Source organism: Oncorhynchus tshawytscha, linkage group LG08, assembly GCF_018296145.1.
Source record: "Oncorhynchus tshawytscha isolate Ot180627B linkage group LG08, Otsh_v2.0, whole genome shotgun sequence".
Taxonomy (NCBI): Eukaryota; Metazoa; Chordata; class Actinopteri; order Salmoniformes; family Salmonidae; genus Oncorhynchus; species Oncorhynchus tshawytscha.
In genome coordinates, this window is record NC_056436.1 from 25,765,484 (window position 1) to 25,826,431 (window position 60,948).

Sequence of the window (60,948 nt, forward strand, 5' to 3'; positions counted from 1 at the left end):
GAGTTTCATATTGAAAGTCTGCTGTTTTGCTTCAAGAGTAATCAGGCGCATGCAACTATAGTATTCCTTCACAGAAAATACATTAGAAAAGGTTGGTGACTACTGCACTAAGTCAAGCTCACCGAGTCAAAATGCAAGCCGATATCTACCGCTAAGATTTTTTTAAACATGACTTAAAAAATGTAAGCTTATGCAACATTAACCTATTAAAAACAGTACTGTACCAATGTGGTCCATGCAGTAGACTATATGCCCAATACATTATCGACACCTATTGGCTTTGCATGAATTGCCCTGCCATTTTTTATATTCAATTTCAAAATTTGAGATTGGCTCTATGATTTCACCGGTAATAGATCAGTTGTTGTATTACTTGTGAGGCACAGCTGAGTGAGAATACATTTAAATAATTAGCTTTTTATTTTACTGGGCTGATGGTGCTTGCATCTGATGGTCAGTCTCAGCGGAGGGCAGCAGACTCAGGGTTCGCGTCTAAATGTCCCTCCACTCTCCCCTTCTTTAGCTGACATTGACCAAAAAGGGACAATGTCTTCCAGGTGATAGCTTAACTCAAGTCGCACCGCATTATTTCTGCCTCATGCAGAAATTAATGTTCTCACAAGTGTGAACAGAGAAAGTGAAATATTCCTAGATATATATTAAATAAAAATAAGACTCAAGCCACTAATAATAACAGTGCAAGCCTATAGATACACTTTCCTACTCATTCATTATAGCTGCAGTGCGGGTTGTAGCGCAAGTGGAAGAAAGAAAATGCTTAATTGTATGGCTTTTTTTTTTTTAAGTTATGGTAATTACATATTTAGCCAATATTTTTAACATGTTGAGCCTGAATAGGCCCCGGGTGTCTTCTTCATTGGCTGCCTACTGAATGTGAGATGGTGTGACCCTGGCCAATGGACATATTTGTAAACACTATGACCGGTGGTACAGTGGAGGGTAAATGCACCAAGGTCAGCTTAAGCCACCTATTTTTCTGCAACTACATCACTAACTGTGACCTTATAGCTAGCTCCTATCTCAAAAGGATCATCTACAGGCCTATTAGACCTCAATCTGAGGAACCTGGGGGTTTGAGGGGGGGGGTTCTTTCCCCCCTTAGAACAGTTCATAATCATAGGTCGTGTTCAGTAGTACAATACAGCCAACTATATTTTCTTACTGGACAAGTTCATGTAGTTGTGAGCAAGAAGTCGCAGCGCTCATATTGCCGAGTCTACATCTAAAAGTCACAGGGCCCCATTCGAATTCCTTTTAAAAAAGTGCACTTTCCTTCCTCAGTAATCACTGATGCCAAGATTGGACACTGGTAAACGCAAGGGATCTACCAGATGGTTTTCACTTGCCCAGTCATTTCGAAATTCGAATCAGTAAATGAAGAGGAAAGGAAATACTACTTTTTGTAGAGTTCCAACGGGGCCCCAGTTGATGGGAGGACAATGAAGCCTCTTTGTGGGCCAGGGACACTGCTGGTTAACAAGGGACTCCCAGTCACTGGTCCCCTGACTGACACCATAATGTCAGCCGAAGTGCAATAAATCCACATATATTAATGAAATCATCAATGTGGCGACAACATTTTTTTGTATTTTATGTACAAGCTAAAATGTATGCTAGCTAACGTCGTAGAAATCTAACGGTGCTAGGTAAATAAAAACATTTGATAATAAATACACATAATAAACTGTACGGAATATGTGATAAGCTTACATGCCCGTATTCTTACCTGCATAACCAACGTACAGCCATAGTAGTGAAGAGATGGATACAATACTAAACATTACAACGCACAACCACAAACTGCGGTGTAGATAGCTACTAGCTGGCTAGCAAGACATTTTCACAGGGGGTTGGAATGGGAAGAACGTCCCGGGCGTGACAGGCTGGCCAAGCGGGATCGTAATGACCACATTTTTGAATATGAACAGGCTTGTTAGGCGTTTAATTCGATACACATGCGGACAATGCAAACAGCTAATATTACACTAGTGCTGCCGCAGACAAAGGGTTCTGTTACAGAATTTGACAAAGTAATCAGAGAGCATTGTTAAATCGGTGTTATACGTTGTTCGTCCAACCTAATTTCAATGCAGGAAGTACGTGGACCGTCCTCAATCACGTGGTATCTTTGCAAGTTGGCCACACCTATAGTTCAGTAGTCACGCACACGAACTAACACTAACTTCGAGTCGGACAGTCGGAGCTCCAGACAGATGCCCGAGTTTCCGCTTTGAATTTTGACTTGGGGGTTTGGTGAAAAATGTGTAAAGGTGATTGGAATGTTACATGATGGTATAAATAGATTTAAAGTGAAGAGAGGAATGTGTCGCAGCTCACTATTAATGTTCATGAATTCCTTATAAAGGCTAGTCCGAACATCCAACCTTTAAATGTCTATTCCTCAAGAACACAGCACAGATTCCAGCAGTATTAAACATTATTATTATAAAAATTGTAAAAAAGCTTCTGGTTTACATTTAAATATGACACATTTTAATGAATGGCTATTCATGATCACCTGCTAACCATGTGTATGTGACAAATAAAATTTGATTTGATCACCCTCTGATTACTGTTCATAACGTACCAGTTAAGTAAGGTATTTATGTATTGTAATAACAATATTAAGTTTACGGGAAAACCTAATACACAGAATCATTTATAACTATTCTCAATAGTTGGCTACAAAGGGATGTATACATTTTTTGACATATTTTACTTACTATACTCTATAGTCTATCAAGCCAAACATATTCATTCTATTTCTTAGCTATCCCTGACAAGTTAATCAAGAAAAATAGCCAATTTCAAAGTTATATGGAACAATAAACATAATTATTTAAGAAAAGGGGATATTGTAAAGTCTATTGAGGAAGGTGGTCTGAATGCAATTGACTTTGATCCAATGAATGGTACCATCAAGTTAAAAATGCTTACAATATTTTATTCAAAAATGTGAACGTTTTTGGTTTGATTTTCCTTCCAAAATCTTTAAGAGTTTTGATGGTATAGATTTTTTATTAAGATGTGAGTCCTCCATTATTGGAAACTAATATATAAACATAACTTTACTCAGCATACTACTCCAACTTGGAACAATAGATGGATCCTAATTAAGAGAAAATTATTATTTTACAATGAGTGGATGGAGAGAGGTATCTGGCCTGTTCAACATGTAATAGATGACAATGGAAATATTTTATTTTATAACAATTTCATGAAAAAAATGTGATCTTGTTTTCACCAATAGACAATATACTACAGTGGTTAAAGCAATTCCACAAACAATAACATTTTGTATGATGCATCAATACTCCCAGTCACTACAAATATGCAGGTGTCCTTCCTAACTCCGTTGCCGGAAAGGAAGGAAACCGCTTAGGGATTTCCCCATGAAGCCAAAGGTGACTTTAAAACAGTTACAGAGCTTAATGGCTGTGATAGGAGAAAACTGATGATAGATCAACAACATTGTAGTTACTCCACAATACTAACCTAATAGACAGAGTGAAAAGAAACAAGCCTGTACAGAATAAAAATATTCCTATATGCTTCCTGCAATAAGGCACTAAAGTAATAGTGAGCAATTAACTTTTTGGCAAAGCAATTAACGTTTAGTCCTGAATACAAAATGTTATGTTTTATGGCAAATACAACACATGACATAGTACCATTCTCCATATTTTCAAGCATAGTGGTGAATCATGTTCATGGGTATGCCTGTAATCATTAAGGACTGGCAAATCTTAAAGGATAAAAAATAAATGGAATAGAGCTAAGCACAGGCAAAATCCTAGAGGAAAACCTGGTTCAGTCTGCTTTCCACCAGGCACTGGGAAATTAATTCACCTTTCAGCAGGACAATAACCTAAAACAAAAGGCCAAATCTATACTGGAGTTGCTTACCAAGAAGACAGTGAATGTTCCTGAGTGGCCAAGCTACAGTTTTGACTTAAATCTGATTGAAACTCTATAGCAAGACCTGAAAATTATTGTCTAGCAATGATCAACAAACAGTTTGACAGAGCTTGAAGAATTAGAAAAATAATAATGGGTAAATGTTGCACAATCCAGGTGTGAAAGCTCTTAGACTAACCCAGAAAGACTCACAGCTGTAATCACTGCCAAAGGGGCTTCTACAAAGTATTGACTCAAGGGTGTGAATACTTACAGTACCAGTCAAAAGTTTGGACACACCTACTAATCCAAGGGTTTCTCTTTATTTTTTACTATTTTCTACATTGCAGAATAATAGTGAAGACATCAAAACTATGAAAAAACACATCAAGGCAAATAAAGTGGTGGCTACTTTGAAGAAGCTCAAATATAGATTATATTTTGATTTGTTTAACACTTTTTTGGTTACTACATCATTCCATATAACAACTTTGCACACTCTTGGCATTCTCTCAACCTGCTTTATGAGGTAGTCACCTGGAATGCCTTTCAATTAACAGGTGTGCCTTGTTTACAGTTAAATTGTGGAAATTCTTTCCTTCTTAATGCGTTTGAGCCAATTAGCTGTGTTGTGACAAGGTAGGGTTGGTATACAAAAGATAGCCCTATTTGGTGAAAGACCAAGTCCATATTATGGCAAGAACAGCTCAAATAAAGCAAAGAGAAACGACATTCCATCATTACGTTAAGTCATGAAGGTCAGTCAATCTGGAAAATTTCAAGAACTTTTAAAGTTTCTTCAAGTGCACTCGCAAAAACCATCAAGCACAATGATGAAACCATCAAGAGCTGTGATGAAACTGGCTCTCATGAGGACCGCCACAGGAAAGGACGACTCAAGAGTTAACTCTCCTGCAGAGGATACGTTCATTAGAGGTACCAGCCTCAGAAATTGCAGCCCAAATAAATGCTTCACAGAGTTCAAGTAACATACATATCTCAACATCAACTGTGCAGAGGAGACTGTGTGAATCAGGCCTTCGTGGTAGAATTGCTGCAAATAAATCACTACTAAAGGACACCAATAATAATAAGAGACTTGCTTGGGTCAAGAAACACGAGCAATGGACATTAGACCGGTGGAAATCTGTCCTTTGATCTGATGAGTCCAAACTTGAGATGTTTGGTTCCAACCGCCGTGTCTTTGTAAGATGTGGAATTGGTGAACGGATGATCTCCGCATGTGTGGTTCCCACCATGAAACATGGAGTAAGAGGTGTGATGGTAAGAGGTGTGCTGGTGACACTGTCAGTGATGTATTTAGAATTCAAGGCACACCAGCATGGCTACAGCATGGCTACAGCGATACGCCAGCATGGCTACAGCGATACGCCATCCCATCTGGTTTGCACTTAATGGGACTATCATTTGTTTTTCAACAGGACAATGACCCAAAACACACCTCCAGGCTGTGTAAGGGCTATTTGACCAAGAAAGAGAGTGATGGAGTGCTTCATCAGAAGACCTGGCCTCCACAATCACCCGATCTCAACCCAATTGAGACGGTTTGGGATGAGACCGCAGAGTGAAGGAAAATCAGCCAACAAGTGCTCAGCATATTCCTTCAAGAGTGTTGGAAAAGCATTCCAGGTGAAGCTGGTTGAGAGAAAGCCAAGAGTATTAGTAAATAATAAAGAAAAACCCTTGGTACTGTATATAAATGAGATATTTCTGTATTTAATTTTCAATAAGTTTCCAAAAATGTCTAAAAACATGTTTTCACTTTGCCATAATGGGGTATTGTTTGTAGATGGGTGAGAAAAAAATATATTTAATCTATTTTGAATTCAGGCTGTAACACAACAAAATGGGGAATAAGTCAAGGGGACACCCCTTCAAATTAGTGGCTATTTCAGCCACAACTGTTGCTGTCAGGTGTATAAAATCGAGCAGACTGCCATGCAATCTCCATAGACAAACATTGGTAGTTGACTGGCCCACACTGAAGAGCTCAGTGACATTCAACGTGGCGCCGTCATAGGATGCGACCTTTCCAACAAGTCAGTTCCTTAAATTTCTTGCCACCATTGGACACTGGAGAGGTGGAAACGCGTTCTCTGGAGTGATGAATCACGCTTCACCATCAGGCAGTCCAAACGGCTTCTCCTATAGACATCCCCGATCAAACTTGTAGGCAATGTCATGGCAATGTTGGTTAGATAACACGTCATCAGGTCTAACGGTCGACTCGCGCCGAACTGTGCATGTCCTCATATAAAGTTGTTTTTGACGAAAATGAAAACGTGTCAGTTTGTCACTCTCATAAGGTTGGAGTGATAACAATTTCAACGACTTAAGGCTCTAATCTAGGTTGTGCGATTAGATTGATAAAATTAACAATTATGGAAGAATTGTTCACTTCTCTCATTGACTTTTCAAACCCTTAACCCCAGGCTGATCTGTTTGGTCTGTTTCGCAAGCGTTCCGGGAAGTCTTCCGATGTTGCACCTCTGGGTTTAGAAACTATGATTGTAGTCTCCCAAACGGGACATACTGGCGATGTTAGAGTATCTAAATGACTGCAGTCGACTGCCGACTGACTTGATCTACAAATCATCTTGCATCATAAAGACACCTTGTCCTAGAGCAGCCTTTCTTGAAGTATGGGTTTGGGTCGCGCTCATCAAAATTGCAATGAGCGGTTCTGTGAAAATTGAATTTAATCAGAAACCACCGACAGATTTCTGGATTGGGATATGCTCAGAGTATCCTGCCTTGGAAAATCGAGCTGTTACGACACTGATGCCGTTTGCAACCACGTACCTATGTGAGAGTGGATTCTCGGCCCTCACTAGCATGAAAACTAAATACAGGCACAGCCTCCTCCTGCATGATACCTGCTACATGCTGCTTCCTTTGTCACTTGAGCTTCCTGTATGCTTGTAAATGACGACTCTTTCCGCCACCTCTGTCACCTGAGCCTCCTCTTGTATGCTTGTGAGGAAGCCTCCTGCCACCTCTGTCACCTGACATACCACCTCCTGCAGACCACCTGAACTAAATTCAGCATCTGCTGCTTCCTCAGTTGGAGCTGGGTCTAGAGTGAAGGAGAGGGGCACCCCTCAAAGTGCACCTCTCCTTCACCCTCTTGTTCTCTCTGTCTTTCTCACCTAAAACTCCTACATCTGCTTCCCTGTCCTCTCCTTCAAAAATAGCCAATTGAAGACTTTAAACCTGTTGATATAAAACAATGTCGATGCATCTTTAATTGCTACGAACTTTGTGATTGACTTACTTCTTTTTCTACTACACCATGCATCTGTTTCAGATTGAGGGGGTGGATTCATGCAATTTATTCTGGTAGGTTCTGCATCAGAGGACATTGTCTTCCGTGAACCCTGTTGAAATACATTTTTACCAGAAAAGTATCATATGACTGAAATGTATTTTTATTGACAAAGATAGTCAATAATCTAAATAAAACACTCTTCAAAGTGCTCCTCGCACACAGCGTAACCCCCTTTCTTCACGTCCTCAAAGGACTTCTGCAGACTGATGTCCCTACGCCTGATGTTTCTCAGCCACATCTTCCTCCTGAGTAATTACAAGAGTGTGTAAGGTTTAATCTCAGATTTGATTGAATTCAGCTGGATGTTGGTCGATGCTTAAGGTCTCCTGTTTTATAGTTAATTTAGTAGTGTAATGGTTGTATAACATCTGTGGTTGTATATATTGTATATTGTAGTTTGTAGATAATAGTTTATGGTTATGTCCTCTACCCCTGTTATATACCCTGATTTCAAAAAAAGAATACTCTACAGTTAATTTAAACAGCAGCCCCGTTGTTTTTCTCTCTGTATGTGTAAGAGGAGTGTGACAGACTCCAGAAGTCATAAGAAAGGCAGCCTTTCTTGCTACTCCTGTGACCAGTTACCCAAATGAGGACCTTACATTCTTACTGATTGTGTCCTGCTATAGTTAGTAGGGTATATGGACTCATCCCTGTAGTCTGCAGACTTCTGGGGTCTACATCACACTGCTTCTCTTCAATCAAAACTGACACTCCTCTCTGTGAGACACCACCTTAACAACCATTGCCTGATCAAATCCAAACCAAATCATTATTTGTCACATACACATGGTTAGCAGATGTTAATGCGAGTGTAGCAAAATGCTTGTGCTTCTAGTTCTGACCATGCAGTAATATCTAACAAGTAATCTAACCTAACAATTTCACAACAACTACCTTATACACACAAATGTAAAGGAATTAATAAGAATATGTACATAAAAATATATGAATGAGCGATGGCTGAACGACATTGGCAAGATACAGTAGATGGTATAGAGTGCAGTATATACATATGAGATGAGTAATGTAGGGTATGTAAACATTATATAAAGTGGCATTGTTTAAAGTGGCTAGTAATACATTTATTACATCAATCTTTTCATTATTAAAGTGGCTAGAGATGAGTCAGTATGTTCGCAGCAGCCACTCAATATTAGTGATGGCTGTTTAACAGTCTGATGGCCTTTAGATAGAAGCTGTTTTTCAGTCTCTCAGTCCCCGTTTTGATGCACCTGTACTGACCTCGCCTTCTGGATTATAGCGGGGTGAACAGGCAGTGGCTCGGGTGGTTGTTGTCCTTGATGATTTTTGTTGGCCTTCCTGTGACATCGGGTGGTGTAGTTGTCCTGGAGGGCAGGTAGTTTGCCCCCGGTGATGCGTTGTGCAGGGCGGAGCAGTTGCAGAACCAGGAGGGGATACAGCCCGACAGGAAGCTCTTGATTGTGCATCTGTAAAAGTTTGTGAGTATTTTTGGTGACAAGCAGAATTTCTTCAGCCTCCTGAGGTTGAAGAGGTGCTGCTTCGCCTTCTTTACCACGCTGTCCGTGTGGGTGGACCATTTCAGTTTGTCCATGATGTGTACGCCGAGGAACTTAAAACTTTTCACCTTCACCACTATTGTCCCGTCAATGTGGATTGAGGGCTGCTCCCTCTGCTGTTTCCTGAAGTCCACGATCATCTCCTTTGTTTTGTTGACATTGAGTGTGAGGTTATTTTCCTGACACCACACTCCAAGGGCCCTCACCTCCTCCCTGTAGGCCGTCTCGTCGTTGTTGGTAATCAAGCCTAACACTGTAGTGTCGTCTTCAAACTTGATGATTGAGTTTGGAGGGTATTATGGTAAATGCTTAGCTGCAGTCGATGAACAGCATTCTTAGCAACATGATTAGCAACATCCCCCAATAACGGAGAACATATTATAAAATAAATACCCAGACTTTATCCTGTCCTATGAAACATTAGAATAAAGACCCAGACTTTATCCTGTCCTATGAAACAAAAGGATGATGACCCACACTTTGTCCTATGAAACATTTTCAGTTGCTGCCCTCAAAACCTGATTGATCTTTTGAAGCTCTGCTCTAATGCTGCACATGGTGTATGTCTTTCTTTTTTAGACCATTTTCCTATTGAGGGGATGCATGCACAATGTGCTCTTCCACGTTGTGATCAAATGCTCTACTTTCATGGGTTCGATATGTTCTATATGTTTCACCATGTTAACAGGCATTTAATAAATGTACAGCCTTTTGAGTTTGATGCATATAATTATAGTAGACAATATTTTGTGGTATTCTTACAGAACAGAACATAAGTAGTTGCCTATACAATGTTTTACAGACATCTACCATAATTTAAGAGGTATTTAATGGTGTTCTACAACTCGGTAAATTACTTTGCAATGACCTAGTGTCATAAATGATGGCTTCTATTGATTATGCAGCATACCCTGGGATGGCATTGGATGTAATATGGCTGGGCACATTAGTAAACTAACTAGCTAGACATGCTGCCTCATGCTAGTTGTGTTAAACCAATCTATAGATTTGTTTCATTACTGGGAGCTAGCATGTTTTATCTATCAGTGATCATTGCTTTGGTGATTGATTCGATGGGTAGTCATGGATACAGCACACTACTGATTACCCAGCCAACGACGTGCCTCACCATGCAATAATTACTCCAAATGCATCTTCTCATTATTTATTACATACCTTTTAACGTCTGTTGGAAACTGGAACAAGGATTTTCCTCCCTTCAATTTTACAGTAAACAAGTTGATTCACAGAAGGAGTACTAGTAGTGGGAAAACTTGCAAAGAAATAGATTTCTAGCTATTTAAGCCAAGTACTTTTTTTGTGTGTGAATTAGCTAGCCAGCTAGATATCTACTTGGGACAAGGTAGCTACCGCCAAGAAGAGGATGAAGACCATTTGTGCCTTACTGAATATGCATAACGTTCATTAGGAAAACAGCCACTATCTAGTGCACTCGTCCTAAACAAAATAATCTCTATAAACAATTAGGTAAGTCAAGTCTACCAAACTTAGTGCACTCTGTTTGTTGTAGATTCTAGTTTTGGAAACAGTAAACTGTATGGAGATCAAATGTTTCCTTTATGAGAAAATTAGCAGAATGTCGGCCAAAATCCATCTAGCTCAATTTTCTCCCACTGCCGTCCATATGGTAGTGAGAGGAAACGCCAACCGGATGTCTCACATTTATACATCCAGTGAAATATCTGTCTCATCTATCTGTGGCCACGCAATCGTGGGTGAACAGGAAGTAATGAAGAGGGCTGAGGACACACCCCTGGGGGGCACCTGTATTAAGAGTCAGTGTGGAGGAGGTGTTGTTGTCAAACCTCACAACCTGTGGTCTGTCTGTCAGGAAGTCCAGGATCCAGTTGCAGAGGATGGTGTCCATGCGTAGGGCTCTGAGCTTGGTGTCGAGCTTGGAGGGAACAATCGTGTTGTGATACACTTTTACTGTGTTTCCTGGTTATTTTACTTAATTTCCACAGCATCTGGCTAGCATAAGCCTCCTTGGCCATTAAGTGAAATATCCTATATAGCAACAGCCAAGCTAAGCAGGAACCTATTAGAAAATGTGCGTTTTGAGTGAGCGATAATAAATATAGACAACACATTTTACCCAACAGATGGCAGCACTGCACTGTTTCTCAAATATTCAAGTGAATATGTAATACAGTACTGTAGTAGTGTATTCTTTAAAAAAAAACTGTGTGATGTGTTTTAAGGGTTTTTCTGTTTCTCCATTTAGGAAAAGGATACCTTCATCCTTTCACAACACAGAAAGTCTTGATTGAGAGAGATGAGAAAGGTAAGCTGATATTGTGCTCTGAAAGTATAAAAGATATCAAACTGATTGATGATACGGGATGGCTGAAATGTGTCTTGATGTTGTTATTTTTCACTGTTTAGAGGCCGTCTTACTAAAACCTTTATTAAGTTGCAATAAGTACATTAGGAACTGTGACTTAGAAATGATCAAACGGGTGCAAAAGGAATATGTGAATATGATAATGAGTTGTCACCTATTTGTTGCTGTATTGTTGTCTTTGTCATCCCTCCCCTCATTGACAGGGACTGGTACAGACGTAACTTCAAAATCACCTAGCTTACGGGCAGAGTGGCTTTCCACGACATCTGGATAACGCTTACAGAGAGAAGAGGCTGGAAGAAAGGAAGCCCTACCATATGATACTCCTATTTGCCACATCTTCAATTTAAGCCTACTAGAGAGCATGTTCCCTCGGGCCTGGAGGGAAGCTAAAGTCATTCTGCTACCCAATAATTGTAAAGCCCCCTTTACTGGCTCAAATAGCTGACCAATCAGCCTGTTACCAACCCTTAGTAAACTTCTGGAAAAAATTGTGTTTGACCAGATACAATGCTATTTTACAGTAAACAAATTGACAACAGAATTTCAGCATGCTTATAGGGAAGGACACTCAACAAGCACAGCACTTACACAAATGACTGATGATTGGCTGAGAGAAATTGTGGGGGCTGTCTTGTTAGACTTCAGTGCAACTTTTGACATTATTGATATTAGTCTGCTGTTGGAAAAACATGTGTTATGGCTTTACACCCCCTGCTATAATGTGGATAAAGAGTTACTTGCCTAACAGAACACAGAGGGTGTTCTTTAATGGAAGCCTCTCAAATATAATCCAGTTAGAATCAAGAATTCCCCCGGGTAACTGTTTAGGCCCCTTGCTTTTTTTCAATTCCTACCAACTACATGTCACTGACTTTGAGTAAAGCCAGAGTGTCTATGTATGCGGATGACTCAACACTATACATGTCAGATTCTACAGCGACTGAAATGACTGCAACACTCAACAAAGAGCTGAAGTTAGTTTCAGAGTGGGTGGCAAGGAATAAGTTAGCCCTAAATATTTATAAAACTAAAAGCATTGTATTTGGAACAAACACTCACTAAACCCTAAACCTGAACTAGATCTTGTAATAAATAATGTGGTAATTGAGCAATCTTAGCTACTGCTTGGAGTAACCCTAGATTGTAATCTGTCATGGTCAAAACATATTGATGCAGCAGTAGCTAAGATGGGGAGAAGTCTGTCTATAATAAAGCGATGCTCTGTCTTCTTAACAACACTTTAAACAAGGCAGGTTCTACAGGCCCTAGTTTTGTCGCACCTTGACGACTGTTCAGTTGTGTGGTTAGGTACCACAAAAAAGGACTTAGGAAAATTGCAATTGGCTCAAAACAGGGCAGCACGGCTTGCCCTTGGATGTACACAGAGAACTAATATTAATAATATGCATGTCAATCTCTCCTGGCTGAAAGTAGAGGAGAGATTGACTTCATCACTACTGCGACCTGTATGCTCTTGTTGGCTGACCCTTGCTACATATTCGTTGCCAAACCCACTGGCTCCAGGTCATCTATAAGTCTTTGCTAGTAAAGCCCCGCCTTATCTCAGCTCAATGGTCACCATAGCAACACCCACTCGTAGCATGCGCTCCAGCAGGTATATTTCACTGGTGATCCCCAAAGCTAACACCTCTTTGGCCGCCTTTCCTTCCAGTTTTCTGCTACCAATGACTGGAATGAATTGCAAAAGTCACTGAAGCTGGAGAGTTAAACCTCCCTCTCAAACTTTAAGCATCATCTGTCAGAACAGCTTATCGGTCACTGTACCTGTACACAGCCCATCTGTAAATAGCACACCCAACGACCTCATCCCCATATTATAATTGATTTTTTTGCTATTTTGCACCCCAGTATCTCTACTTGCACATCATCATCTGCACATCTATCACTCCAGTGTTAATGCTAAATTGTAATTATTTTGCCTCTATGGCCTATTTATTGCCTTACCTCCCTAATCTTACTCCATTTGAACACACTGTACATATACTTTTTCTATTGTGTTATTGACTGTACATATGTTTATCCCATGTGTAACTCTGTGTTGTTGTTTTTGTCGCAATGCTTTGCTTTATCTTGGCCAAGTTGCAGTTGTAAATGAGAACTTGTTCTCAACGGGCCTACCTGGTTAAATAAAGGTGAAATAAAAAAAACAAATAAAAACATGAGAGGTATTGACATGTTGAGTGCACCGAGCTGTCTGTCTAAACTACTGGCACACAGCTCGGACACCCATGCGTACCCCACAAGACATGCCACAAGAGGTCTCTTCACAGTCCCCAAGTCCAGAACAGACTATGGGAGGCACACAGTACTACACGGAACTCTATTCCACATAAAGTAACTGACACAAGCAGTAAAATTAGATTTAAAAAATAGATTAAAAAACAGAATATGGAACAGCAGGGACTGTGAAGTAACACAAACATTGGCACAGACACATGCGCACACACACACACACACACACACACACACACACACACACACACACACACACGCACACACACACACTCTACAAACACATGGATTTAGTACTGTAGATATGTGGTAGTGGTGCAGTAGGGCCCTGAGGGCACACAGTGTGTTGTGAAATCTGTGAATGTATTGTAATGTTTTTTAAATTGTATAACCTGCCTTAATTTTGCTGGACCCATGGAAGAGTAGCTTCTGCTTTGGCAGCAGCTAATGGGGATCCATAATAAATATAAATACAAAATACTCAATAAATATGGTCTATTCTGTTCCATGATCACCTTAGTGTTCAGTCTTTATTTGGTGTAACAGTTGAGTGAGCGTAGAAACCATAGTTGGGAACACAGCACTCCCAGCACCCGTCATGATAATCCTTTTACCAACAGTGATATATTGAGTCACTAGTTCTTATGATCTGGGCTTATAAAAGATCAGAGTAGTGTTAGACATACAGTACCAGTCAAAAGTTTGGACACACTTACTCATTAAAGGGATTTTCTTTATTTTTACTATTTTCTACATTGTAGAATGAAACATGAAATAACAAATATGGAATCATGTCATAACCAAAAAAGTGTTAAACAAATCAAAATATATTTTAGATTCTTCAAAGTAGCCACCCTTTACCTTGATGACAACTTTGCACACTCTTGGCATTCTCTCAACCAGCTTTATGAGGAATGCTTTTCCAACAGTCTTGAAGGAGTTCCCATATATGCTGAGCACTTGTTGGCTGCTTCTCCTTCACTCTGCGGGCCAACTCATCATCTCAATTGGGTTTAGGTCGGGTGATTGTGGAGGCCAGGTCATCTGATGCAGCACTCCATCACTCTCCTTCTTGGTCAAATAGCCCTTACACAGCCTGGAGGTGTGTTTGGTCATTGTCCTGTTGAAAAACAAATGATAGTCCCACTAAGCGCAAACCAGATGGAATGGCGTATTGCTGCAGAATGCTGTGGTAGCCATGCTGGTTTAGTGTGCCTTGAATTCTAAATAAATCACTGACAGTGTCAACAGCAAAGCACCCCCACACCATAACACCTCATCCTCCATGCTTCATGATGAGAACCACACATGCGGAGATCATCCGTTCATCTACTCTGCGTCTCACAAAGACACAGTGGATGGAACCAAAAATCTCAGAATTGGACTCGTCAGACAAACGACAGATTTCCACTGGTCTAATATACTAGCCCAAGCTAGTCTCTTCTTATTTGTGTCCTTTAGTAGTGGTTTCTTTGCAGCAATTCAACCATGTTTTTAAGTTCGTCACCATTCGGCCAGCAGATTTGCCACCAATGCTCCTTATAGGACACATCACTTCACTTCATACTCCTCTGTATACTGGTCATCTCTGTATACCCGTCGCAAGACCCACTGGTTCATGCTTATCTATAAAACCCTCTTAGACCTCACTCTCCCCTATCTGAGATATCGACTACAGCCCTCATCCTCCACATACAACACCTGTTCTGCTAGTCACATTCTGTTAAAGGTCCCCAAAGCACACACGTCCCTGTGTCACTCGTCTTTTCATTTCGCTGCAGCTAGTGACTGGAACGAGCTGCAACAAACACTCAAACTGGACACTTTTATCTCAATCTCTTCATTCAAAGACTCAATCATGGACACTCTTACTGACAGCTGTGGCTGCTTTGTGTGATGTATTGTTGTCTCTACCTTCTTGCCCTTTGTGCTGTTGTCTGTGCCCAATAATGTTTGTACCATGTTTTGTGCTGCTACCATTTTGTGCTGCTGCCATGTTGTTTTGCAACCATATTGTTGTCATGTTGTGTTGTTGCCTTGCTATGTTGTTGCCTTAGGTCTTTCTTTATGTAGTGTTGTCTTTCTTGTCGTGATGTGTGTTTTGTCCAAACGTGGTAGGCCGTCATTGTAAATAAGAATTTGTTCTTAACTGACTTGCCTATGTAAAATCTTAGCTTCCGTCCCTCTCCTCGCCCCTACCTGGGCTCGAACCAGGGATCCTCTGCACACATCGACAACAGCCACACCCGAAGCTCCACAAAAGCCATGGCCCGTGCAGAGCAAGGGGAAGCCCCTACCTGGGCTCGAACCAGGGACTCTCTGCACACATAGACAACAGCCACCCTCAAAGCATCGTTACCCATCGCTCCACAAAATCCACAGAACTACTTCAAGGTCTCAGAGCGAGTGACATCACCGAATGAAACGCTATTAGCGCACACCCCGCTAACTAGCTAGCCATTTCACATCGGTTACACCTAGTTAAATAAATGTTAAATAAAAGGAAAATAATAAATTAAGACCTGATTCACGCTGTCTCCTCTGAACAGTTGATGTTGAGATGTGTCTGTTACTTGAACACTGTGAAGCATTTATTTGGGCTGCAATTTCTTAGGCTGGTAACTCTAATGAACTTATACAATGCGGCAGAAGTAATTCCGGGTCTTCCTTTTCTTTTTTCTTTTTTTCTTTTTTTTTCTTTCTTTTTTTTAATCAATACATAAAGCACATGAGGGAACACAAGCATACATAGATTACAAACAATAGACAATCGAGCTAGGGGCGGGGCTGGGGGCGGGGCTAGGGGGTACAATATCACATTTCATTTACACAAGGACCTTAAGGGACATGCATATACTTACAATTCTAACAGCTTTTTTGTTAGTAGAGCATTTAACCGTCTTAAAATACAGTTCAATTTCTTTTTGTAGGGTACGAAAATGTGGTTTTCTGTTTGTAAATTTACATTTGTGTATATGAAATTTGGCCAAAAGAATAATGAAATTAATTACATAAAAATGATTCCGCTTATTTCTATTGTATGTAAAGAATCCAAACAGTACATCTCTCCACAATAGTGTAAAATCTTCATAAATGTGTTGAATTATAAACCTACTGATGTCTTGCCACAGTTTTCTTACATGCATACAATGCCAAAAAAGATGCACAACTGTTTCTGGTTGTTCATTACAAAAGGAGCAATTTGAGTTGATGTTTTCCTTAAACTTCTTCATATCGTGGTTGGCAGGATAATATTTATGAATAATTTTAAAGGAAACTTCCTTAATTTTGTTAACAAGTAGGTATGTGTGTGGCAACATCCAAACTTTTTTCCAACAGATATTATCAATAAATCCATTCCAATAAGGCATGACATAAGGTATAGATACAACATCCTGCTGAAACAAGGATCGTATCGCTCTGTTGTTGAATGGACCAAAAGAGAAACAAATCTTTCCTACTGATGAGTCAACAGGGTCAATAGAAGGTAGGCTCTGAGGGTCAGATCTTGACATGTTCCTGAATAACATAGCAACATCTGAGGGAATGGCATCTAAAACAATTGCAAAATCTTTCGGTGTTACAGGGACCTTGTAAAGTGATAAGAATTCTTTATAACTGAGTAAAAGACCCTCTGCATTTACCAGTTGGCTCACCAATAGGATATTATTTCTGAACCAATATTCTAAAAACAGAGAGGTATTTTTATACAATATATCCCAATTATTCCATATATAATATCTGTGTGGAGAAAAATTGTGTTTATAAATTAAGGACCATGACAAGAAAACCTGCCGATGAAAAGCAGAAAGTTTCACTGGAACTTTGTCAATATTATAATTGCAAAACAACATCAAATCAAATCAAAATCAAATCAAATGTATTTATATAGCCCTTCGTACATCAGCTGATATCTCAAAGTGCTGTACAGAAACCCAGCCTAAAACCCCAAACAGCAAGCAATGCAGGTGTAGAAGCACGGTGGCTAGGAAAAACTCCCTAGAAAGGCCAAAACCAGGAACCAGGCTATGTGGGGTGGCCAGTCCTCTTCTGGCTGTGCCGGGTGGAGATTGTAACAGAACATGGCCAAGATGTTCAAATGTTCATAAATGACCAGCATGGTCGTATAATAATAAGGCAGAACAGTTGAAACTGGAGCAGCAGCACGGTCAGGTGGACTGGGGACAGCAAGGAGTCATCATGTCAGGTAGTCCTGGGGCATGGTCCAAGGGCTCAGGTCAGTTGAAACTGGAGCAGCAGCACGGCCAGGTGGACTGGGGACAGCAAAGAGTCATCATGTCAGGTAGTCCTGGGGCATGGTCCTAGGGCTCAGGTCCTCCGAGAGAGAGAGAGAAAGAGAGAATTAGAGAACGCACACTTAGATTCACACAGGACACCGAATAGGACAGGAGAGGTACTCCAGATATAACAAACTGACCCTAGCCCCCGACACATAAACTACTGCAGCATAAATACTGGAGGCTGAGACAGGAGGGGTCAGGAGACACTGTGGCCCCATCCGAGGACACCCCCGGACAGGGCCAAACATGAAGTTAAGGCCACCAAAAGTAGAGAAGACATGATGAGGAATAAAATTCCAGATAGAAGTGGGTCTTCTTAGGAATTGTTTTATCCAATTGATCTTGAAAGTATTATTTAAAGTAGTAAAATCCAGAAAATTCAGTCCACCATACTCATAAGTGTTCATCACAACAGTTTTCCTAATGTAATGGGTACGGTTTCTCCAAAGAAAGTTGAAAAGCATCTGGTTTATCTCCTTGCTTATTTTACAGTCAAGATATAAAGATAGGGCACCATATGTTAGTCTAGCGATACCTTCAGCCTTGGTTATCAGGACTCTACCTTTTAAAGATAAGTCCCTCTGTAGCCATTGATTTGGTTTCTTCTGGGGTTTTTTAATAAGAGGGTTAAAATTTAGTAAGCCTCTAGACTTCTGATCCTTTGTAATGGTTATGCCTAAATATGTAAGTTCTTCTTTTACTGGAATACCATAATATGAATATAACAATACAGAGGCGGATGCAAGATGCAAGCAACGATGGTTTAATAAATACAGTTTACAGCAGCAACAGGACAGACAGACTGTACTCAGACGGAATCTGACCCAGGGACTAGGGCGCATCTTCCTAAGATAGCGTGCTGAGAAATCCAGGGGAGTGTGTCCGGATGGGTAGGAGGAAGCACAGCAGATAATCCACACAAGGGCGGTGAGAGATGAGCACAGACATACGACACAACCTCAGAGAAGTAACAACGATCTGACAACAAGAAACACTGGTTACAGAGCATATAAAGGGAAGATAAGTGATTCCAGCTGGCACAGACAATCAGGCCGAGATTGGGAACCACGCCCACACAAACACGGGAGAGAGAGAGAGAGAAAGAGAGAGGCAGTGGATTCATGAACCGTGACAATACCCCCCCTAGGAACGCCTCTTGGCGTTCCCAGGCGAATTTACCTGTCGATTGAAATCATCGATAAGGGAGTGATCCAGAATGTCCCTAGCAGGTACCCAACTTCTCTCCTCCGGGCCGTAACCCTCCCAGTCCACCAGGTACTGGAATCCGCGTCCCCTCCTTCTAGAGTCCAAAATACAATTGACAGAAAAGGTGGGTTCCCCATCAACAAGTCGTGGCGGCGGGGGAACCGGGACCGGCGGGTTAATACGTGCCTGAAACACAGGTTTTATTTTAGACACATGAAAGGTAGGATGACTTCTCCTATACGCCGGAGGAAGCTTGAGCCGGACCGCCAACGGACTAATGATCCTGGTGACTTTGAACGGGCCGATAAATTTGGGGGCAAGCTTGTTCGAAACGGATCGGAGTGGAATGTTCTTAGTAGAAAGCCACACTCTTTGGCCAACGACGTATACCGGAGGCTTCGACCGGTGGCGATCGGCCTTAGCCTTGGTGCGCGCCCCCACCTGGAGAAGAGTCTCACGGGCTCTGCTCCATGCGTGACGGCACCTCTGGATGAAAGCGTGAGCGGAGGGAACAGTGACCTCGGACTCCGTACTGGGAAAGATAGGTGGCTGGTAACCTAAACTACACTCAAACGGAGAGAGACCCGTGGCTGCCACTGGCAACGAATTGTGAGCGTACTCAACCATAGAGAGTTGTTGACTCCAGGAAGAGGGATTCTTAGAAACCAAACATCGCAACACTCTCTCCAAATCTTGGTTGGCCCTCTCCGTTTGACCGTTGCTCTGGGGATGAAACCCTGAAGACAGGCTGACACTCGCTCCCAGTAACCTACAAAACTCTTGCCAAAACTTGGACACAAATTGGGGCCCCCTGTCAGAAACTACGTCCATCGGCAGGCCATGTAAGCGAAAGACGTGATCCACGACAGTTATCGCTGTCTCCTTGGCAGATGGTAATTTAGGCAAGGGAATAAAATGAGCCGCCTTCGAGAACCGGTCCACCACGGTCAAAACAACCGTCTTGCCCTGGGAGGGCGGGAGGGCGGTAACAAAATCTAGCGCGATGTGGGACCAGGGTCTCGAAGGGACCGACAGCGGTTGGAGTAACCCATCTGGGGGTCGATTAGAAGTCTTCCCAGTGGCACAAACCGAGCAAGCCAAGACAAAACTGTGAATGTCACGAGCCATCAGTGGCCACCAAAAGCGTTGCTTAACCAAAAAGCTAGTGCGGCTGACTCCTGGATGACACGCTACGTTGGAGCAATGCCCCCACCGAATAACATCGGACCGACACCCCTCCGGCACAAACAACCGATTAGGCGGGCAACCGGGCGGAGGCGTTACCCCTTCTAAGGCCGTTTTGACCCTCGATTCAACCTCCCATGTGAGTGTGGAAACAACTAGGGTCCCGGGTAGGATGCACTCGGGAGTGGATGGGCGTTCGGAATGGTCAAAAATGCGAGAAAGAGAATCGGGTTTGACATTCTTGGAACCCGGGCGATACGAGAGAGAGAAGTCAAAACGTCCGAAAAAGAGTGCCCACCGCGCCTGCCTGGAGTTGAGTCGCTTGGCGGTTCTGATATATTCTAAATTTTTGTGATCGGTCCAAACTATAAAAGGTACCCCGAACCCTCTAACCAATGGCGCCACTCCTCCAGTGCTAACTTCACTGCCAACAACTCTCTGTTGCCAATGTCGTAGTTGCGTTCCGCAGGTGATAACCGATGGGAAAGGAACGCGCAAGGGTGCATCTTGTCGTCAGAAGAGGAACGTTGGGAAAGTACCGCACCTACCCCCACCTCTGAAGCATCCACCTCCACCACGAACTGACGCGAGGGATCGGGAGCTATGAGGATGGGAGCCGAAACAAAGCGGCTCTTGAGTTTGGCGAATGCAGCCTCGGCTGTATCGGACCACCTGAACGTCACTTTGGGGGAGGTTAAGGCAGTAAGAGGAGCGACTATCTGGCTAAAGTTGCGAACGAAACGCCGGTAGAAATTGGCGAATCCCAGAAACCTCTGTAGGGCCTTACGGGAATCTGGGCTTGGCCAATCCACCACAGCCTTAACCTTGTCAGGATCCATGCGAATACCTTCAGTCGAGACGATGTAACCTAGGAATGGAACGGATTGTGCATGAAAAATGCATTTCTCCGCCTTGACAAAAAGTCCATTCTCCAACAACCTCTGAAGTACTCGTCTGACGTGCTGAACGTGTACCTGGAGAGAAGAAAAAAATCAGTATGTCATCCAGGTAAACATATATGAACTGATCAATCATATCTCTCAGCACGTCATTGACGAGTGCCTGGAAAACCGCTGGGGAGTTGGATAGCCCAAAAGGCATGACCAAATATTCGAAGTGCCCTCTGGGGGTGTTAAACGCGGTCTTCCATTCGTCCCCCCCCCTTATGCGAACCAAATGATATGCATTCCGTAAATCCAACTTAGTGAACACGGATGCTCCCTGTAACCTTTCAAAGGCTGAGGACATCAACGGTAAGGGATAGGTATTCTTCACTGTGATGTTATTCAACCCACGGTAATCAATGCAAGGACGCAGAGAACCGTCCTTCTTCCCCACAAAGAAGAACCCCGCCCCCGCTGGAGAAGAGGAAGGACGAATGAATCCAGATGCCAGAGAACCGGAGATGTATCTCTCCATAGCCTCCCTCTCAGGAACAGAGAGTGAATATAACTTGCCTTTAGGCGGAGACTCACCTGGCAATAATTCTATTGCACAGTCATAGGGACGATGCGGAGGAAGAGAAGCAGCACGGGACTTACTGAACACCTCCTTCAGGTCGAGGTATTCAACGGGCACGTTAGACAACTCCACTGCCTCCTCTAGAAACACAGAATCAGACACAGACGAACAAGCAGACACCAAACAGGACTCAAGGCACTTGTTACTCCACATGGATATAGAGTTATGACCCCAGTCAACTCTGGGGTTGTGTTGGGTGAGCCAAGGGTGGCCGAGAACTAATGGTGCAAGGGGTGAGTCCATGAGTAGAAATGTTCCCATGCAGGAACATGTCCCACTGCGCCTCCTCGTTCCACTGACACTCTGCAGCCAGAGTGCGGAATTGGATGGAGTATTCCGATACTGAACGGTCTCCTTGGCGAAGGTCAGCGAGTAGTCTGGCCGCCTCCCTACCCGCCACGGCCCGATCGAAGACCCTTCTCATCTCCTCGGAGAGTGTCTGGAAAGAGGTGCAGCATGGGTCCTGGTTCGCCCACACCGCCAATCCCCAAAGAGCCGCTTTGCCTGATAGCAGTGTGAGTACGAAGGCTACCTTAGACTGTTCACAGTTGAAGGTCCGTGGCTGCAACGAGAATTGCATGGAACATCTCGTAAGAAAAGCTCTGCAATAGTCAGGATCACCTGAATAACCCTCTGGTGTCGGTAGCCGTGGCTCTAGCTGGGAATCCGGTTCTGGCGGGGCGGGTTGAACTGCCGGTGTAGGTGGCGCATCGAGACCCCTCAGATGTTGTAATTGTTGGGTCAGCTGGGATACCTGCGTCGCAAGGGCTTGTACTGCCCGACCTGTGCTGGAGATGTTCTCCTCTTGTTGATCCATTCTCGTGATACTGCGGGAAATGAATTCGGTCAGACTCGTTGAACTCGCTGCATCCATGGTCTGGTCAGATCGTTCTGTAACAATACAGAGGCGGATGCAAGATGCAAGCAACGATGGTTTAATAAATACAGTTTACAGCAGCAACAGGACAGACAGACTGTACTCAGACGGAATCTGACCCAGGGACTAGGGCGCATCTTCCTAAGATAGCGTGCTGAGAAATCCAGGGAGTGTGTCCGGATGGGTAGGAGGAAGCACAGCAGATAATCCACACAAGGGCGGTGAGAGATGAGCACAGACACACGACACAACCTCAGAGAAGTAACAACGATCTGACAACAAGAAACACTGGTTACAGAGCATATAAAGGGAAGATAAGTGATTCCAGCTGGCACAGACAATCAGGCCGAGATTGGGAACCACGCCCACACAAACACGAGAGAGAGAGAGAGAGAGAGAGAGAGAGAGAGAGAGAGAGAGAGAGGGAGGCAGTGGATTCATGAACCGTGACAATGAAGGTGTCACACAATCTTTGACAGCCATGAGTTCACATTTCTTAATGTTAAGATCTAGACCAGACGCTTTGGAAAAGGATTGTATCACATTGATCGATATGGGAATTTGGTTAGCGTCTTTCAGAAAAAGTGTAGTATCGTCAGCCAGCTGGCTAATAATAATTTCTTTACCAGCTATGGAAATACCTTGTACATGACTATTATTTAAAGAATTTGCAAGAAGTTGGGTGATTAATAAAAACAGGTACGGAGAGATAGGACAACCTTGCCTAATTCCTCTCTTTAACTCAAATCTAGGTGAGGTGCCATATTTCAATTTGATAGAGCTGTTACCATTTGCATAGAGAGTCTTAATAGCCTTACAGAAAAAATCCCCAAAGCCAAGTCTCTCAAGGGAGTGGAAGAGAAACTGATGCTCTACTGTGTCAAATGCTTTATAAAAATCTAAAAATAATATGAAGCTATCCTCAGTTGTTAGGTCTGAGTAGTCAAGTACGTCTAATACTTGTCTGACATTGTTAGAAATATGTCTGTTCCTCATGAAGCCAGACTGTGTTTCATCAATGATTGCATCCAGGACTTCTTTAATTATTTTTGCAAGTAGTGAGGCTAATATCTTATAGTCATTATTAAGAAGACAAATTGGACGCCAGTTATCGATGAGCAGCACTTCTTTTTTTGGCTTAGGCATCAGTGTTATTAACCCCTGACTCATTGTAGGAGGGAGAACATTGTTTTTAATACTCTCTAAAAAGACTTCAAATAGGAAGGGAGCTATTTGTTCAGAAAATAATTTGTAAAATTCTGATGTAATTCCATCAACACCTGGTGATTTATTGTTCTTTAGATGTTTGATAGACTCTATAATCTCTTCAACTTTGATGGGTTCATCACACTGTTTAGATTCTATATCACTGATAGAGTGAACAATATTCAGTGAGCTAAAAAACATATCTGTGGATTCCTGACAGTACGTAGAGCGATACAATTTTCTGTAAAAATTGCTGCAGTATTTAGCGATTAATTTTTGGTCATCTGTAATAACACCATCAATGTTTAACTTATGGATAGTGTTATTTTTAGAGTGAAATTTCTCAAGTCTAAAGAAATAGGATGAATTCTGTTCTCCCTCCTCAATCCATTTTTTCCTAGATCTAATAAAGGCTCCTTCTGCTTTTAATTTATATATATTATCCAGTTTATTTTGTAACTCAATTAGTTCCATCTTCTCCTCCCCCAAGAGGTCAGCTGGGGACCTCTGAGAAAGGGAAGTTATCTTAATGATCACCTTTTCCTCCTCAGCTCTTCTGGTCTTAGCAAGATTACTACCATATTTTCTAAGATATTTGGACACCTCAAATTTAAAGAGCTCCCAGTTCTTGCAATAAGATTTTTCTTCACAAGCCCTTTCCCAAAAGTGTGAGAGCAGATCTTTAACCTCAAATGTAACTATATCATTATTTAATAATGAGCTATTTAGCTTCCAGTAGGATGCTCTACCAAGGTTCGTATCAGGGGTAAATATTTTGATATCAATGTAAATAGCCTTATGGTCTGTGAGGGGAGTAGTACAAATATTTGTAGTAACACACTCACTATCAATACATTTGGATATAAGCCAAACGGGTCTTCCTTTTCTGTGGCGGTCCTCATGAGAGCCAGTTTCATCCATAGGGCTTGATGGTTTTTGCGAGTGCACTTGAAGAAACTTTCAAAGTTCCTGAAGTTTTCTGTATTGACTGACCTTCATGTCTTAAAGTAATGATGGACTATCGTTTCTCCTTGTTTATTTGTCGCTGTTCTTGCCTTATAATGTACCTGATCTTTTACCAAATAGGGCTATTTTTGTGTACCACCCTTACCTTGTCACAACACAACTGATTGGCTCAAATGCATTAAGAAGGAAAGAAATTCCACAAATTAACTTTTAACAAGGTGACTAATTCATGAAGCTGGTTGAGAGAATGCCAAGAGTGTGCAAAGCTGTCATCAAGGCAAAGGGTGGCTGCTTTGAAGAATCTCAAACATAAAATATATGTTTTACTTTTTTGGTTACTACATGATTCAATATATGCTATTTCATAGTTTTGATGTCTTCACTATTATTCTACAATGTAGAAAATTGGAAAAATAAAGAAAAACCCTTGAATGAGTAGGTGTGTCCAAACTTTTGACTGGTACTGAATCGAATCAAAATTATGGAGTTGATTGATTGTATGATAGAGCTTTTGTGTATATACATTGTATTAATTCAACATGTCGATGACGACACTTTATTAATCAATATATATATATATATATATATATATATATATATATATGTGCTACAGTAAACAATCGATGGCATTGTCGCAATGTTATTGTCGCTTCTCCTTTAAAGGAGAAATCAGTAGTTTATACATCCGTTTTTGGATTTACAAATTTATGATATGTACCCATTGAGTCTTGACTGACTCATGAGCTTATTTCAACTGTCCTACCAAATCAGAACTCAAAATATAAGTTTTGTTTACTACAAGTTTTATAAACAAAGTAAACGAACACTATAAAACCTCAAAACATGATTAAAACTGTAATTTTGACATCATGGCTGTTCGGTCCTTGCATCCATAGCTTTGTTTATGAATTTGAGAGTGGTACATTTCTCCAGCCCCATCACTCATCTTTTTACAAGAACAGTGGCGATTGATACGTTTTGTAATTGTGTCTTACTCCTGATTGCCGCTTTAATCTAAATATGATGACATCATGATCAAGGAAGGGAGCTGGGTGGCGAGGAAGGCAACGCCATTTTCGCACAGCGTTAGTCCTACTAAATTAGTCTCTAGTGATGTTAGACCTAGCTGGGTAGTTAAATGAAATTAAAAGTAGCTCGTGTATTTAGCTAACTTGAAAGAGCATGTAACAGGCGAATACATGTCCTTTTTGTTTCGCAATCTCTTGACTTTGGTATGTAGTCACCGATGATGCAGCGATAAGCAATCAAATTCGCGGCGTGACAGCTATGTTAAGGTTAGCTAGCTAAACTGCATTGGTTTAGGTGTCTCCGGTCAGTAAGGAAGACAAGGGCAAGATATTAAATAGTTCGCTAGGTTAGCTGAGAGAAGTTTATAAACAGTTAATAATTAGGTCTTTGGGGTATACAACATTTCAGTTTTGAATCAGATTGAAGTCGGACTAACACTTTACTTTGGGGCAACGGATGTTCAATAGAACGGTAAGATTGACTGGCTGGGATTGTCTGTCAGTGGCAGCTAATGTTGACAACCAGCTAACGTTAGCTAGTTAGATGCCGAACAGGCTGTTACCGATATCATTGCATCTAGTCAAAGCAATCTTTTTTTCAATTAACAGAAGTAAATTAATCTGAGAAATTATAACATGTTGCGTACAGCATGTGGCTAGCTAGCTACAGTACACTTGTTATTGATTTATCCTGAGATTAGGTTGTTAGGAGTATTCAGAAAGTTTACTCTAGCTAACTACAGTAATTTATCTGTTATAAACAGAAACCACGCACTAAAACTGCAGCTAGCTAGGTTTGAGCACACTTAACAGGTACTACCGATTACTCCATTTATAGAAAACGAATAGTTCATTAGATAACCGAGAAGGGGACCTTAATGAAAACTTTAAGTTGGCCAAGTATCTGTGTCTACAGTAGCTAGATATATGTTCTCCTCAACCTCTGAGCTACTGTTTTTTTCTGTGACTGCTTGCCAAGCGTTGATGGTTGTCATTAAAATTCAGGAGGGCTGTTCTGTAGGAGGACTCTTGTGCCCTCTGAAAGTGTGTCTGTGTTGATCAGGAGTATGTAGACGCTGTGGTGACTAGGGATACTGATCCCAGTGTATTTGGGTTGGCAGCTGGGGGTTTGAAAGTCAATGGCTGTGAATGTGAATTCTACTAGGCTGCGTGGAACTGAGGAACTTGCCACCATCATGGAGTCTCAGAGCTGGCAGATGTTTTGTGTATTTTTTTTTCAGCATTTTTGGATGAATAGTACAGCTGAAGTAATACTATACACACACACACACTCACTGTACCTACCCCACCCCATCAGTACCCACCCTTCATTTCTTACTTCTCAAGCAGCATTGGATTTTGAAGCTGATTATGTCCTGGCCTGAGTGTCAGTGTGAGGAGGACAGGGCCAGTGCAGTCAAATGGCCTTGTTAGATTCTGTCCTCAGTGTGAAGATTCCCCAGGGCAAAGTAACCATACAAATCCCTTAGACTGGAGCCCAAGGGAAGCTGCCATTTATAAATTGTGGATGCTGCATTGAACAATGACACACACACACTGAAGGCCCTGCCTGTTGTTTTAGACACTGTTGTGGTCAGTGTGGGGTGGCTGGTTGGGTGGGAACGTTTCTCTCAGTATCCTTGCGCCCTATGAGTAGTCTTACATAATCTCTTCATTTTAATGCAAGAATGTTCGCCAGTACAAGCACTGTGTATGTTCCTCTTTTTCACTGATTGGTTTTTGCTTTCTCTGCTATAGTGGAGGTGTTATAAAACCTAGCTGTCAAGCAGGGAAATGGTTCCAATTGTTTTTCCATCATTACTATTTCCCATAGTGAATTCTAGAAACACTTAAAATAAGGACTGTTTTTCGTGTAGGCTTACCCTGGCGTAATGTTTTGATAACCATATAAAACTCTCTTGGACAAGGGGACTTTTACCAATATATTCAGATCTATTTACTCTCAGATTTTAAAATATTAATTAGCATCTAAGTAGGTATCATGCAAAACTACAAATCCCTACAAAGCTCCTGCACATCTTCACACCATTGCTAATAGGTATTGTGTCAATTTAAACTTGCACAAGACAGTTCACATAATTGTTCTTTTTTTAAGGAAATGTAGCCAATTTATTTATTACTACATTTAGCTAACATTAGTTTAATCCAGAGATTTGGCAGTCTTGTCCAGGTCATGGCATTTGTAGTTCTTTATGATAGCCACATTAGAAGCTAATTAGCATTTAATTTTGGGGTGTAAATACATGCAAATATATTGATAAATGTCACCGGCCCATCAACGCGGCTAATTGTAGAGAATTTTAGAGGCCCCCATCTTGGCGATATTGAGACATTTTTCTGCCATTCTATACATTTTTCAATGGAGTTGATTTTTTTGTTGCAGTTTTAAAGCTAATTTCCTGCAGTTCTATGCATTTTTCTATGCCTCATGCGGTGTTATTTTGCTGAAACATATACGGTGCCAATCAGATGTTTTATTAAGTTATTGACAGTTACAGTTGAAGTCGGAAGTTTACATACATTGGAGTCATTAAAACTTGTTTTTCAACCACAACAAATTTCTTGTTGACAAACTACAGTTTGGCAAGTCGGTTAGGACATCTACTTTGTGCATGACACAAGTAATTTTTTCAACAATTGTTTACAGACAGATTATTTCACTTATAATTCACTGCATCACAATTCCAGTGGGTCAGAAGTTAACATACACTAAGTTGACTGTGCCTTTAAACAGCTTGGAAAATTCCAGAAAAATGTCATTGCTTTAGAAGCTTCTGAGAGGCTAATTGACATAATTTGAGTCATTTGGAGGTGTACCTGTGGATGTATTTCAAGGCCTAACTTCAAACTCTGCCTCTTTGCTTGACATCATGGGAAAATTAAAAGAAATCAGCCAAGACCTCAGAGAAAATTGTAGATCTCCACAAGTCTGGTTCATCCTTGGGAGCAATTCCCAAACGCCTGAAGGTACCACGTTCATCTGTACAAACAATAGTATGCAAGTATAAACACCATTGGACCATACATCCGTCATACATCCGTCATACCGCTCAGGAAGGAGACTCGTTCTGTGTCCTAGAGATGAACGTACTTTGGTGCAAAAAGTGCAAATCAATCCCAGAACAACAGCAAATGACCTTTTGAAGATGCTGGAGTAAACAAACGGGTACAAAAGCATCTACAGTGGGGCAAAAAAGTATTTAGTCAGCCACGAATTGTGCAAGTTCTTCCACTTAAAAAGATGAGAGAGGCCTATAATTTTCATCACAGGTACACTTCAACTATGACAGACAAAATTGATTTTTTTTCTCTCCAGAAAATCACATTGTAGGATTTTTAATGAATTTATTTGTAAATGATGGTGGAAAATAAGTATTTGGTCACCTACAAACAAGCAAGATTTCTGGCTCTCACAGACCTGTAACTTCTTCTTTAAGAGGCTCCTCTGTCCTCCACTCGTTACCTGTATTAATGGCACCTGTTTGAACTTGTTATCAGTATAAAATACACCTGTCCACAACCTCAAACAGTCACACTCCAAACTCCACTATGGCCAAGACCAAAGAGCTGTCAAAGGACTCCAGAAACAAAATTGTAGACCTGCACCAGGCTGGGAAGACTGAATCTGCAATAGGTAAGCAGCTTGGTTTGAAGAAATCAACTGTGGGAGCAATTATTAGGAAATGGAAGACATACAAGACCACTGATAATCTCCCTCGATCTGGGGCTCCACGCAAGATCTCACCCCGTGGGGTCAAAATGATCACAAGAACGGTGAGCAAAAATCCCAGAACCACACGGGGGGACCTAGTGAATGACCCGCAGAGAGCTGGGACCAAAGTAACAAAGCCTACCATCAGCAAAGGCATTGAAGATGAAACGTGGCTGGGTCTTTCAGCATGACAATGATCCCAAACACACCGCCCGGGCAACGAAGGAGTGGCTTCGTAAGAAGCATTTCAAGGTCCTGGAGTGGCCTAGCCAGTCTCTAGATCTCAACCCCATAGGAAATCTTTGGAGGGAGTTGAAAGTCGGTGTTGCCCAGCAACAGCCCCAAAACATCACTGCTCTAGAGGAGATCTGCATGGAGGAATGGGCCAAAATACCAGCAACAGTGTGTGAAAACCTTGTGAAGACTTACATAAAACGTTTGACCTCTGTCATTGCCAACATAGGGTATATAACAAAGTATTGAGTTGTTATTGACCAAATACTTATTTTCAACCATCATTTGCAAATAAATTCATAAAAAAATCCTACAGTGTGATTTTCTGGATTTTTTTTCTTCTCCTTTTGTCTGTCATAGTTGAAGTGTACCTATGATGAAAATTACAGGCCTCTCTCATAATTTTCAGTGGGAGAACTTACACAATTGGTGGCTGACTAAATACTTTTTTGCCCCACTGTATATAGAAACCCAGTCTACCCCAAACAGCAGCATGACCAAGTGGACTGGGGACAACCACGAGTTATGAGAGAGAGAAAGAAGACTGGCCCTAGCCCCCCGGCACATATACTATTGCAGCATAGATACTGGGGGGGGCCGGGAGACACTGTGGATGATACCCTCTGACAAGGCCAACCAGGCAGAATATAACCACACCCACTTTGCCAAAGCACAGCCCCCATACCACTAGAGTGATCTCAACAGACCACCAACTTGCTACCCTGAGATGAAGAGTTCCTCCACCGCACGAGCCCAAGGGGGCGCCAAACCCGTACAGGAAGATTACGTCAGTCACTCAACCCACTCAAGTGACGCACCCCTCCTATGGATGGGATGGAAGAGCACCAGTAAGCCAGTGACTCAGCCCCCTAAATGGGGTTACAGGCAGTGAATCCCAGTGGAGAGACAGCAATGGCGGTTCGTCGCTCCAGAGCCTTTCCGTTTACCTTCTCACCCCTGGGCCAGATCACTCTCAATCATAGGACCTACTGAAGAGATGAGTCTTCAATAAAGACTTAAAGGTCAAGACAGAGTCTGCGTCTCTCACATGGATAGGCAGACCATTCCATAGAAATGGAGCTCTGTAGGAGAAAGCCCTTCCTTTAGCTGTTTGCTTAGAAATGCTAGGGACAATGAGACCTCCGTCTTTTGACCGTACCGTACTTGTAGGTATGTACTGCAGGACCAAATCGGAGAGATTGGTAGGAGCAAGCCCATGTAATGCTTTGTAGGTTAGCAATAAGACCTTAATCATCTCTAGCCTTAACAGGATGCCAGTGTAGAGAGGCTAGCACTGGAGTAATATGATCCTGTTTTGGGGTTCTAGTCAAGATTCTAGCGGCCGTGTTTAGCACTAACTGAAGTTTTTTAGTGCCTGATCTGGGTAGCCGGAGAGTAGAGCATTGTAGTAGTCTTTATCTAGAAGTGACAAAAGCATGGATTAGCTTTTCTGCATAATTTTTGGACAAAGTTAATTATTTTTGCAATGTTACCAAGATGGAAAAAAGCTGTCCTTGAAATATTCTTGATATGTTCATCAAAAGAGAGATCAGGGTCCAGAATAACGCCTAGGTCCTTCAGTTTTTATTTGAGATGACTATACAACCATCACAATTAATTGTTAGATCCAACATCAGATCTCTTTGTTTCTTGGGACCTATAACTAGCATCCCTCATAGCAGTGAAAGTTGACATTGTTTCCAAATGACATCACCAAGAGGTAGAATATATTGTGAAAACAATAGTGGTCCTAAAACAGAACCTTGAGGAACACCAAAACGTACAACTTACAAACAAACCATCTACAGAGAGGGAGTCTGGAAGGGCATCTAGGAATCTTTGGGTTGTCCGAGAATTTAAAGGCCCATTTTTGATAATCCTTGTTTGGGGTTTAAGCTGTCGTAAATGTTAGCAACACCTCTGCCTTTGCGGGATGCACAGGGCATATAGTTACTAGTGTAAACAGGAGGGGAGGCCTCATTTAACACAGTAAGTTCATCAGGCTTGAGCCATGTTTCAGTCAGGCCAATCACATCAATATTATGATTAGTTAATTGATTATGACTGCTTTGGATGTGAGGAATCTAACATTAAGTAGCCCTATTTTGAGATTGCTAAGGCAAACACCGCCATGTTTAGTTTTGCTCAACCTAGATTGAGGCACAGACACAATGGGGATAGCTGTGGTGGTTTGATTAAATTAAATTGCGCCAGCAGCACATTTAGTCACTAACGCGCTAGATAGGCTGTTTACATGTTATCCAGCTATGCTGTCCCAGACAAGTTTTTGAGATCGGAGACTAAATCCCCATGTCGTTGACTACTTGTGTGGGGTGCGCTGCCATCACTGACGCTTGTTTAATGTGAGCAGGTCAAAGACGCAATCTAAGGGCTAGCGATCTCGTAGCAGAAGGACAAGCAGGCTACTATTCCCCATCGTTAATCTGTGCAATTTTGACGACCAACTATCTGAAAATGTTTGAAAGGGTTTATCTAATTCCCTTGTTAGATTTGAGCTAATCTTGCTCTGGCTAGCATTCGTTGATCTTGTTGTTGATGTGCGTAACTGAGGGGGGAGAGCCTACCTTTTTTCATGGTTGTTTGATCCATAGGACTGTAAAGTTCCCAAATGTAAGAGGCCTGTGGTATTTACACTTCCGTTCAAAAGTTTGGGGTCACTTCGAAATGTCCTTGTTTTTGAAAGAAAAGCTGCTTTTTTTTGTCCATTTAAAATAACATCAAATTGATCAGAAATACAGTGTAGACATTGTTAATGTTGTAAATGACTACTGTAGCTAGAAACGGCTGATTTTTAATGGAATATCTACATAGGCGTACAGAGTAGAGGTCCACCGAGTTTGATTTTTGAACACAGATACCGATTTATTGGAGTACCAAAAAAAGCCGATTCCGATTAATCGGCGGATTAATATTTTCATTTCATTTTTTTAATATGTATTTGTAATAACAATTACAACAATACTGAATTAACCCTTTTATTTTAGCTTAATATAATACATAGATTTTATTTATTTAGTCTCAAATAAATAATGAAACATGTTCAATTTGGTTTAAATAATGCAAAAACACAGTGTTGGAGAAGTAAAAGTGCAATATGTGCCATGTAAAATAGCTAAAGTTTAAGTTCCTTGCTCAGAACATGAGAACATATGAAAGCTGGTGGTTCAATATTCCAACTTCTTCAATATTCCCAGTTAAGAAGTTTTAGGTTGTAGTTATTATAGGAATTATGACGCGTCGACTATTTCTCTCTCTACAATTTTGTATTTCATATACCTTTGACTATTGGATGTTCTTATAGTCACTTTAGTATTTCCAGCCATATCTCGGGACTTGATAGGCTTGAAGTCATTAACAGCGCTGTGCTTCAAGCATTGCTAAGAACTGCTCGCAATGCTACCTACCACCGCTGTAAGATTGCTCTATCAAATATCAAACCATAGACTTAATTATAATAAACACACACAAATACGAGCCTTTGATCATTTAATATGGTTATATCTGGAAACGGTCATTTAAAAAACAAAACGTTTTTTCCGTATTTTGTCGAATGGGTGGCAACCCTAAGTCTAAATATTGCTGTTACGTTGCACAAACTTCAATGTTATGTCATAATTATGTAAAATTCTGGCAAATTAATTACGGTCTTTGTTAGGAAGAAACACAGTTCGCAACGAGCCAGGCGACCCCAAACTGCTGCATATACCCTGACTCTGCTTGCACTGAGCACAAGAGAAGCGACACAATTTCCCTAGTTAATATTGCCTGCTAACATGCATTTATTTTAACTTAATATGCAGGTTAAAAAAAATACTTATTTGTATTGATTTTAAGAAAGGCATTGATGTTTATGGTTAGGTACATTTGTGCTACAATTGTGCTTTTTTCGGGAATGCGCTTTTGTTAAGTCTTCACCCGTTTGGCAAAGTTGAATTAGGCTGTGATTCGATGATAAATTAACAGGCACTGCATTGATTATATGCAACGCAGGACAAGCTAGTTAATCTAGTAATATCATCAACCATGTGTAGTTAACTAGTGATTATGTGAAGATTTTTTAAAAAAATTATAAGATAAGTTTAATGCTAGCTAGCAACTTACCCTGGCTCATTGCAGCCACAAGGTCCTTTTGACGCTGCACTCGTGTAACAGGTGGTCAGCCTGCCACACAGTTTCTTCATGGATTGCTATGTATCCAAAAATGGATTGCTATGCATCCAAAAATGCCGATTACCAATTGTTGTCAGAACTTGAAATCGCCCCTAATTAATCGGCCCTGCCGATTAGTACAGAGGCCCATTATCAGCAACCATCACTCCTGTGTTCCAATGGCAAGTTGTGTTAGCTAATCCAAGTTTATAATTTTAAAAGGCTAATTGATCGTGGGAAAACCCTTTTGCAATTATGTTAGCACAGCTGAAAACTGTTGTGCTTATTAAAGAAGCAATAAAACTGGCCTTATTTAGACTAGTTGTGTATCTGGAGCATCAGCATTTGTGGGTTCGATTAGAGGCGCAAAATGGCCAGAAACAAAGACCTTTCTTCTGAAACTCGTCAGTCTATTCTTGTTCTGAGAAATGAAGGCTATTCCATGCGAGAAATTGCCAAGAAACTGAAGATCTTGTACAATGCTGTGTACTACTCCCTTCACAGAACAGAGCAAACTGGCTCTATCCAGAATAGGAGTGTGAGGCCCCGGTGCACAACTGAGCAAGAGGACAAGTACATTAGAGTGTCTAGATTGAGAAACAGACGCCTCACAAGTCCTCAACTGGCAGCTTCATTAAATAGTACCTGCAATACACCAGTCTCAACGTCAACAGTGAAAAGACCACTCCGGGATGCTGGCCTTCTAGGCAGAGTTCCTCTGTCCAGTGTCTGTTCTTTTGCCCATCTTAATTTTTTATTTTTATTGGCCAGTCTGAGATATGGCTTTTTTTTTTCAACTCTGCCTAGAATGCCTGTATCCCGGAGTCGTCTCTTCACTGTTGACGTACTATTAAATGTTCCCAAAATTTAAAGATGATAGATCCTCCAATTCTGGTTTATCGATCCCACCACTCGCCATCTACATAGTTCCCGGCTGCGCCTCACAAAAGGATAGTTTGAATTCCGCCACTTAAGATTAGAATTTTGATGACAACATGCACATAGGCTGTAGTTGTTTTAACAGAAAAGCCTATGTTTTTTCAGCTCATATTTACGCGGCAGTGGCATACAACGCAGCGTAGGCATAGCCTATAGGCCTAGTGTTTATATATTTTTTTGATTTATTCATTCGGGTTTCTGATGTGTGAATCAGGCGTAAGGTTGCTCGTTCGAATCCTAGCCGACTAGGTAAAAAAATCTGTCTATGCCCGTGAGCAAGGTACTTAACCCTAATTGCATTTGGCGCGTCTGCATAATGACTAAAATGTACAATGTAAATCAATGTATGTGGTGATAGTCTTTGAGTTGGACCTTTACGTCTATTTATTGAGCGTTCTAAAAGTTTATTCGCCAGGTAGGAGAATGATTTGGGAGGGGCCTGGAATTGCCAGTGACAGCGCATTTCTCAAACATTGTGGTCCAGAATGCTCCACTGCTCCCTCTGTCCAAGGTTATTTACGTCATCAATACCTCAGCTTGGCTCTGTGTTTGAACAGGCTGAAGTCAGAGCAGAAGGTCTTCAAATACATTGCCCACACTCTTCTTTCTTTTTCGACTTACCAAACATCAAGGTCTGTCTTCAGCACAAAAGCCCTGCCTGAATGTGTGTCATTGGTTGATAAGCACGCTTTGTTCAACAAAACGAGTGATTTCCCCAATGCAGACACACGGAGGAGCATATTGATTGAGATGGGCTAGACTAAAGTGGATGTTGGATGTTGGAAAGGCTGTCTGATGATAAAATGTAATAACCCGCCCAGCCGCGAGGACAGAAGTTATTTTAATTTTTTAAATGTACCCCTTTTTCTCCCCAATTTCATGGTATCCAATTGTTTTTTAGTAGCTACTATCATGTCTCATCGCTACAACTCCCGTACGGGCTCGGGAGAGACGGAGGTTGAAAGTCATGCGTCCTCCGATATACAACCCAACCAAGCCTCACTGCTTCTTAACACAGCGCCATCCAACCCGGAAGCCAGCCGCACCAATGTGTCGGAGGAAACCTTGGTTAGCGCGCACTGTGCCCAGACCGCCACAGGAGTCGCTGGTGCACAATGAGGATTTCCCTACCGGCCAAACCCTCCCTAATCCTGACGACGTTAGGCCAATTGTGCGTCGCCCCACGGACCTCCCAGTCACGGCCGGTTACGACAGAGCCTGGGCGTGAACCCAGAGTCTCTGGTGGCACAGCTGGCGCTGCAGTACAGCGCCCTTAACCACTGCGCCACCCGGGAGGCCCTGGACAGAAGTTATTTTAAGCAAAAGTGTCTGAGTCTCTAACACAATGGATACAGGTCAAATGTTACCAAATATAGTGTAGGGCTAATGCATTTAGCGACACTGAATTAAAGGGACAGCATATTTATTATGTACTTAGGCCAGGGTATCTGTACTTCTGACAACAAAATCCAGTCCTCTTCTTTGTGTCTGGTACAGGATGCGTGAGAACATGTCCACCATGGTGTGTTTGAAGGAGGAGGAAGACCCTGGGGAGAAGCTGTCACAGGATGAGATCATCTCCAGGACCAAGCAGGTGATCCAGGGCCTGGAGGCTCTGAAGCAGGAGCACAACTCTATCTTGGAGGGCTTGCTGGGCACGCTGCGCTGCCTGAAGCAGGAAAACCAGGGTGTCCTGGTGGAGGAGAAGTCCCTCATGATCCGCAAGTCCCTGGAGATGCTGGAGCTGGGCCTGAGCGAGGCACAGGTCAGTACACTGTTTGTCTGCTACACACCTCTGGACGTGGGGGAGCTGGAGATAGAGCCCTCTGGGATCTGATCGAATTAACCTGCAAATTAGACAGCTAGATAGAGAACCCACAGCCATCTACTACTTCAATGGTCTGAGTGTCAGTAAACTAGTCTGAAACAGAGGATTATCCACGAATTTACCTCCAGTGTTCTCACTGTTCTTCCTCGACCCCTTGCCTCACCTCTACCCCTGTTCCCCTGTTGTGTTTGTCCCAGGTGATGATGGCGCTGTCGGGCCACCTGAGCTCTGTGGAGTCGGAGAAGCAGAAGCTGCGGGCACAGGTTCGTCGGCTGTGCCAGGAGAACCAGTGGTTGAGGGATGAATTGGCGGGCACCCAGCAGAAGCTGCAGAAGAGTGAGCAGAGCGTGGCTCAGCTGGAGGAGGAGAAGAAACACCTGGAGTTCATGAACCAGCTCAAGAAGTACGACGAGGATCTGTCGCCATCGGTGAGTTAACCCACTCCATACACAACATGCCCACGCGCAAGCAGGCTGATGCAAACACACACACCCCACTGCTTTTCATCTGCCTGGTTTACTCTAAATGAAAATAACAATCATCTGCCCTCTCTGTTTTCCTCTGTTAGGAGGAGAAGGACTCTGACTCCAGTAAAGAGAATCTGGATGATCTGTTCCCAGACGACCAGGATGACCAACCTCCTGGCAGTGAGTGTCTTTTTCATATCCCCATGTCTCTCCGTTCCACCCCTCCCATTCTCTCTCCTCGTTCCCACTTTCCCTCCCCACTCCCTCAATACATTGACTGGTCCCTCTAACTACTTTCTCCTCCTGTTGGTCTGAAAGGCCTGATCACTTTGAGCTTTACAGTGCTATTAGACTGAGCTGGTTGAATGTTGAAGCAGGCCAAATGGAAATGGACCCAGTTAGCCAGATCACACAGGCATCAGGTTGGGTTCACTCTAGCAACCAGCATTTATAGGAGAGGATCTGAGGCACAGAGACAGACAACCACTCCCCATTTAAGCAGATCATTATGGACAAAATTAAACAAAAGGGATCTTACGTACATTACCATATCGTATAATGATCCCACACAGAACCACATCCAACAAATGAAGTAAGACATATCAGTACATATCTACATTAGTGCACTTTAAATCTTTGCAATTTGGTACATCTCCAGGAATTGCTCCACCGCATAGAGAGCTAATGAGATGCAGATAGGGCTGTGGAGGAGGGAGGGAGATGGGAGCAGGATCTCTAGTCCTTTGTTGTGTTTGTATTGGGGATATTATTTATTTTAATCTGTGTTTCTGAGGGGGGAGAGAGAGGGAAAGAGAGGATCAAAGGGAAGAGTGGGTAGTGTCAGGAAGCTCTCCAGAGAGCGGGGGAGGAACACATCATCAAATGATCCTGAGTATGCTCACATTAATCCAGCTGCCGCATGAAGCAGAGCTGACTGAGATAGCCTTCTGTGTCTGTATGACATGATCCTGGGCTGGTACTGTTATAGTGAAGTGGGTTAGACTCCTCTACTGTCCAGACTGCTACCTCCTTGATAGGCTCTTAGGTCCCTATCAGTGCGGTGCTGGAGTTGGTACAATGGGCCCTGGCTAAAGGTGGATTGTATGTTTTTACATAGTTGCTGTGTGTGCACTGCTTTTTCAAGTGGATATCTTTGGTTTGGCCATGCATGTTGATAGGATTCGTCACTCTAGTGCGAGTCGACTGAACACCTGGGATCAGTTTTTTCCGGCAAGACATTTTTGATACTTCCTGTGCAGGGCCAGGATGATATCAGTATCTAAATATTTTTCCTGTGGCAAAAATGAAAACACGAAGCAGACCAAACTTTTTTGTCCTTTAAAAACCTGCTGCATGTAAAATATTGGGTACTTTAGCTTGGAAAGTAAATGTGACTCTAGATGACAACATAATGTTTGTTTTCAACATCACGGCTGTTTTCCTAAAGAAGTGAAATCCACTGCGTTTTGTTTCCTTGTGGTGATTCTAACTAGTATCGCCATACTGGTATCATACCAGACCTTTTCCTGTGTGGTGGAGAGTGTTCTTACTGCAGAGGACAACTCCTTCTTCAGCCCACTGTCCCTCCTTCAGAGATGATACAGAGCTGTGGGCGTCTGAAACACTTCCAGTGTCTGTTTCTCCAGTCCAACATTAATAGTGTGTGTTTGAGTGAATAGTCCATGTGAGTAATTGATATGTTAACCCCTCGCCCCCCTGCTCTGTCTCTCCAGTCCAGCAGCCCCACGGTAGTGCAGCAGCAGCAGCAGCCCAGCAGGGAGGCTATGAGATCCCGGCCCGCCTGAGGACCCTTCACAACCTGGTGATCCAGTACGCCTCCCAGGGCCGCTACGAGGTGGCCGTGCCCCTCTGCAAACAGGCCCTGGAGGACCTGGAGAAGACCTCCGGACACAACCACCCAGACGTGGCCACCATGCTCAACATCCTGGCCCTGGTCTACAGGTCAGCTTGGAGGAGGGGCTCTGGGGTGGGGATGGTTGGTATTCGGTGTGAATCAATTGTAGTCATTATAATACACTGGTAATTGACATCATTGTCAGAGAAACAACGTAAACATGCTCCATGGCTTCTCTCTCTCTTTCTCGCTCTCCTCTTTCAGGGACCAGAATAAATACAAAGAGGCAGCCAACCTGCTGAATGACGCCCTGGCCATCAGGGAGAAGACTCTGGGCAGGGACCATCCAGCGGTGAGTGATGTTTCTCATCAATCTCTGTGTCTCAGCAGTATGTCTGTAACCAGCCAGGCAGGCAGGTCCACTAACTGTGTCGACCCCAACAGGCTTGTGTCTCTGACTCTCCCTGGACATCCAGTTCCCTCAGTGCAGACTCAGAGCAGCAGAGGTTAGGCTCTCTATCCCCTTTCAGCCTCCATGTGGGCACCAGACCACTCCAGTTAAAGGTCACTGTGTGCCCCTCTGTGGTCTGGTGGGCTGAGTGATGTGCACGTTGTGGAGATTCATCCTGCTGATTTGGGATATAATTACAGAGCAGTAATCACTTCCTGTTTCCCCTGTTTGTCTTCCTCTCGTCGGTCGGTCACACCTCTAATTCACCAAATCAATTGCACTCTGCTGCCATGGTTGAGTCTTGCGGTCACTCACTACTACCCACGGGCACAGATGATTGAGGCTGTCTCAAGCATGATCTTTTTATATTACTGTGTGTGTGTGTGTGTGTGTGTGTCTGCCTCAGGTGGCTGCTACACTCAACAACCTGGCTGTGCTCTACGGGAAACGGGGGAAGTACAAGGAAGCGGAGCCCCTTTGCAAGAGGGCTCTGGAGATACGGGAGAAGGTGGGTCAGAGGGCATATGTCACCACAAGGCATTGTGGGTATGGAGTGCTAATACTGCAGAATGATCTGGATTCCTGCTCCTCTCCAAGTAAATCATGCTCAAGTTTCAAAGGACTTTTCAGTTCTTTGGAAAGTTTTCTTCTTTGTCAAACATAAAAAAAATGTTTTACTTATCTTCTGTGTATGTTCCCGCCTGTAATCACCCCCTCCTCTCCCAAGCCTCCCTATAGTTTTGTGTTGTTCAGAGGAACTGAGAGTTTGGAGAGAGTCATGCTCCCTCTGTGCTAAGATTGACATGTCAACTCCTGTGCTGAAGAGCACAGAGCTTAAGGACAGCTGAGACATTTTATTTATATTATCCACTTCAACTCTGATAAAGCTCTCTCTCAAGGTTAGAGATTTGCCACCCAGCTTTCGCAACAGAGGAAGGAAGACAGCTTTGCTGATGCAGGAGGAATTTTCCTGGCAGTTCTTTCTTTTTATAGCTTTTGCTTTTCCCACTGTATGAGCTGCCCGAGTCCTTGGTTTATCCCTATGGGTGAAGACTAGAAGGAGGAGGCGGACGGAGGGTCTCTCTCTACAGAGTACCCCAGTAACAGGCACTAACCCTGGCTCGAGTTCAAAGGCATCACTCTCCTCAATAAAACTCAATCAATATATCACCCAGACCTTGCTGTTGACCTTGCTGAAATCCTATACTTTTAATGATGTTACAGTAAACTCTTCAAATTTACCTAGAAACTTCACAGGAGAGAGGAGTGAGATTTGTACACATCCAGCAGCACAGGTTGCTTTGAAAACCTCTTACTATTGATCATTCAGACAGAAACTATCAATCAGAGAGACTCTAGTCTACCTCATCAGTAAGCCTCTGTCAGTCACTGCATAGAAGGGAGGGAAGGGCACTCTTTCCCTGCTAATGAGCAGTGTGTCTCACTCCTAACTCCCAGTCTCTCTCTGTGTCTCTCTGAGTCAGACAGAGAGACAGCGTTAGCCCTCTGCTCCATTCTCTGTCCTCACCCAACCCATTTGTGATGCCTCTCCTCCAGCTCTGCTCTGACTTCACCCTCTTATTCTCTTATGATATTTAGCCTAGCCAGTAAACAAAGGACAGAAGTGAGATTGTTCTTCAATCCAAAGTAATGGGGATGGCGTCCAGTGTTTTCCATAAGCACCGGCTGTCGGCTAATCAGCCGGTTACAGACCCATTTTCAGCCAGCTACATTTTCCACTTCTTCATTTGAACTAGGCTACTTTTCATTTAAAAGTTTGAATTCACTAGTCCGTCGAGCCCTCTCCCGCTAAAATGAACTATATGCATCTTCTAGCGATCTATTGATGGGACAGGCGCCTGTCGTTCACAAAGCGAGCAATGACAGGGAAACGCAGCAGAGAGGAAGAGGCGAAGCGAGAGGTTTCAATCGCGCCAAAATATATCCGGAATAAGCCCGGTACGTTTCTATGGGCTTATGGTGGACCTAAGCTTGTCGCCTGCCTTTCCGCCTTTGGGACAACGACTCCCATTGTTAGGGTGGAGACATGAGTATCTTGTCATTATATCCAGATCTCTGGTTGCAGTCAAATTCCTTTACATGGAGGAGGGAGAGGAAGCATGAAGCATGAATATGCACGTCCCATGTAATGTACAGTGCGTTCGGAAAGTATTCAGACCCCTTGACTTTTCACATTTTGTTACATTAGCCTAAAATTTATTAAATATTGGATTAAAGAGTCCCCCCCCATCGATCTAAACACAATACCCCATAATGACAAAGCAAAAACAGGTTTTTAGAATAGTTTTTTACATTTTAATACATTTGAAAACAATCACAGTTACATAAGTATTCAGGCCCTTTATTCAGTACTTTGTTGAAGCACATTTGCCAGTTATTACAGCCTTGAGTCTGCTTGGGTATGACGCTACAAGCTTGACACACCTGTATTTGGGGAGTTTCTTCCATTCTTCTCTGCAGATCCTCTCAAGCTCTGTCAGGTTGAATGGGGAGCGTCGCTGCTCAGCTATTTTTAGGTCTCTCCAGAGATGTTTAATCAGGTTCAAATCCGGGCTCTGGCACTCAGGGACATTCAGAGACTTGTCCCGAAGCCACCCCTTTGTTGTCTCGGCTGTGTGCTTAGGGTTGTTGTCCTGTTGGAAGGTGAACCTTCGTTCCAGTCTGAGGTACTGAGTGCTCTGGAGCAGGTTTTCATCAAGGAACGCTCTGTACTTTGAGCCTTTGTTTTTTTTCTTCGATCCTGACCAGAGTCCTAGTCCCTGCCGCTGAAAAACATCCCCACAGCATGATCTTGCCACCACCATGCTTCACCGAAGGGAGGGTGCCAGGTTTATGCCAGACGTGACTCTTGGCATTCAGGCCAAATAGTTCAATCTTGGTTTCATCAGACCAGAGCATCTTGTTTCTCATGGTCAGAGTCCTTTACGTTCCTTTTGGCCAACTCCAAGTGGGTTGACATTTGCCTTTTACTGAAGAGTGGCCTCTGTCTGGCCTATACCGTAAAGGCCTGATTGGTAGAGTGCTGCAGAGATGGTTGTCCATCTCCTCAGAGGAACCCTGGCGCTCTAGGAAGAGTCTTGGTGGTTCCAAACTTCTTCCATTTAAGAATGATGGAGGCCACTGTGTTCTTCGGTACCTTCAATGCTGCCGAAATATTTTGGTACCCTTCCCCATATTTGTGCCTCGACACATTCCTGTCTCGAAGCTCTATGGACAATTCTTCTACCTCATGGCTTGGTTTTTGCTCTGATATGCACTGTCAACTGTGGGACCTTATATAGATAGGTGTGTGTGCTTTTCCAAATCATGTCCAATCAATTGAATTTACAACAGATGGACTCCAATCAAGTTGTAGAAACATCTCAAGGATGATCAATGGAAACAGGATGTACCTGAGCTTAATTTCAAGTTTCATAGCAAGGTTCTGAATACTTATGTAAATGAGGCATTTCTGTTTTTTTATTTTTAATACATTTGCAAAAATATCTAAACCTGTTTTTGCATTGTGTGTGTGTGTGTGTGTGTGTGTAGGTTGAGGAGCTTTTTTTTTATTAAAACAAAAGAATCAATTTTAGAATAAGGCTATAACGTAATAAAATGTGGAAAAACGGAAACCTGGAAAACTATATCCTTTTAATTGGTTTTCAAAATATTGTGGGCTGTTTACTTCATTTTTCTGTTTGAATAAAATACAGTACCAGTCAAACGTTTGGGCTCCTACTCATTCAATCATTTTTTATTTTTTACTATTGTTTACATTGAAGAATCATAGTGAAGACATCAAACTATGAAATATCACATTGAATCATGTAGTAACCAAAGAAGTGTTAAACAAATCAAAATACATTTTAGATTTTATATTCTTCAAAGTAGCTTTGCACACTCTTGGCCCTCTCTCAACCAGGTTCATGAGCAATGCTTTTCCAACAGTCTTGATGGAGTTGCACATATTCTGAGCACTTGTTCGCTGCTTTGCCTTCACTCTGCGGTCCAACTCATCCCAATTGGATTGAGGTCGGGTGATTGTGGAGGCCAGGTCATCTGATGCAGCACTCCATCACTCTCCTTCTTGGTCAAATAGCCCTTACACAGCCTGGAGGTGTGTTTTGGGTCCTTTGTCCTGTTGAAAAACAAATTAATGTCCCACTAAGCGCAAACCAGATGGGATGGCGTATCACTGCAGAGTGCTGTGGTAGCCATGATGGTTAAGTGTTTCTTGAATTTTAAATAAATCACTGATAGTGTGACCAGCAAAGCACCATCACACCACCACCTCCATGCTTCACTGTGGGAACCACGCATGCGGAGATCATACGTTCACCTACTCTGCATCTCACAAAGACACAAAGATCTAATTTGGACTCATCAGACCAAAGGACAGATTTCTAATGTTCATTGCTCGTGTTTCTTGGCCCAAGAAGGTCTCTTCTTATTGGTGTCCTTTAGCAGTGGTTTCTTTGTAGCATCTCGACCATGAAGGCCTGATTTCACACAGTCTCCTCTGAACAGTTGATGTCGTCTGAACATTTATTTTGGCTGCATTCTGAGGCTGGTAACTAATGAACTTATCCTCTGCAGCAGAGGTAATTCTGGGTCTTCCTTTCCTGTGGCGGTCTTCCTAAAAGCCAGTTTCATCATAGCGCCTGATTTGTTTTTGCAACTGCACTTGAAGAAACTTTAAAAGTTCTTGAAATTTTCCAGATTGACTGACCTTCATGTCTTAAAATAATGGACTGTTTCTCTTTCCTTATTTGAGCTGTTCTTGCCATTGTTCATTTAACCTTCAACTAGGCAAGTCAGTTAAGAACAAATTCTTAATTACAATGACGGCCTACTGGGGAGAGGCAGAACAACAGATTTTTACCTTGTCAGCTTCGATCCAGAAACCTTTTGGTTACTGGCCCAACGCTTTAACCACTAGGCTACCTGCCACCCCAAAGGTACACCTGTTAATTGAAATGCATTCCAGGTGACTACCTCATGAGGCTGGTTGAGAGAATTCTAAGAGTGCTGTCATCAATGCAAAGGGTGACTATTTTTATTTGTTTAACATTTTTTTGGTTACTACATGATTCCATATGTGTTATTTCATAGTTTTTATGTCTTCACTATTATTCTACAATGTAGAAAATGGTACTGGTACTGTACATAATATGAAGAACAAACATTGTGGCAATTCATATCTTGCATTAAAACTGTAAATAAGCCTTTAATCTCAAGAGAAGACTGTTAAAGGTTTAATGTAGTCTTACTTAAAAATAGTCCTGGTCATATAGACTTAGATGATATAATATTCCAGTAGTTAAAATGTTAAAGTCATGTATTTCTACACAATGCCACAACACATTTTTCCGATATGAGAGGTAAACAATTTTGCTTTGTATTTCAGATGGAAAATGGAATCTGAAATACACTATCCCTTTCATTCCAAAACACTTGAGTGTTCCGTCTCTGATCAACTTTCTCCTTATCTCTCTCTGAACTATCTTTTTGACCATAACCGGTCAAGTTTCAAGACGGGTCAATCAACCAAGGCTGCTCTCTTCTGTGTCACGGAGACTCTCTGCACTGCCAAAGTTGACACACTCTCCTCTGTTCTCATCCGCCTAGATCTATCTCCTGCATTTGACACCGTGAAACATCAGATCCTCCACTCAACCCTCTCAGGGCTGGACGTCTCAGGCTCTCCACACTGCCAAACCTGACTCTGTTCTCATCCTCCTAGATCTATCCGCTGTCTTCGACACTGAACCATTAGATCCTCCTCTCCACCCTCTCAGGGCTGGGCGTCTCAGGCACTGCACACTCTTGGATTGCATCCTACCTGGCCCTCCTACAAGGGGATGTGGATCTGTGTCTGAGCCACATACTCTCACTACTGGTGTCCCACAGGGCTCGGTTCTAGCAGTGACTCGCTCCTGCAGGTTCATGCTCTACAACATCCGCAGAGTACAACCCTACCTCACACAGGAAGGGGCGCAGGTCCTACTCCAGGCAATTGTCCTCTCCCGTCTGGACTACTGCAACTCGCTGTTGGCTGGGCTCCCCGCTTGTGCCATCAAACCCTTGCAACTTATTCAGAATGCTAAAGCCGGCCTGGTTTTCAAACTTTCCAAGTTCTGTCACCCCGCTCCTCCGCACACGCCACTGTCTTCCAGTTGAAGCTCGCGTCCACAACAAGACCATGGTGCTTACCTATGGAACACAAGAGGAACTGCCCCTCCCTACCTTCCTTACACCCCGATGCGAGCACTTCGTTCTGCCACCTCAAAAAAAACAAAAAAACAATTATAATAATTTCTATGTCTGTGATATGTGGTTGTCCCCTATCTAGTTATCTTAAGATGAATGCACTAACTTTAAAACGCTCTGGATAAGAGTGTCTGCTAAACGACTAAAATGGGGCGGCAGGGTAGCCTAGTGGTTAGTGTTGGACTAGTAACTTAAAGGTTGCAAGTTCAAATCTCTGAGCTGACAAGGTACAAATCTGTCGTTCTGCCCACTGTTCATTGAAAATAAGAATTTGTTCTTAAACTGACTTGCCTAGTTAAATAAAGGTTAAAAAAATGGAAGGAAAAATCAAGGCATTAGAATGTTTTGATGGAATTAAAGCATTTGAATGTACCAGAGGCCACCAAAATAGAGCTCCTTCTGCAAAAAAAGGAATTTACCCAGTGGGGAAAGAAAAAAACGGCCCAGGCTACTTTTTCTATTTGGCTACTCTATGTACTTGTGGAAAACACCGGCCGTCTCTTTTTGTTGTGATAAACTCCTTTCTTGCCCCCTTTGAGAAGCTGACCCATTATTGCTTTATTGCCCACTGTTTTGTTATATTTACATGGCCTCCCCATCTCACCTCCTGTCCAGGTTCTGGGTAAGGACCACCCAGACGTTGCCAAGCAGCTGAACAACCTTGCCCTGCTGTGTCAGAACCAGGGCAAGTATGAGGAGGTGGAGTACTACTACCAGCGGGCCCTGGAGATCTACCAAACCAAACTGGGCCCTGATGACCCCAATGTGGCCAAGACCAAAAACAATCTGGTAAGAGGGTCACATAGGGGTTAAGAGATCACTGGCTTCGAAAAATGACTGCACATTTTCTAATGAGTTATGAGAAGATGTTCTTACTTTTTGAAGATCATATTCTTACATTCTCTCTCTTCCTCTCTAAGGCATCCTGTTACCTGAAGCAGGGGAAGTTCAAGCAGGCTGAAACTCTGTACAAAGAGATCCTTACCCGCGCACATGAGAGGGAGTTTGGCTCTGTAGACGGTAAGACACTCTCTCACAAAGCATATGTTTTGCTATCTTTGTGGGGCCATTAAATTGATTTCCATTCAAAATAATATTTCTCTAAAACCTAACTCCTAAACCTAATCCCCAAACCTAAAATAGCCTTTGTCCTTGTGGGGACCTGGGAAATGTCCCCATGAGTGAGAATTTTCCTTGTTTTACTATATTTGTGGTGATTTCTGGTACCCACGGACACACACACACACACACAATCTATTGTTTGATGGGCGCCCGAGTGGTTCAGTGGTCTAAGGCACTGCATCTCAGTGCAAGAGGCAACACGAATCCAGGCTGCATCACTTCCGGCCGTGATTGGGAGTCCCGTAGGGCGGTGCACAATTGGCCCAGAGTTGTCCCGGTTTGGCCAAGGTAGGCCATTATTGTAAATAAGAATTTGTTCTTAACTGACTCGCCTAGTTAACCTTTCTGGGATTGTTCGGGACGTCAGCGTCCCACCTCGCCAACAGCCAGTGAAATTGCAGGGCGCCAAATTCAAAACAACAGAAATCTCCTAATTAAAATTCCTCAACTATACAAGTATTTTACACCATTTTAAAGATATACTTCTCGTTAGTCCAACCACAGTGTCCAATTTCAAAAAGGCTTTTTGGCGAAAGCAGAACATATCATTATGTTAGGTCAGCAACTAGTCACAGAAAGCGTTTTCCAACCAAAGAGAGGTGTCACAAAAAGCAGAAATATAGATCAAATTAATCACTAACCTTTGACGATCTTCATCAGATGACACTCCCAGGACTCAATGTTACACAATACATGTATGTTTTGTTCGATCAAGTTCATATTTATATCCAAAAACCTCAGTTTACATTGGCGCCATGTTCAGAAATGCCTCAAACATCCAGAGAAATCAAATAACAGAAATACTCATAAACTTTGATGAAAGATACATGTTTTACATAGAATTAAAGATACACTTGTTCTTAATGCAACCGCTGTGTTAGATTTCAAAAAAGCTTTATGGCAAAAGCACAATATTCAATAATCTGAGAGGGCTGAGCTACTCAATACTGCCCCCCTGTCACCAAGAAGTTAAATAATAAATACATGTAAAAGTTAATGCTTTCAGGCTGCTGTCATCATTTTAGTGGAAATGCGCTTCTGAAAACAACAGTGACCTTTCAGTTGAATGTCCTAATACTTTGAGCACCCTGCTGCCTGGGTGACTGCCTGAATGTCTGTCAATATCTTTTTAGACCTGCATGTGTCTGATTGTTGTTTTTGGTCTCTGGCTCTGCAGATGAGAACAAACCCATTTGGATGCATGCTGAGGAGAGAGAGGAACAGAACAAGGTGAGAGTGTGTGTTTGTGAAGGGGATGATAGAGGGTCCACTTTCACTAATGGCCATGGCATGGCATGTGTCACTACTGACTTGTGGCTGAAATTTCACAACTGACAGGGAAAAGTGTTTCAGTGACGGTATGAAAGGGTCATCAATTTAGACTGCTGAAGAAATTGTGATGAACTGTAATCTCTCAATTTCCCACCTCTCTCTCTAAGCACTTATGTATATTAGGTTACGTTAACATGTCTGATCGGTTAATTTACTCTAGATCTCATTTTACGGTTCCGTATAATTTGTCCAGAATTAGCTGGAATATTTATGCAATTTCTTTGTGACCAACAGTTTTGCTATTAATGTGTTGCACCTTGGTCACGTCGTTGCCATTGTTATCAATGTTATACAGATGCTGCAGCCATATTGATGCTCAAAAGTAGAAAGGGGGCTAATGAATTTGAACCGGGGCGAATGACTGTCGTCTAAATTACACTCTAGGGGCTTGGGAATACGATCGCATTGCTAAAGTAGGCACATATTTAGTAGGAAACAACTTTATCATTATGTTGGCAAATGCACTTTTAGACAGATGTCAATGTTGTCATTAGCTAAGAAAGTTTGTCAGAAAAAAGCTTGCAATGCTAACATTAGAGGAGATCTCCAGATTTTTGTTACATATCTTAGCTAACTAACGTAAACTCACTCACTTTTGTATATCGCCTTGGTCCGTACAATTGCCCTTATTTTAGCGCCTCAAAAACGTAATACTTCCAGATCAACGGTAATGTCAATACCATTGTAAAGCACAATTTCTCCCCTTTCCAACAGAATAAATAACATGACCTAAACGCTGCCCGTTCCTGCATTTTATTTTACCTTTATTTAACTAGGCAAGTCAGTTAAGAACAAATTCTTATTTTCAATGACGGCCTAGGAACAGTGGGATAACTGCCTGTTCAGGGGCAGAACGACAGATTTGTACCTAGTCCAACGCTCTAACCACTAGGCTACCCTGCCGCCCCAATTCAAGACGGCAATGAGCCCCGTCGGGTCGTTTTAAAAATGGCGGGTGGGGAAGCGAAACTAATGCGTGTTAGTGAAAAGGAGAGATGATGTGTGGGAAAATTGCTTTTTTTCAGTCTGTCCAACTTATCACCTTATAGCCTCTAAAATGTAAATAAAACACTATGAAGAGTTTATATAATGTGTCATTACACACCTATGTGAAGGTTTGTGTCGAATTTGAATGGGGTTTTTAGGGCGGTGCTAAAGTGATCTTAGAAGTAAGATCGCATGCAGTGATGATGACATGACTAGGTATCCCCCCCTTACCCCCGTCACTGTCCATTTCTTGTTTTTAAATGATGAGAGAAGTGCTACACCTGGTGGAGAGAGATTGTAAGACAGAAATAGTTGCTTTATGCGTGCTCTACGTTACGACACGTCACAATGTAACGGAGGGTCAGTTTTTTTCAACGTTTCTCCAATACTATAGAGCCATTACCATGTCGATCAACGCTTGAATAGAAACCTAGTTCACACCCCCGATTTTGAAGTCAACACAGTCACATTAGTTTTTTTTGTAACCTCATTTGAATGTTGCGGTTGCGCACATTTGTACGGAATGGGGTGCGTTTACGTTAGCTAATGTTATACTGCATCTAAAGTCAATCTGGCGACATCAAAATGATGACAAAGGGTTTTCCTACTAATTATTTATCTTCTTTAGAAATGTCATTGTGTTTTCATGCCACAGCAATGCACTTTAGACCAAATAATTATCGCCCAATGAGGATGCATTGAGTAGAATGCTGACAAACATGCAACCCATGAATAGGGGTGGGTGTTTGTCATTAGCGTTTGAATTCCTTAAATCCTGACAACTGATGGATGTGGTGGTTCTTCTCTTCTCTAGGGAAAGCAGCAGGACGGCTCCATGTTCGGAGAGTATGGAGGCTGGTACAAGGCCTGTAAAGTAGACAGGTCTGTGTTGAGTCTGGAAACTCATGGACTGTTCTGTATGTGATTACATCATTAGTTCATGATGTGTTTATGTCTGCCCCCAGCCCCACAGTAACCACCACCCTGAAGAATCTGGGCGCCCTCTACAGGCGGCAGGGTAAATTTGAGGCGGCAGAGACACTGGAGGAGGCAGCCAAGCGCTCCAGAATACAGGTGTGACCACTGTCCTCTTCTGACACTCACATGCTTGAATAAGATTTGCCAGGCCAGGGTCATATGAAACTCAAGGTGAACGCACTGTTGGAGTATCATTGGTCCAGCAGCTTAACAGAAATTAGCAGGTCCTGCCTTTCAACTATTGTAAACAAATCCATAACAAAATCCAACACATGATGTTGATCACTGTAGATGGCTCATGAAAATGCTCCAGATTTTTTTATTTTGCTGTCTTTATCATCTTTGTACGTGTTTATTTGGTTCATAATGTGTCTGTATGTGTTTGTTAATGTGTGTGTCTCCTGTCAATGTGGCCAGGGTCTGGACACAGTGCACAAGCAGCGTGTGGTGGATGTTCTGAGCGAGCCGGAGGAGCAGGAGAAGCAGCGGAGCCGTGAGAGTCTGACCTCCGACACCACGGTCAAGTACGAGAGCGGCCCGGACGGGGGCGAGGAAGTGAGTATGAGCGTGGAGTGGAACGGGGTAAGTACAGTACACAGCCCAGGCCACACACGGTGTAGGGAGGGGGTACAGACACACACCCCTTAGAGAAAAAGTTATTTGTTACCTATTCTTATAGTGCATATCCTCTTCAACTTCTAAATTATTTGATGAGGGCTGAGTTGCCAGTGGTATCATTGATGGGAACTCTCCTAGATTCTCTGACTCCCTATTGTTGGTGTGAAAGCTAGTTATAAGTTGTAATGCTGATTGAATGTGATAATAATCACCTCCGCTCTACATTAATGCTTCTAGTCTACACCGATGCTTATAGTCCTCAACTAACGGAGTGAACACTCCAGCTGCTTACGGAAAACGTATTTCTTCCCAGACCTCTGTGCCAGCAATATGTTTTTTAAGCTTCTTTTATGCTTGCAGCAGCAGTATTTTGCTCACAACTAACACATCCTCTCCATGCAGTAGCTATTCCCTCTGTCTTTATCTGATTACTGCAGTAAAGTCCACTTGGTCACAGTGTATGTTTGCGAACTACACAACATTCACTGCTGTAGTCTGCTATTCAGAACTTTCCTGCTCCCGTAGCAACAGTAACCGTAGTGTCTAAGATAACCAATCAGCATCTCCTCCTGGGAGTCCCTTGCCTGCCTGGTCTGCACCTGAAGCCTCCGGGGTGACTGGGCTCAGACACATTCTTAAACTGTGTTCTCTACTGTACTGCACACCTATTGGACTGGGTCTGTCAGACACTCACACTATCCAGTTAGTATGTTAACCTGTGTGTTAAACCACACCTCTAATGTTGCCATGGTGACTTATTCATGTTCTTATCACTACTGATGCATGTGGGCTCTGTACTGTACATCTTCAGAGTCCCTCTGACACTTTCATCGTGTGTGTTTGGGTGTGGGATGTCATTATTGTACTGTCTGTACTTACCTGTGTGTGTGTGTGTGTGTGTGTGCATGCTCAAGCACCTACAGTATGTGTTTGTGACCTGTACAGCCTGATCCTCTGTCAGAGGCATAATACATACTGGATGGACAGACTTATACATGCATGTTGATTGTGATACAGTTCTCCTGCTGTCTTTTCCTCTGCATCCAGTGGCAGCTTGTTACCAGGTAGAGGTGGGGCAGCATCCCGCCCTGGGCCTGTCCCATTACTCTGAGTGATTCTAATTGTCTACTGTCTGCATCCCCTTGTCTGTGCATTCTGTGGTGGGCTAACTTGTCTCCTGTCTGAGTAAAACCTGTGCTATTGTGTGTGCAACTATGATATAACTGTGTGAAGACGGACTGTTCTCCAGACACAGTATCTCTCCTCTTTTCCATTTTTTCTGGTGATTTGATTTGCCTATGGTTGAGCCTCAGGCCTTCTGAACTTGGCTGTGGAAAATGGCCGATGGCTTTGTACAGGGAATTGACTCGATTTTTTTTTTATAGAAACCAAACAGGGTTAGAATACACAAGCTGGTTGGAGTTGAAGAATCTAAATGTTTTTTATTTTGGGTAAATAGCCATGTTGGCTGTTTTGTTGATATATATTTTTTAAATATACTGAATTGAGTAAAAGTCTGTTATATTCATTAAGTAAAGTTCTGTTAATTTGCTTTAAAAATGACATAACTACCAAATTGAGCAGCATACTGGCCAGCTCATACTGGTTAGCTCACACTGGCCAGCTCGTACTGGCCAGCTCGTATTGTCCAGCTCGTACTGGCCAGCTCGTACTGGCCAGCTCGTACTGGTTAGCTCGTACTGGTTAGCTCGTACTGGTTAACTCCGTGTTTTATATATTATGAGAGATGCTTTAACTGGCCATTAAGGCTCTGAGGTCAAAGACTGGGAACAGCAGTTAAAACCCCAGATCCATGCTACCTTTGCTTCAGTTGGATGCACTCAGCCTATATTTGAGGGGGTTGGATGTTTATGATCAGTTGCTGTATTAAGGCTGCTTTAATTCATTCATTCATGATTTTTCACTCTTACTTTTACCTGGGTCTATTTTTGTATTTTTATTTTGTTGCTTTAAGATTCCTTTCTCCTGTTATGCTCCTTAGTTGTTGCAAATGTTGAGTGTTGATTCCTTCTGCAGTAGTAAAGCACATCCACAACTCTATGTGGAGAAATAATGTCTCTGAGGAGGAAACCCTTTGGCTTACTGCTTCTGTCTGTCTGACTTCCTCTCGTTTCCTTTTACCAACTCCACATTTTTCTCTCCCCATCTCACTTTATTCTACCTCTTCATCTCTATTTTTCAATACCCTCTGTCTCTTTCATTCTGTCTACCTCTCTCTCCATCCCTGTCTGACTGGCAGGCATAACTCCAGATGCCTTGTTGTGGTTCTAAAAACTTGTCTTCTGCATGATGGACGCCTGCTCGCCTGCCACCCCTCCAGCTTTGCAGTTGTCCTCTCTTCAGACTCTGGTCCCCTGCTCTCCTCTGGGCTGTCTGTCTGGTTACTCTACAGGGACACATTGGGCCAAGCTGACCCCAGCTCTATCCAATGTCAATGGGACAGGGGTTCTGGGCTCTGTCCCAGAACCATTCCAAGCCTCTCCTGCCATTACCTTATCTTACTCTTTACTGTACTTAAATACTCTGTCTCCTCGCTCTCTCACTTGAGGAGTTTCTAACCATCTCTGTGTGGTGGTGTTGAGTGTTTAGCATTTACTAGTACTGACCGATGCATACCGGACTGCGCTTGCTCGTAGTGATTTAACTAACATACTGTAAATACTATGAGCTGGTGGCATGATAATCATACTGTATGCTCTCTCAGTGCACCATGGTGGCACCAGGCTACTGTCGGATTTCTTTAGTGTTAGATCCCGTACTCCATATGCTCCTATTGATGTCTAACTTAAGTGTTGTGATGTCATGATCACGAGGGGGCATCAGAAGACATGGCAGCTCCTGTATATTACTGTATATACATAGACAAATGGGGGAATGGGTGGGAGGGTAAAGGACAGAGGAGTGGGACAAGCCTTGCTCTGCAGTGCGGAATCTGCTCTACTAATCTACTCTGTCGTGTCTGTCTGTGCATCAGATCTTACACTGTCTTTCTTAACTTCTAATAAAACTTAACTCTTTGCTCACCCAGATCTTTGCCTGTAGCCTCTTTGTTTGTTCCCTGTCGAAGATAAGGCAGGCAAAGCAACATGTCTGCCTTGGGATAAGAGTATATTATTGAAGGAATTTAATTGCTGTGCTCTGTTGACCCAAGAGAACTATTGTGAAAGCATGACCTCATACGAGGTGTTTGGAGGGCTTCTCTGATTTCTTTATAGCATCATTTCTGAATAGCACACTGAGGTTGACATTTGGTCTGAATAGAGCGTCTAATTAGATGCACATGACAAGCACACTCTCATATGCACAGTCCATCACACATGCAGACACATGTCTATGAAAATAATTTACTGAACCAGATCTCTGTGTGTGCGTGAGAGTGTAACCCTCTGGCCTCTCTCATCAGGACGGTTCTGGTTCTCTGAAGCGGAGCGGCTCCTTCAGTAAACTCCGTGCCTCTATTCGCCGCAGCAGCGAGAAACTGGTCCGCAAGCTGAAGGGCGGTGGCTCACGGGAGAGCGAGCCCAAAAACCCTGGGTAACTATCCACCTCACCTTTGAACCCTTGACCCCTAATGCACAGAGGGCCCCATGGGTGAGGCCCTTCCTCTCCACCTCGCTCCACTGGATTGGTGTGCTGCCACTAGATCTGCCTAGAAAAGACTGAGCCACCCCTCTGCTGGAGGGATCTCTACTCTGCTGTGGGTTAACTCTGTGTATCTCTGAGTCCTGTTTGGCACAAGTCATGAATCACTGGGGGTTGCACTAACACATTCAAGCGGCTGATACTTGTGCACTTTCACTGGCATACACTATGAATGCCACATATTGTGACTGGTACTGACTCTCACTGGCACAATATCACTCTAGAAGCAGGGTAGTATTACAGACTATGTTGCCTGTGTGGATATGTCCAGTGTAGGAAGTGCTTCGAGCTGACTGGCAGAGAGAGTTGGGCAGAGTACTAGGACACAAAGGGCCTCAGTCAGCAGCTTCTCTATTTAATGTCCTTATAATTTGTATAAATAAGTCACATCTGTTGCTCTGCCTAGTTTATTCTGTTGTACACAGAGTACTCTCAATCAGCTGTGATGGACAATCTGGAGACTAAAGAGAATGGCTGAGCGCTTTAGATAACCACACTACTACTACTCATTGTCTGCTTTGAAATGTCTGCATTTCTGCCTATGAAATGTGTATTTTATTTATTTTCTTGCCATATTGTCTTCTGTTTTTTTTCACAATTTTGAAACTAAATTTTAAGAAGGTGCAAATATTAGTGTTAATTTTCAATAGTTTCTTGGTGAATTTTTTGTCATAACTTATTTTTTTCTGCATGGGCATCTTTTATTTTAATATTCTAATATTCTGTGCTGTGCTGTGTTGTGCTTTTATCGACAAATAAACTTTTCCAAGCAAATGGCTACAGCATGCCTCATCTGTTTGCTGGAATTCTGTATTCTTTGACTCATTTTCCTCTTTTTGCTTCTAACTCTTCGATGTTGAATTAACCCCATTATGATGACTTCTCTCTAATCCAGGAGACAGTAGAGAACTCTGTATTGATCAATACAAAACAATATTCTTCCCCTTGCAACAGGCACAAATGAATTTGGCGCAAAATACTCCCTTTAATCAATTGCTTTGTCACACTCATGAACTTTTGTTAAGTATGTCCTTCAACCCACATGTTATAGGGTAAAGAAAAGCCAAAAAATGGCATTTGACTGAACTACTGATTTGGATATTTTGTAAAAAAGTCTGCTGTGCTTTCCAGTGCATTCGGCTTCAAAGATTCTACTTACAAATGTACAGGTGTGGTATCACCAATTTAACCAGGGTTAGAGAGTATGATTTAGCTCATGCTTTATGTATTTGTGTGGGGGCATTGTCTGGGGAAACTAACGTGTGTGTGTGGGTCCCATAATAGTTATTAACCCACATACCATCTCCATTGGCCACATGTCCTTCTCCTCACCCCTGACCCTCGACCCCCTCACGGACATCTCCTTGCATGTCACTGTTCTGGATGCAGCATGAAGCGAGCCAGTTCACTAGGTGTTCTAAACATGGTGGACAATGCTGCCGGAGACCTCTACCAAGTAAGGAGCTCAAATGTCTCTCCCCCTCTCCATCTTTCCATCTTTCACATCACCCAATCTTGCCCCATTGTTTTCTGGGTCTCTCCTCGCTCATCTTCACCTTTGTTTGTTTATCTACCTCATTTTCTTACACTACTCTCTGAGACCTCACTTTATGAAACTCAAATTCCCAATGGTCCTCTTGGTTGTGATCTGTGATCAAACTGGCCCTTGCCCCTCTTCACCTGGGCAGTCATCTCAGAAATTGGTCACTAATGAAATGGCGAACATGTGTGTGGTAACATCAGTGGTTCACAGACTAACATGTTTTTCATGGTGTTCGCTCTCATTTATAACCCCTTAGTCACAACTTTCAACAATGAATGATGTGCAAGGTAGATGTGGGAAATAACACCTTTTGACAGTTGATTTCTGTAGCTGTATGATGAGTGAGGAAATGAGATCAAAGATGAACCAGGGATAATAGTTTGCAACCAGATGATCAACAGCAACCTTTTTTAAAGTTTTACTCCTGTTAATAACTGACTTGTATCAATTGTTCAGAAAGATTCATCTGAATGGTTTGATTTGAGAATATGCATCACTGGACAATAGGACCTTTCTACATGGTGATATACTGGTTCTGCCAACCCACCATACGATAAGGGTGTAACTCCAGAATACAGTGCCAGTCTGTGCACCACTCATCACTGTCACCGAGCTCCAGATTTTGACATCTCATTTATATTATGTACCACATTCCCCAAATACTCAATAGTGATACTCAACAGTGCCTTCAGAAAGTATTCACGCCCCTTGACTTTTTCCATGTTATGTATTGTTATAACATTGACCAAAAATCTTAATTTAATCACTGGCCTAAATATAATATCCCCTAGTGTCAAAGTGGAATTATGTTTATTTTTTATTTGTACTAATTCATTAAAAATGAAAAGCTGAAATGTATTGAGTCAAGTATTCAACCCCTTTGTTACGGTAAACCGAAATATTTTCAGGAGTAAGAATGTTCTTAACAAGTTGCATGAACTCACTCTGTGTGCAATAGTGTTAACATGATTTTAAATGACTAACTCATCTCTGTACCCCACACATACAATGATCTGTAAGGCCCCTCAGTCGAGCAGTGAATTTCAAAAACCGATTCAACCACAAAGACCAGGGAGGTTTTCCAATGTCTCGCAAAGACCACCTATTGGTAGATTGTAAAAAATACAATAAAAACGGATGCTGAATATCACTTTGAGCATGGTGAAGTTATTAATTACACTTTTGTGTGCCAATACACCAGTTACTACAAAGATACAGGCGTCCTTCCTAACACGGTTGCCGGAGAGGAAGGAAACCGCTCAGGGATCTCACCATGAGGCCAATGGTGACTTTAAAACAGTTGGAGTTTAATGGCTATAATAGGAAAAAACTGAAGATGGATCAACATTGTAGTTACTCCTCAATATTAACCTAAATGACAGAGTGAAAAGGAAGCCTGTACATCAAAGTATTCCAAAACATGCATCCTGTTTGCAACAAGGCACTACAATAATACTGCAAAGATTTTAGCAAAGCAATTCACATTTTGTCCTGATTACAAAGTGTTATGTTTGGTGCAAATCAAATACATCACATTACTGAGTTATCACCATATTTTCAAGCATATTGGTGACTGCATCATGTTATGGATAGGCTTGTAATCGTTAAGGACTGGGGAGTTTTTCAGGATAAAAAATAAACGGAATGGAGCTAAGCACAAGCAAAATCCTAGAGGAAAACCTGGTTCAGTCTGCTTTCCACCAGACACTGGGAGATGAATTCACCGTTCAGCAGGAAAGTAATCTAAAACACAAGGCCAAAACAACGCTTTCTTACGAAGAAGACTGTAAATGTCCCTGAGTGGCCGAGTTTTACTTAAATCTGTTTAAATCTATGGCAAGAATTGAAAATGGTTGTCTAGCAATGATCCACAACCAATTTGACAGAGGTTGAAGAATTTTTAAAAGAATAATGTGCAAATATTGTATAATCTAGGTGTGCAAAGCTCTTAGACTTACCCAGAAAGACTCTGCTGTAATCGCTACCAAAGGTGATTCTAACATGTATTGACTCGGGTGTGAATAATTGTGTATATGAGAGATTTCTGTATTTAATTTTCAATAAATTTGCAGAAATTCTAAAAACATGTTTTTACTTTGCCATCATGGGGTATTGTATGTAGATGGTTGAGGAAAAAAACAAAATGAATCGGTTTTGAATCAGGCTGTAACACCTCAATGTCAAGGGGTATAAATACGTTTTCAAGGCACTGAATCTATATATATTGAATCTGTTCCTAGGCCGTCATTGAAAATAAGAATTTGTTTTTAACGGACTTGCCTAGTTAAATAAAATGTAAATATTCCATATTCAAGAAAAACAAGACATTTTCTTCATGGAAATGTGAAGGATGTTTTATCTGTGATGTTGGACCCTCTACATGAATAGTTTTTGTTGTTGTATTTCTTCAACCTATTCTGAATCCTATTCCCTCTGTTGCCTTCTCTAGGAGCAAAATAATCATCTGACAAACAGTCGTGACCTGAGTGCCAGCCACAATGACCTGGCACATTGAAGGTTAGAACTGAGTGGAGAGGTGAAAGGTCGTGGGATCAGTCTCCTGACCCCCCCACCCCCAATCTTCAGATCCTGCCTCCGCCTATGAGTTGTCCCCCTCCAATATAATCCTGTACATAGCTGACTAACTGTTAAACCCCCCCCCCAGGTTAAACCAAACAAACCCTTCCTAAACTACACACAACCGTCCATCTGCTCACTACAGCTGGCTACAGCACGTAGGTTTAACAATCTAATTGCACTTTGATCTAGTCGCTGGTTTTCTTAGAGGGTGTTTTTATTGAAATGTTTTCTCTTAATATCAAAATATATTTTTGCAACATGATATTAGTTATAATGAAGGACAAGTGTATAATGCTAAGTCAAGTGTGAGTGGATGTAAGTGTGCACCTATATTTTTGTGATTGAATGCTCATGAGAGAGAACATTCATTTTTATTTTCTGTGTGGTTGCTTTTTTCTACCTTTCCTCCACAGATCTAAAGAATAACTTAGATAATTTGGTTATCACTTTAATGGAATAGGTGAGCAGTTCAGGAGGTCACAATAGAGTATCTCATTCCCCCTTTATGTCCAAATTGATGTCCTGTGTGTCTTTATTGAAGTGATAGCTGTGCTTATATGAAGTTTAATGTTTACATTTGGGTTGTGTAAATTGTTTTATTGTATTTCCTACGCTGCTCTGGGGGAATCTTTTGTTTCTTGGCATCAGAGTTCTAGAAACTGATAGTTCTGCCTCTTTTTATAGTGATATTACTTACTGCAATTGAAGAAACTGCTCCATGTATATGAAGTTATGAGGCAGGAGCGTTGTGTTGGCACATGAAGTATATCTTGTCGATTTCTCAGGATTGTCACAGAACAGAAGATCACTAGCCAGGCTAGTTTTGATATTATACACTGACTGCACAAGATATTTAACACCAACCTGTTACAGTCAAATGCAATTTCCAGTAATAGGTGAATAACATTGTTACAATCTAGAGTAGAAACATTGTTTAACAATTTGTACCAGTCTGTTTCTGGATGTTGAATGATGAATTAAGAGTAAGACTGTGTATAAAGAGTGAAATTAATCTTAAAGGACTTGTACTTTATGAATATCCAACCAAAAAGTGAACATTTTTAATAGATCTATTGCAGGTCTGTCACCACCATATTTGCATTGTTTTACTTTGTTCTCAAAACTTTAAAATTAGTGTTTTTTCGTTTCTGGACCATGCTTTATTTTGGTTCACAGACATCACCCTACTGACCCTTGACATGGGTGTGGACTGCTTGTTTGGTGGACTGTGTTAATGTGGGCTGTTGATGGGGATGTGTGATATCGTTCTCTATTGTAAGGAAGGTGACTAACATTTGACTTTAGAAAGCATAGGACAAGGGTCGCCCCCAGTCCCTCACCAGGAACAGCACTAGTTAGGGATAAAGGGAAAACACCGGTTAGACTGTCCAAGGAACAGGACTTATTTTAATGATGAACAAGCTAACTGTCATGAGCAGAGTGTACCACCGTGTAGTGAGTAATTTGCTTAGTAAATACCAGAAATTGTTTGAGCATTTCAAGCAGAGGTCTGTGGTATAGTTAACTTTATACTGCAGTTTGTAAAAATATATATATATATATTTATATATATATATATTTAGTGGCTCAGTAACGGGCATAGGCTTTTCTATGCAGAATGCAGTTGGTAATTTGAAAAACTTTTACATATGTAACACACAACGAAGCATGTGATTAACTTGTGCAAACTTTTGGCCTTACCTTGTTATGTGTATGTATAACATCATACTCTTAAAACATTGTGGTAACATTGTGCTTGTCAGGATGGAATATACAAATGCAAGGAACGTTGATTTAAGCACAAACCTGTAAGCTAAATATGTGTTGGATGCTCCCATATGACTGTTGATCAGTTTGTCTGTCAATCATCAACCTGCTTTATTTGTGTTTTCTCCATTATGTGTTCGCTCAGAGTTACTGGTAAGGTACTACAGTGTCCAATTGATTAGAAAGGCACATCAATTCATAGGGCTAGACATTGAATTATTGAAGACAAAATGTATGCTTTTATTTCAGAAGCATTAATTCAAGTATACTGTGTTGAGAGAAAATAGGACCCTATTTCTGAAATGTAATCACCCCCTGACCCTGTGTTTATGACCATATTTTTACAAACTTAAATGATCATGAAATCCCTCAAATGCCTGGGCAGATATTATTATTTGTTCTTCAAAGTATTGATCCTGACGTATTTTGCTTTACTGGCAAAACAGTAACGATAATGAATCCTATTCTTAAACTCGAAGACCGTTGTGGTTAATTATTTGAAATTAGTAATCCTATGAGCAGTGGTACTCTTGAGTCACTGTTGAGGTGATGCACATATTCCTATGGAGAAGGGCAACAAGCTCTGAACTAATGGTCAAATTCGTTTTGCATGGCCAGGTGCCCCCGGTTGATCCTTTTAGACCATTCCATTGGTTCTTAAGGGAAATCTCAACCCACCTGGTGCAACA

General features: G+C 42.2%; 2 protein-coding genes across 6 annotated transcripts in view; one reads left to right on the plus strand and one right to left on the minus strand.

Annotated features, from left to right (window-relative positions):
• The window catches only part of LOC112246805 (BAG family molecular chaperone regulator 5-like), an 11,968-nt gene extending 9,865 nt beyond the window's left edge, over positions 1 to 2,103 (minus strand). The window contains exon 1 of the mRNA XM_024415344.2: positions 1,748 to 2,103. Coding sequence (XP_024271112.1) covers positions 1,748 to 1,770 — 23 coding nt within the window. The 5' untranslated portion in view covers positions 1,771 to 2,103. The remainder of the gene's footprint in view (positions 1 to 1,747) is intronic.
• A 23,627-nt stretch (positions 2,104 to 25,730) lies between these two features.
• Positions 25,731 to 60,040, plus strand: LOC112246826 (kinesin light chain 1). 5 transcript variants are annotated; one of them, XM_024415381.2, is made up of 16 exons: positions 25,731 to 26,191; positions 36,293 to 36,560; positions 36,821 to 37,051; positions 37,192 to 37,270; positions 38,824 to 39,052; positions 39,210 to 39,297; positions 39,803 to 39,904; positions 46,285 to 46,458; positions 46,590 to 46,689; positions 47,969 to 48,021; positions 49,925 to 49,992; positions 50,076 to 50,184; positions 50,506 to 50,670; positions 54,131 to 54,261; positions 55,759 to 55,825; positions 58,362 to 60,040. In XM_024415381.2, exons 2-16 carry the CDS (start codon positions 36,294 to 36,296, stop codon positions 58,425 to 58,427), a joined length of 1,929 nt encoding a protein of 642 aa, XP_024271149.1. In that variant the 5' UTR covers positions 25,731 to 26,191; position 36,293; the 3' UTR covers positions 58,428 to 60,040. The 5 variants fall into 5 exon arrangements, with proteins under 5 accessions (XP_024271149.1, XP_024271150.1, XP_024271151.1 ...); XM_024415382.2 differs by having other exon boundaries at positions 50,506 to 50,643; XM_024415383.2 differs by lacking the exon at positions 55,759 to 55,825.
• The last annotated feature ends 908 nt before the right edge of the window (positions 60,041 to 60,948 follow it).

What these genes read in the sequence shown, in the direction of transcription:
- LOC112246826 (XM_024415381.2), top strand. Translation starts at nt 36,294, where the DNA reads ATGCGTGAGAACATGTCCACCATGGTGTGTTTGAAGGAGGAGGAAGAC. An exon ending in ATCCTGGCCCTGGTCTACAG is followed by an intron (nt 39,053 to 39,209) that starts GTCAGCTTGGAG and finishes CTCCTCTTTCAG; the next exon opens with GGACCAGAATAAATACAAAG. An exon ending in AGAGAGAGGAACAGAACAAG is followed by an intron (nt 48,022 to 49,924) that starts GTGAGAGTGTGT and finishes TCTCTTCTCTAG; the next exon opens with GGAAAGCAGCAGGACGGCTC.